At 40.1% G+C, this 70,773-nt stretch overlaps 4 protein-coding genes across 9 annotated transcripts; 2 read left to right on the forward strand and 2 right to left on the reverse strand.

The window, feature by feature from the left end:
- Positions 1–1,957: 1,957 nt before the first annotated feature.
- On the reverse strand, positions 1,958–5,372 carry LOC130904363 (protein SCO1 homolog, mitochondrial). Its single transcript, XM_057817084.1, has 7 exons — positions 5,121–5,372; positions 4,681–4,800; positions 4,405–4,495; positions 4,102–4,299; positions 3,923–4,015; positions 3,643–3,758; positions 1,958–2,188 (listed from the first exon to the last, which is right to left on the reverse strand). The coding sequence occupies exons 1-7, from the start codon at positions 5,259–5,261 to the stop codon at positions 2,027–2,029; spliced, it is 921 nt and encodes a 306-aa protein (XP_057673067.1). The 5' UTR covers positions 5,262–5,372; the 3' UTR covers positions 1,958–2,026.
- Positions 5,373–8,211: 2,839 nt separating this feature from the next.
- tmem220 (transmembrane protein 220) lies at positions 8,212–12,352 on the reverse strand. Of its 2 annotated transcripts, XM_057817220.1 has the most exons (6): positions 11,797–12,337; positions 11,693–11,722; positions 11,539–11,599; positions 8,884–9,007; positions 8,611–8,670; positions 8,212–8,533 (listed from the first exon to the last, which is right to left on the reverse strand). In XM_057817220.1, exons 1-6 carry the CDS (start codon positions 12,025–12,027, stop codon positions 8,401–8,403), a joined length of 639 nt encoding a protein of 212 aa, XP_057673203.1. In that variant the 5' UTR covers positions 12,028–12,337; the 3' UTR covers positions 8,212–8,400. The 2 variants fall into 2 exon arrangements, with proteins under 2 accessions (XP_057673203.1, XP_057673204.1); XM_057817221.1 differs by lacking the exon at positions 11,693–11,722 and having other exon boundaries at positions 11,797–12,352.
- Positions 12,353–12,622: 270 nt separating this feature from the next.
- Positions 12,623–23,257, forward strand: map2k4a (mitogen-activated protein kinase kinase 4a). 3 transcript variants are annotated; one of them, XM_057817731.1, is made up of 13 exons: positions 12,623–13,053; positions 14,017–14,052; positions 14,574–14,606; positions 18,119–18,218; positions 18,324–18,498; positions 18,570–18,689; positions 19,042–19,161; positions 19,232–19,283; positions 19,344–19,471; positions 22,036–22,113; positions 22,191–22,339; positions 22,622–22,667; positions 22,734–23,257. In XM_057817731.1, the coding sequence occupies exons 1-13, from the start codon at positions 12,909–12,911 to the stop codon at positions 22,845–22,847; spliced, it is 1,296 nt and encodes a 431-aa protein (XP_057673714.1). In that variant the 5' UTR covers positions 12,623–12,908; the 3' UTR covers positions 22,848–23,257. The 3 variants fall into 3 exon arrangements, with proteins under 3 accessions (XP_057673714.1, XP_057673716.1, XP_057673715.1); XM_057817733.1 differs by lacking the exon at positions 14,574–14,606 and having other exon boundaries at positions 18,131–18,218; XM_057817732.1 differs by lacking the exon at positions 14,574–14,606 and having other exon boundaries at positions 12,624–13,053.
- A 656-nt stretch (positions 23,258–23,913) lies between these two features.
- Positions 23,914–34,440, forward strand: elac2 (elaC ribonuclease Z 2). Of its 3 annotated transcripts, none has more exons than XM_057817810.1 (24): positions 23,914–24,016; positions 24,168–24,427; positions 24,494–24,544; positions 24,618–24,753; positions 24,814–24,871; positions 24,945–25,013; positions 25,087–25,191; positions 27,498–27,553; positions 27,631–27,689; positions 27,763–27,835; positions 27,932–28,044; positions 29,918–30,016; positions 30,107–30,245; positions 30,506–30,591; positions 30,730–30,851; positions 31,293–31,386; positions 31,549–31,687; positions 31,766–31,804; positions 31,925–32,034; positions 32,513–32,612; positions 32,763–32,883; positions 32,960–33,038; positions 33,394–33,538; positions 33,688–34,440. In XM_057817810.1, exons 2-24 carry the CDS (start codon positions 24,213–24,215, stop codon positions 33,904–33,906), a joined length of 2,427 nt encoding a protein of 808 aa, XP_057673793.1. In that variant the 5' UTR covers positions 23,914–24,016; positions 24,168–24,212; the 3' UTR covers positions 33,907–34,440. The 3 variants fall into 3 exon arrangements, with proteins under 3 accessions (XP_057673793.1, XP_057673792.1, XP_057673791.1); XM_057817809.1 differs by having other exon boundaries at positions 23,921–24,016; positions 24,109–24,427; XM_057817808.1 differs by having other exon boundaries at positions 23,927–24,427.
- Positions 34,441–70,773: the final 36,333 nt, after the last annotated feature.

The following is a 70,773-nucleotide window of genomic DNA, read 5'->3' on the forward strand; positions in this document are numbered from 1 at the left end:
TTGACAGGTATGTTAGCAGTTTTGGGCCATGGTTTTTCATTATCGGTTTTGGGCCAATATACATATGGCAGTCCGTCATGTCCACTAAGTGCCTGCATGTGCGTGCCTGTGTGTTTCTTGACCCCCCTTATGGCGCTTTGGTGTAATTTTGAAAATCCCAGCACTTTATGCTGACGTAATCATATGTCAATGCGAGCTCATTGCGAATAGAGATGAAATGAAAAATGAATAAGCTAACGTCTGCAGTCGGTGGACACGCTACGTTAGTAGGTTATATTCTTCCTTTGCTCTGTATTCATGAGCGTTTTGTAGTAGGTTGGATATGTGTATATTTTGTTTTGTTAGCATTTGTGGGAAAATGTGGTGACGTTATTCTATTGCTTGCAAGCTATACTACCAGTTGCTATTTGAATTGATACGTTGTGCATACTTTGCTTTATTTGTGACTTTATTTCATATTATTGACAAAATATTCTGTTGTTTTTCGTTTTACAAAAAATATCCATGCTTTTGTCAAGAGAAAGATGACCACAGTAAAGCCAATTAAACTTTTCTCCAGCGTCTGACTTGTCTTTAAAGCCTGGTTTGTTCACAATCTTTCCATTTCTGTACCCCCACACACACTGAAGACAGAATAAGTGCCTTATTAGCATTTTGCACTTGAACTTCTTCCAAAAACTGATGTTTGCACTATTTTCATTTCAACAATAAATGTAGTGGAGCAATATAGGCCCATAATTTCAGTTGCAGTTCTAATTTTTCACAGAATGTTTATTTGGAAAACCATGACGTTGTTACATTTAGCAGTATTAAAGCATCCAGTGGGGCACCACGATACTTAGCAATAATAAGTCCACGACCGAATATATCGGTATCATTTTGTATTGGTATAGGACTTATGGAGTTGGGCAATGTTGGGTTATTGGTTAAAAAGTCATTATCTGGCAACTCTACTTTAAACAGGTTTATTTCATGCCGAATTTGGATGTTTTATAGTAGTAGTGAATGGGGGAGTGCTTCATTTTGAAGCCATTCTTCATTGGCAATCTCTGGTAGCTACTGGGACATCAGTTTCCAAAAACGGGAGGTTGTCCATTGTGTACCACCAAATTCCAAGTCCTGTACACTCCCAATGTCTGGGGATCGGAGTGGGGATTTCGCCCTTGCATTGTTTTTGCTCATCTCTAGTCTCAGCCTGATCTTCAGATGAGGGGCCAGAACTGGCTCGTGCTTCTGCTCCTCCTGGTTCATGTTGACAACTAATATTAGATGGCCCATGATTGACAGGGAGTTCTCTCAGTTAAATGAATTGAACGTCCATCACTGTCAAATGTAGTGATTAAGTGACAGCAGTACCAGGTTTCAAGTGAGTGGCATGTGAACACAACGAGTGGTCCTCTCGAACCACGGGAGCGACTTAAACATGGAATGCCCGGCAGACAGCGAGAATGACTTTTTGAAATGCGGCGATTAGTTCAGAAGTCGAAGCGCGTCGTGTCGGGTCACGGCCCAAAAGGAGAATGTTTGCCTTACTAATCCACTTTCTAAAGGAGGAACGCAGCAGCTGCGTAGCCAGTCGGGTTATTTCAATACTTCAGCCGCTAATACGACTGGAAACTCTTTTTTTTGTTTATTTTTCATCGGAATTCCTGGCAGATGGTTTTTATAAACAATGACATCTCGTTCGCTATTTGCATTTCTAAAATGAGACCACCAATATGTTTCAAACACACACACACAAAAATATGTCGAGTTATTTTACCAAACTAACAATAGGAATAGTTTGTGAACTGTTATAAATATTGAAGGAATCCAAATTAAGGCAGTCTACAGTGGTGGAATCCAAATTAAGGCAGCCTCCTGTGGTAATATCCAGTAATGCAGTTTTTTTACAGCACTTCTCAGTCTCTAAACGTGATAAAAAAGACAAACTCCACAATATCAAGCGGTGAAAGACTTTTCATGGAAAGGAATAAATAAATTTTAATTTCCAAACCAACAACGAGCCAGTTTCGATTCAAGTTCATTAGGGTTTGTCCCGTTTAACATCCAGTGATTTCTCGCGCTTGTACTTCCTCATGTGAGCTGCAATGGTATTGGCGATTTCTATGTTTCTTTTGTTCTGACCAAAATATTCCAAAAATTGTCCGTCAGGTCCCACCAGGTACATGATGATTGTGTGGTCCACCTGGCAAACATAATAACAGTCAACGGAATCCTGGAAATCCCCCCCTTCCCACTACTAAAGAGTACAGGTAGTCCCCAGGTTACAACAGACCCCACTTACGCGATCTCGACTTTACGATGCCTGCGTCTCGTTGTTTTGTTTTTGGTTTTAATGTTGACTTTTGTCTTGTGATGCATGCTTTTTAATTGGCGCAGGAAGCGTAGAGCAGGTTGTACTTCTGCACGCGAGAGCATTTACAAACCCGCATACCTCACACACGGCAATGACGTCACGCGCACACGTGTAAGCAGCCGAGTCAAGAGGTGACAGCCTGCGTGCACATTTGTAACTTGTGAAGCATCCAGAGGCGACGGCTGTATATACCGTATTGGGCCGAATATAAGACGGCCCTGATTATAAGATGACCCCCTCTTTTTCAAGACTCAAGTTTGAAAAAAGACTTTTTGAACACCAAATTAATTTTTATACAGAAAATAATTACAGTACATCTGAAACAAATGATTATAACAATATATTTGACAGAAAAAGCATGTTATTTTGCCTCATTCAAATCTTAATGTCTGAACATTTAAATACGTAAACTAAAGTGCAATCACATTCGTAAATGAATGGCTTCTGGTTTTTGAAATGTGAATAAACCAATTTATTGTGAAAAAACAACAAAATTGCAATAACTGCATTAACCATCAAAGTGAAGTCTAACTATAACTGTAGTCTTGAAACAAATCTGAATAAGGAAAAACATTGCAATAAAATAATGCACACTGGTTAAACTTGAGAGTAGCTGAGATCTGTCATAACAGAAATTTGCTTTAATGATATCTGGCGCCATCTAGCGTCGTGAATGGGTATAATCTCTAGACTGCGAATATAAGACAACACCCACTTTTCCAGTCTTATTTCAATGCAAAAACACACCGTCTTGTATTCGGGCCAGTACGGTAACCCCTTTTGTACTGTTTAATGTGCGTTTTCAATTGTGGTCGGATACTTGGAGCGAGTTTATGTGATCGTTTTTGATGATGAGTGGACGCCAACTGGTACATGCTAATCATTTGTTATTGCTGTATCAGCAGCTACTTGTAAACACAAACTTAAATTGCGGTTATTGATGATGAGACTGGTTTAATTTAATTTTATTTTATTTCATTTTAATTCTGCAAGTGTTGATGTCATGAGCAGCTGAATAAAGACAGCAAACCACACAGACGTCCGACATCGTCATTTCGGAGCTCAGCTCACCGTCTAGCTAGGACTTAGCTCCAACGTCTTGGCGAGGACAGTACAATGACGTATAATGCATGTTTTTGGATATTTTTTTTTTTTAGAGGGTCTTTTGAGGTATTTAACTTCGACTTACGCGGAAATCCTGGTTACATCGCCAGCGCAGGAATGGAACTCGTTCATTAACCGGGGACTACCTGTACTTTGTCTAATCGTTTGAGCCAACTCACGATATAGTCGTTATCTTCGTCTTTGGGTCCTTGACTATAGTAAACTCTGTAAGCTCTCGAGACTTGCTCCACTTGAGCTGTGCTGCCCGTCAGACCAATCAGCTTTGGCGAAAACTCTAGAAAAACACAGGGAGGTAAAGGAATGAAAACGTGTCACAAAATGTTTCCTACCTAAACTCTAGGTTTTATTAAGTGAAATGTAAGACACTTTAAAACCACTTCATTCTTCAAGTCCATATGGATCAGACATCTATTGTCATCAATGGCACCAAACATGCACCTTTAACGTAGACTGCCATGGCTTCTGGCGTGTCCCTCTCAGGGTCGATGGTGATGAGAATTGGCGTCAACTTGGGAAGGGACTTGATTTTGTCTATAAACAACGGAAAAAAAAAAAAACACAACGAGATGGCGCAAAGCGATGGGTCAAAAAGGGCATGATTATATGTTGTTATTTACCAATTTCATCGACCACCTCGATCATCTTTTCCAGCTCATCGGGACAGATGTCGGGACAGTGCGTAAAACCAAAGTAGATAAGCACCCATTGGCCCAGGAAGTCGTCGCTAGTCACAGACTTCTTGTTGTGGTCCACCAGCGTAAACGGGCCTCCCAAATCCGGCCGCCCGATTGACTTGTTGCGCTCTTTCGCGATCACTGCAAGCCAGCTCATTGTTAAACATGTGAATGACCATCTTTGTTACAGAGATGCCTTGACTTAAGAGTTTCAGTAAGGTTACCGTTTCTAGCTTCATCACTTACTTAATTCTTTTTCACTCTTTAAGTATTTCATCCCGCCGAGCAGTGCTCCTCCAATGGCGAAGGTGACCGCTAAAGATTTCCATGTGACGGGCTTTAGAAAATACAAATGACACAATTGATGTCTTTTACAAATAAACAGAACCTTTGCAATATTGCAGTTTAACATTCGCCACTCCCGTCTGGCTGATTCATTGGCTGCCTGATATTAACCCTTTTCAAAATTCCCCCCCCCCAAAATCTGCAGGTTTTTGTAATGGTTTCATTTTATTAACTCACCCCAGACTTTTTGGATTTGTCCTTTGATGAAGGCGATGGAGGAAGGGTACAAAACTGCTTGGAGTTCTGCGGATATTGACACAGTTTTGCTCGGCAGGAGTGCCACTCCCTCAAATTCACCTGTCAATCAAATGATGGACGAGTGAGCAGGTCAGCCAGTCAATCGGATGATGCATTTGTGAATTAATAATGAAATCCTACAACTTCAGAACGTACTGGCGGTTTCCACACCAAGATAAAAATCCATTAAACAAGAACACTTCATGTGTTCAATAGATTAAATTTGTACTTTCTATATAAGAAACAGCCCTTAGCATATTGCCGTACAGTGTAAAAAGAATGTTAATACGTACCTACCTCTCTGGCTTTGTTAATTGCATTAAATGTATATGTTTAGCGTAAAATTGCGCTTTTCTAAGTGGACTTTGGTGCTGACCTACCAGGCAGCAGACATTTGTCGTTGACGGTGACAGCGTGCGCGTCGGTTCAATGTTTCTCCGTAAGAGGAGGTGGATAAGTCTGACGTTTTGTAAGAGCTTAAAATCACCACCAAGACGGTGAAACAAAACACCTACAGACATATTTCAGTGGCCTCCAAGATGACAAAATGTGATATAAGGAGATACCGGAACTCAACATTTATTAGCTGATCTCAGGTCAGCTCTATGAACGGGGATGGTTCGGAGCAGACGCTTTAGCTGCTCTCAGATCAGCGGGCTCTAACAGGCTGAAATAGTTATTTCTTCTTCTTATACGTTTTAGTACCTTTGCTGCCCTCTGAAGGATATAAAGAGTACTAAAATTTCTAGTCAATTGAACGTAAAAGCACAAAATCATACATTGAAACTAGGGTTGGGAATCTCTGGCACAGAGGTTGCGCTAGACTTTTTCGTTGTCTGTCATTTTGACTGACAGGGTCATAAAAATACGGTCATAATCTATTTTTACCCGTCACTTAAATTTTTAAAATGACTATCTTGATGCAGTCACTATATGTATATACACAATAATACAATAATACTTTATAATATAAAGTAACTAACATTAGTGCAGTCATGCATTACAGTAAGCAGGCCAGTGCTGTGTTTCCATATATATTTTTATTATATTATGTATATACAGGATATATATATATATATATATATATATATATATATATATATATATCCCCCCCCCCCATGTATTACATTTAATAATAAAATATTATATTAATCCAATTATATATATATATATATATATACATTTTTTTTTTTTTTTTTAATTTTAAAATTATTATTATTAAATAAAAATGCACGTTGATACGACGCACATAAAGGAAACTTCAATTTTTAAAAAAATCGTTAGAAAATTGTATGGACTTACAATCCGCTAGCTTGTTGTTTCCTGTTGTCTTCCGAAATACACCTGGATGACGGCGCGTCAAGTGTTCGTTCATAGCCGACGTGCTACCGTGGTATGCAAGCTCAGCTTAGCAAAAAGAGTACACACAGTGGTGGCACCCTCCATATTTTCCTTGAAATAATTTCAGGCTCTGGCTAGTCTGGTCCGCTTTTTTGGCTTTATGCCGCTTTCACCGTGTTACCAATACTGCCCTTCTTGGTAATTGGCAGTGTTTTCAACTGCTCGCCGCAGTGAGGAGTGAACCGGCGATTCACTTGATTCGTTGTCATCCTTCATCCTCCACTGCATCAGTCCCTCTTTTTTCACCTCTTTTATCAACACCATCGCCGTTTTGGGGCTTTTTCAAGAAACTTCGGACACTCAGTTGCCTTGACATTTCTCCGAGTAAGGCCAACGACGTCATGCATCAAGAGAGACAATAGCTAATTAATATGCTCACTCGCCACCCTGTGGTCTGGGGTGTGAATTGCATCCTGTCAAAATGACAGATGGACTTCAGTTTTTTCCGTCACCGTTTTAAAAAACCGGTCAATGACGGAAAATATTCAGTTAGCGCGACCCCTGCTCTGGCATGAAGCCGATTCGATATGTATCTAGATACACAGGTTACGATTCGATTCAAACACGATACATTTTTAAGGCCGACCGATTCGATACGATTCGATACAGTTTAAGAACGATACGGTTCGATACAGAGTGAAAACGATACGATAGTAAACATTTGTTGTTTGTGTTCGTACAGTATTTTAAACATATAAAAAAGACCACATTTCTAATAGGAAAATTAAACAACAAAATGTCATACCAATGTTGTGTTTTATTCTTTTATGGAAAAAAAATATATATGACCGTCATTTTGTTTTATGGGATTAATAATAAAATAAAACTCCAGTGACAGACAACAATGAAGTGCAGTAATTCAATTACTGTATTTCCTGGTGTTTCGAACACAAGCGGTAAGTAATTTAAGTGCAAACTTTCAACGTAAACATCTTACAAACAAAAAATATTAATTATATGCAGCAGCTCTAGAAAAAAAGAATGAAACCTGCAATATTATCATAAATAAATAATACATTATGCTTTACCACTAGTATAATTGGGGGAATAAAAACATGGCATTTTAGACAGACAGGTCAATAATCATTACTTTAACCTTATACACAGCAGAGTCTTTCACTTATGCCTGTGCTTCCACATTTTTTTATTCCTCATCACTGTCCATATCTTTTTTGAAGGGCAGATTTTTTCTTGAGGAAGATCAACTAATCCACATGTTAATGTTTAATTAGACTGCGTTTTGTGGAAAAAAATCTCCAGAGGGTCGTGCTGCCCTTTCCACCATTGTAGTAGGTTATTTTTCAGGGTTAGAAACTCACGATCTCTGTACCGTTCCACACTTCACACTAGCTCTGTCCCATGCGAACAGATCTGGCTGCCTTCCTCACATCAAAGTCCGACTTTTGCTTTTCCTGGGTGCGTTGAAAATCAATCGCTGCACGTCACTGGTGTCGATGCTCAAACTGTCCGTTGTTTTAGCATGTTGCTTCGTTGCCACTACTAGTTTCGTTTTCGTTTTGGGCTGTGAAGAAAACGCTACGCAGCGTGCGTTACAGTGGTTTTGTTAGCTCTTGCGTTGTTATGATACGCCCGTGACGATAGGGTAATGACGGCGACCAGTAGCGGTTCTGCCGAAATGCAGGGGAAGTTGTGCGTGCGGTCTCAATCTAATCGCACTGTGTGGTGAAAAACACAAGCGCAGCATGTGAAGTAAAAGCTAAATTATCATCCCATTAAGCAATGCATTGATCTAGGCATTAGAAGCCGATTCTTGTGCTCGTGATAGCCGAATTCTATCTCTACTATCGGTTCATTGAATATTTAATGGCTAATTACTGTCGAATGGTAACTTTACTATCGATACAGCTGTATCTCTCACCTGTAAAACCGGATATCCGGTCGTATCGGTTTATTGTTCTCAAGCTTAATTGAAACGTTAAATTCACGATTATGCGCTGTAATTTTGTAGAAGCACCAAAACTGTTAAAAAAAAAAAAAATGGTAAACAGTAGTACTGATTCAATCATTTTACTCAAGGAAAAAGTAAAAAAAGAAAAACGTACTCATTTTGATAGATGTATTTATTTTTATAGCACAATGTAAAAAACGTTGGGACAAGGTATATCATCTTATTTCACAAAAAATACTGCTAAATTTAATGAGACAATTATAGCTCAAAACAGCACATCTTGCTTCATCAAGCAGTTATTGGTCCATAATTTTCAGTCATACAGACAATGAAGTGTGGCTTTGTTGCTGTCAAAGTGCAGTCTTGCAGTGGGATGGCCAGTTAGCTCGCAGTTCCTCGTGAGCGTGGAAGTAAAACCAGCTTACAAACGGGAAAAGGGTGACGAGGATGGCTGCCGACACTCTCAGTTTACCCACCGCCGACCTACGGTTCGACAAAATGCGGAGCAAACTTTATTATATGCAAACAAAAACAACTTGATGTGTTGACGTCGACAGCACCTTCCGGAGTGACGACACAGCAGAAGCCACAACACTGTCAACACCACACCACCAAACTCTCTAAAAACAAACAAAAAGGAGTTTGTACATTAAAATATCAACATGATTTTTATTGTACAATTCAGCCAGAGTATGAGAAATTTCAAAATCTAATTTATATAAATAAAAAATAAAACAAGACTATCCCAGCCCATCAAAATAATCTAAACCTTGTAATATTTGTGTGTGTGGGGGGGGGGTTGCTCTGCACATTTAAAGGAGGTTTGAGTATACCTGGCCTCCTCTTCTTGGAAGACACCAGACATGTTCAGTCCATAAAGCTTCCATCCGATGATCAGAAGCATCCCAGTGCACAGCATGATGTGCAGGTCAGCTACACGTCTCCATGGCAACATTTCTGTAAAAATCGCAGACTGTAGTGTTGTTTCTGGCCGACAGATGTCGAGTCAGTTTTGAACTGGGAACCCTCCCAGTAAAAACGGATCAGACGTCTATTGCTGCCAGTGCCACAGAAACATGATAATTTACTGCCAGACCTCGGACTTCAAATGGATTGGACGTTTATTGCAGTCAATGGCACTGAACCAATTAAAAATATTTTAAGGTCTCTTCACCATCCAGTTCAGTCCATTTCCTTAAAGCGACGATCAGCAACCAGTGGCTCTAGAGCCACATGCAGCCCTTTAGCGCTGCTCTAGTGGCTCCCTAGAGCTTTTTCAAAAATGTTTAAAAATGGAAAAAGATGGGAGAGGAACATATATTATTTTGTTTTAATGTTTTTTGTAGGAGGACAAACATGGCACAAACATTCTTCTAATTCATTAATATTGTAATGATGTGGCGGCACGGTGGCTGAGTGGTTAGCACGTCCGCCTCACAGTTCTGAGATCAAGGGTTCGGGCTTCGGCCTGTCTGGAGTTTGCATGCGTGGGTTTCCTCCGGGAACTCCGGTTTCCTCCCACATTGATTGAACACTCTAAATTGTCCGTAGGTATGAGTGTGTGCGTGAATGGTTGTATGATGAGAGTGGCTGGAAACCAGTTCAGGGTGTCCCCTGCCTACTGCCCGTAGTTAGCTGGGATAGGCTCCAGCACCTCCGCGACCCTCGTGAGGAAAAGCGGCATGGAAAATGAATGAATGTAATGATGTGTCGTGAACCGGTGAGTCATGTACTGCAGGTCCAATATGGCTCAACATTTTGGATTGCCGACCCCTTATGGAGGAAGATTTGTGTCTTTATTATTCAGTCAAGAAGTTGCTTCAATCAAAATATATATTTTCAATAAAACAAAGTCACTTAAATTTAAAAAAAAAAAAAAAAAAAAAAAAAAGTGAATGCAAAAATAATTTTGAAACTTCTCAACTTTTTTGATTGTTTTTTTTGATTGAAGTTTTTTTTTTTTTTTTTTTGATTGAAAACCCCTTTTTGATTGAAGTAATGTTGTTTTGCATTTGGCCAGGGCATTTGTGTCTTTAATATTCAATCAAAAAATAAATTGCTTCAAACAAAAAAAATACTTTAAGAAAAATTTCGATCATAGAAAAAGAAGTTATTGAATGCGAAAAAATATTTGAGACTTAAAAATTTGCATTTGAACACTTATTTTTTCATTGAATAGGTTTTCTTTGATTGAAAATTTGAAGCAATCCTTTTTGTGTGTGGGCCATATTATGGGTAAGACATTTGTGTCTAAATCATTCAATCCCCAAAAAAGTTGCTTCAATACAAAAAAAAAAAAATATATATATATATATATATATATATATATATATATATATATACTTTTTTTTTAAATCAAAGAAAAAAATTAATTTGCAAAAAAATAGTGCCCTTTCCAAAGATAAATAAAAATAATATTTAACATATAACATATATATATATATTTTTTTAAGAAAATGTCACTTTTTTTTAAGTGCAAAACGTTTTATACCATCTTTTTTGATTGAAGAGGAAAGGGTTTTGAAGGCACTTTTTTTTTTTATATTGAATAATTTTGACACAAATGTTGCACTTCCCTATTGGTCAGACATATTTGAGTGACAAGTGGCTACGCCTATGGGGCAAGCCTTAAAAGCTTGATGACGCAAGAATCATGACCATCACTCCTTGGGCCGGTGTAGGTTCACTACCCTCTTCCCCTCACTATCCACTCGCTCTCGCTATATAAGCTACATAATTGGCCGAGGAAATGCTGTCCCGTGAAATGCCTGTTTAAAAATGTTCCCGTTGTTACTTTTTGCGTTCGCTTAAAAGTGCTCATTTAAAAAGGAAAATCGATGGATGATACTACACACAGAGCGTATTATTAACAGATGCTAAAGTTGTATATTCATATAGCGAGAATAAGGAACGTCACTGACAAGCGCAGGCCCCTGCGAGTGGATAGTGAGGGGACTAGGATAGTGCGCCTACACCGGCTTGAGCCGAAAATAGCGCGCTTCAGGCGGACAACGGGCTGCATGCCTTTCTATGATTGAAATGGTTTTTTTGTTTTTTGTTTTTTTTGATTGAAGTGATTTTTCTTTTAACAATATTTTTTTGCTTGATGAAACTATTTTTTTTATTTGATAATAAATACACAAATGCCATAGCCAAAATGTGGCACAAACGCAAAACAAAATTACTTCAATTAAAAAAAAAAAAAAAACTTGACTTGAATCAAAAAAAAAAGAGAAAGTTTTCAAATGCATTTTTTGAGTATCAAATGTTTGCATTCAAACACTTTTTTTTTTTTTTTATCAAAGTGACTTATTTTATTGAAAATATATATTTTAATTGAAGAAACTTTTTTTATTATTATTGAATAATAAAGAGACAAATCTACCTCCATAACCCCTGCCTTAAATGACTAGTGAGACCTGACACATTCAATATGGCAGTCACGTTGACGCAAGACCGCTCAACGAGGCGTATATTGGTTTGCGTACCTGTCACGTGGGGTTTGAGGCCAATGAGCGCACAGAGGAGGGCGGGGATGCCGTAACCGAACTGCAACACAAAAAGTGGCACAAAACACGTTTATTACTCTCTAAAATCTATTTAAAGGCCAATATATTTACGGCCTGTGTGTTTATGAATTACCATCCACAAGGCTGCGTCCGGGTCGTTGATCTGGCCGACACAGTACAAGGGTTCTGAGATAAACAACGTGAATAACTTTACGTTGAATGAGTTTAAACGCTCACCTGTACGTACGTAGCCAAGCCAAAGAATAAAGACATCATCCCATTGCAAGCACGCCAAACAACAAGCATCCAGGTGGTCGCAGTGTACGCGCTGACTTGAAGTCCCATTGCCTTCTCTGGCCGCCCGCACGGGACGTCAAGGCGCCCCTTTTCAAGCGTTCCCGTACAGTCCCCAGTTGGGATTCGACTGTAATTTCCCTTTTCTTTGAATTCCATTTTTGTTTGGTTCATATGTCGCGACTGTCCAGAAGGGACGCAATTTTACATTTTGATCTCAAACGCGATGGGGGAATTAGTACTCAAAATATGAGTGTTGAAGCAAACGTGAAAGTGATCTTTTTACGTCCAATGAACCAGAGCATGGCCTGGGTCTAAAGTGCAAAGTTTATGTTTTTTTTTTTTTTTCAACCTCACTTCCGGGTTTGTTTTGGCCAGCGAGTCTGTGTTGCGTCGATACCGCCCAAAATAAATAACACAATGTTAAATGAAAACGTTCAATTATTAAAACACTTGGATGTAAGTAAAATGAATAAAGTTTAACCGTACAAACAACATGTAATTTTAAAAATACGGCGTAACCGATTTTTAAATGTCAAATCAATTAAAATAATTTTTGGGGAAAAAAAGGTTGTTAAAAAAAATATATATATATATATATATATATTTTTTTTTTTTTTTAAACTAAACAAAATACATAATTCGTGACAGTTTCAATAGATAAATAAGCACTAAATAATACATTTCATCGAGGAAAAAAAAAAGACTAAAATAAAAATTAAAAAATAAAATTAAAAAAACGAGAGAGCGATGTCAGTGTCATTCGGTCAGCTGATTGCCACTGCCTGCCGCTAGCTTACTGGCTTAGCTTAGCTACGGCTAACCGATGTTGTCGTGAGCGCCACCTACACAGGTAGCCTTCCTCGCGAGCAGCTCCCGAAGCAAAACCTCGCCATTTTACCGGCCTACACTACCACCAACACCCTCCCGGGGTCTGCATGTTGCTGTGGAGCGGACACAATTGATCCTGGGCCAAGCAGGAGAAGCGTCGGAGCGCGTCGTAGGCAGCCCGCTCGACAGACAACCAGCCAGCCGCCGCCGGCCCGGCGCCGCTGATGGAATTTAAACACACAACAATGGCAAGTCCCGGTGTCAACAAGACATCCGCGGCCGGCAGCAACAACGGCGGCTCGGTCAACGCCTCCTCGGCTACCCACCACCAGCCTTTGCAGCACATTAGCAGCGTGACCAGCCTGCAGGGTGAGTGAACGGATGGAAGATTCCCAGCAAAGGTGAACGCTAGCTGGGGTGTTAGCCGCTGGGGGGCTGCGGCTACTCCCTGAAAGAAGACCCCGAGGGGCACGTATTTAGGAGCGGCCACCGGGTCAAAAAATCACCCCCTAATTTTTTTTTCGCGTTACCTGAAGATTCAAGAGTTGTTCGATTCTGTGGAACACAGTTGCAGCCAAATTCCATTGCTAAATTGCGCAATTTCAAAACAACACCTTTGCCAGTTTTGCTCTGAACATCTGTTTAAGCTCATGTTTACGTATTCGTTGCCTCAATGCGAAGGTACTTCATCGGCATTTAGTCACTGACGTTTCATTTGACATGTTTAGCCATTTTTGTGTTCGCGGCGTAATTGGTTTTGGATAATTTTATTCACCTTAGCATTGTCCACATATTGTTTCCTTGAGACTTCTCATGGGAGCTACCACCAGATCAAATATCAGAAACTAATCAATAGGCCTACTACATTATAATGTATTACCACAATAGATTTATGTAAGCTTATTTCAATTGTGACTCTTCTTTGTATACTCCTGGCCGGCACTAGCACTAGTATCATACCAGACTCCATTCCAAAATGCTTTTCAAAACAACTCCCTTACTACTGAATATTCTGTCAATATCTGTTTTTGTTTGTTTGGTTTGGGCTGTTTTTTTTTTTTTTTTTTTTTGGACGTGGGGGGGCTGGCATTGAGCCATTTTTGATTGAACCGTAACACCCTTGACATTTCCCACTCTGGTTGTGTCTATACTTGGCTTCATTCTTCAGGCATTCAATCACAATCAGTGACACTTGTAGACTTGACGTCGACATCGAGTCAACTTTTTACGCCTCCAATTTATCCAAAAGCTCTTATTTAAACTCAAAGAATATGACGTTTCGTGAAACGAGGTAAGAAATTAACACTAAATGTTCCGTCTTTTCCATTTCAGACTCCAATACCTGCTGGAGGTGTCAGAGTGAAACAGGTAAGACTTCCATTTAATTGACTTTTCACTTCACTAGTTTTGTCCTAATAAAAATTTAATTAATGACCAAATTTTATCTATCTTGTCTTGATTTTGCATTGTTAACACAATGGCTGGGTTCAACATGATAAGTCGCATGTGGATTTTTAAATCCAGAAACCAAGTGGAAAGGCTAACACTGCAAGTGATTTATTAATACTTTAACTCACTGGCTGTTATTGATGGCGATAAACATCCGATCCATTCGGATAATTAATGCAGAAGAATTGTTCTTGTGCGATGTGATAATTCCATGTTTTCTGCTGTCACTTTGCCCTTCTACTCTGCTAACTAATGCACGCTATCGTGGAACAACGGCGGTGAGACTACCGCTCTCATCAATTTTGATCGATTTTATTTGTTATTTTTCACTTGCATTCCCCCGCTTCATTCACACGCCTGTATGTCGTGTCGGCCATGTCGCATGTTGGTCCAAACAGGAAGTGTTGAACAGGAAGTAAACATTGTGCTCTCACCTCCAGGCTTTCAAATAAACCTGTCTGGAGCCCCCCCAAGTAAGACCAACTTCACTGTGTGTGTGCGGGTGTGCGCTCAGAATTTCTAATATTTGTGTGTGTGTGTATGGGTGTTCTGCTGCTAATCTGTGTCGACAGCGGGTCTCTGTCACTGCAGCCGACCACTATCACTACGTGGTGGGTTAAATCTTGAACTGCACACACAAATGACCCGTCACATGTTATAATTTTGAGGAAACATTTAAAATTCCCAATGTAACTAGACCATGTTTACATCTTTGGAAATTTTATGACACATTGGCAATAAGATGTCTTCACACAATGGCCTAATACTGCAATACAAAGGCATATTACTTCCTCACCAGAGCTAAATACAAAAATCAGTATTGCAAAATAACCTGATGAATTAAATGGAATAAGTAATAAATACTAAAGATGTCCCGATCGATTGGGATGCCGATCGATCGGGTCCAATCACGTCATTTTCAAAGTATCGGAATCAGCAAAAAAATATCGGCCATGCCTTTTTAAATTTTTTTTTTTTTTTTTTTTTGATTAAATCGTTTTCTAATTATATTTAACGTTACAGACATAATATGTTTCACTCTTCCAGAGTCTTTAGTTTAGGCTTAAGGTAGGGTTATCAAATTTATCCTAATAACGGCGGTAATTAATTTTTTAAAAAATGTATCACGTTAAAATATTTAACACAATTAATGCATGCGCTGCACTACCCACTCACGCATTGTCGCGCTCAATCTGTAATGGCGCTGTTTCACTTATACAGAGAGATAAAAGGCAGCGTAAAATGAGTAGAGTGAATTTTGGCAGCCTTTGGAGCCTTTTTTTAATTGGCTAAAACCTTACAATTACTCTCCCTTCGATTAGAAATATGGGAAGCAATGTGGGGAAGCAAGGTAGCAATTGATCTTTATCTGAACACCTTATGTTATTTGCCAACGCAGAGAAGATATATCAATTGGTAGCACTACGCACAGTCATGGTTCCACTTTCCATCATGCATTTGGGCATAACTACAGTATCATTTACTGAAAGCTCAACAAATACACTAGATGGCAATATTTAGTCACAATATACAAAGTCACAAGTCTTTCTATCTGTGGATCCCTCTCACAGAAAGAATGTTAATAATCTAAATGCCATCTTGAGGATTTATTGTCATAATAAACAAATACAGTACTTACAGTGCTGCTCGAAAGTATGTGAACCCCACAGCGATGGTCAGATTTTTTGTAAAAAACACTAAAATAACCTTATTAAATGTTAAGTTATACCCAAATCCACAATACTGACATTCCAAATAATGGACTGAAACAAAAGAAATAGTTATATTGTCATTCTTTATTTAACAAAAGTGGTTGATTTAAGAAAAACTCAGATATCATGTGTGCAAAAGTATGTGAACCCCTTCAGTTAATAGGATATTGCGCCTCCTTTTGCAGAGATTACCTCAACCAAACGGTTTCTGTAGTGACTAATCAGCCTCTCACATCTACTTTGGGGGATTTTTGCCCATTCTTCCTTGCAGAACGCAGTCAGTTGAGAGAGGTTTGATGGGCGTCTGGCATGAACTGCTCGCTTCAGGTCCCGCCACAGCATTTCAATGGGATTTAGGTCAGGACTTTGACTGGGCCAGTCCAGAACACGAATCTTCTTCTTTTTCAGCCATTCCTTGGTTGTATTGCTGGAATGCTTTGGATCATTATCATGTTGCATGATCCACCTTCTGCCAAGCTTTAACTTCAAAACAGATGGCGTCAGGTTATGTTCTAGGATTTGACAATATTCCTCAGAATTCATGATTCCCTGGACTATGTGGAGTTGTCCAGGTCCTGAGGATGAAAAGCAAGCCCAGATCTTGACATCCCCACCTCCATGCTTCACTGTTGGGAGAAGGTTCTTTTGGTGGTATGCAGTGTTGACTTTTCGCCAGACATGGCGGTTTTGGTTGTGACCAAACAGTTCAATTTTGCACCTACATCAGTTGATGAAAACTCTTTTTAATTTAGTCTCGACAACACAACTGTTAAAAAAACAAAAAAAAAAACTACTGAATTGATTGATTAGGAAATCAGGTTGAAATAATAGAAAATTCCAAAATGTTGAGGGGGTTCACAAACTTTTGAGCAGCACTGTATGTACTGTATGTTGAATGTATATATTCGTCCGAGTTTTATTCATTTTTTTCTTAATGCATTGCCAAAATGTATATGATCGGGAAAAATTATCGGGAATGATTGGAATTGAATCGGGAGCAAAAAAAAGCAATCGGATCGGGAAATATCGGGATCGGCAGATACTCAAACTAAAATGATCGGCTCGGGAGCAAAAAAACATGATTGGAACAACCCTAATAAATACATTTCACATTATTTTGCGATACATTTCCTGTTTTACTATGATAGATTTGACGTTTTAGCGCCGTAAGATTCACAAGCAAACACAAGAAACTCCCTTGAGCCTATATTGCTGCTGTTGATGGCGATAGACATCCGATTCATTTTGGGATAAATTTGAGCGGACAACTATTGCGTCAATGGTACTGAAACATGATTACTCTTGCAATATGTAGTTGTAATATTATTATTATGAAAAGGGGAAAATGTGACGTGTACTTGAAGTGCAGCTGTGGCGACAAAAATTAGCTGCATGACTTGTGTACAAATTGCTACCCTTAAAAGCTTTTCTGCTACGAATCTTAACAATTTTCTTTTTTTTTTTTCTTTCTATGCAAAATTGCCACTCTGATCGAACTCTTCAACTGGCTTAATATAATAACATAATAATAACAGAGATGGTAACTGCACTGCCTCTTTCCTTTGACTTTTTTTGAGCAGGGAAAGATTAACAAAATTTTCTTTTAAAAGGTAGACGTGAACTTTTTTTTTCTTAACAGGAAAAAGTTGACCTGTTTTTTTTTCAAGCAGACACAGATGGTGTTTTTTTTTTTTTTTTTTTTTTTTTTAAGCAAAGATTAACTTTTTTTTTTTCTTGGCAAAATTTTATGCACTTTCAACAAGCGACACACACACACAGTGAAACATTAGCATAGGATGAATGATGAACTCTTCTGCTGCCATTAACGGCAATAGACTTTAAAATGATTGGACGTCTACAGATATGAATGGCATTTGGTGACAGGGAGTCGTGGTTTTCAATCTATGGCTGAATTGTGGAATCAGCAGAATCATTTAATTTAAAGATGGCCTTAAAAAAAAAAATTCAATAACTAAAAATGTAATAAAACAATACCGGGTAAAGATTGATCCGCTGCTGAGATTCTGTGAGGTGTTTATCATCAATTAACTTGACTTGCTGTTTCCTTCCTCAAGATGGCGCTCATTTCCGCTTGCATGTTTCAACTCGGGCCGCAATGAAAATGCGACATTGTTGTGTCTGCGTCTGTGTGGCATTATAGGCATCTCCTCACCCATCTTTTTTGTTTGCTTTATTAGGGGTGTGTCGTGTTGCGTTCAAAGTCGTCGGTACCCACTATCGCTGACCTCATTTCTTGTTGATTTTGTTGTCAGGTAAACGAAAAGCCCTCAAGTTAAACTTTGCCAACCCATCAATCAAACCCACCAGATTCACACTGAACACGGGTGGGCAGCCCTTCCAGAACCCACACATGTGAGCCACTGCCGCCATTTTGTCTTTTTCACTTGTGTAGATTAGTAATTAGCTGAGGACCAGAAGTGCCCAAATGTTCTTTTTCTTTACTCGTCGCCGTCTCAGCGAGAGGCTGCGGACACACAGCATCGAGTCGTCCGGGAAGCTGAAGCTATCGCCCGAGCAGCTTTGGGACTTCACGGCCGAGGACCTGAAGGATTTGGGCGAGATCGGTCGCGGGGCTTACGGCTCCGTCAACAAGATGGTGCACAAGCCCAGCAACCAGATCATGGCAGTCAAGGTGAGCACAAAACTCCAGCGCAGGCAGTTTCATCGCACTTTCTTGTTTGTAACATTGGTCCCATTCCCCAGAGGATTCGCTCCACGGTCGACGAGAAGGAGCAGAAGCAGCTCCTAATGGACTTGGACGTTGTGATGCGGAGCAGCGACTGCCCCTACATCGTGCAGTTCTACGGAGCTCTTTTCAGAGAGGTGCGTATCCAAGTCGTTGGGGCAGTGGATTGTGTTTCACTGCCACTGACGGCGGCCAGTTAGCGCAACCAAATCCAAAGTCTCCTCCATATTGGATATGTCAATACTTCACTAAGGACTAGGCTTTCAGTCAGGAAAACGATAACCTTTTCTCAGGAATATAAACCTCTTGGGGCAAGACCCATCTCTTGAAATTAGAGGCTGTAAGTCATTTGACTTGGGCCAAGAATCTTCATGGAGGATTCTCTGTCAGGAATGGATTCCCTCTTGGCATTAGTACCTTATCCCAGGAATAGGACGTTCTCTCAGGAGTTGAAACTTCTGAAAAAACTCGTGCTTTTGTTTGTTGCAGGGCGACTGTTGGATCTGCATGGAACTCATGGCTACCTCCTTAGACAAGTTCTACAAGTTTGTGTATTGCTCATTAGATGACGTCATTCCTGAGGAAATCTTGGGGAAAATCACTTTAGCTGTAAGTTTGAACCTGGCCGCTACCGTCGCGACTAACTACTCCCACCTGACTGAATTCTTCCAAATTTCAGACTGTGAAAGCACTTAACCACCTAAAAGAAAACTTGAAAATAATCCACAGAGGTAAGAAACCATATTATTATGGTGATGTACATGTGAGTCATTTTTGACGTTGTTGTCTAGACATCAAGCCGTCAAACATTCTCCTGGACAGAAACGGAAATATCAAACTGTGCGACTTCGGGATCAGCGGGCAGTTGGTGGACTCCATCGCCAAAACACGTGACGCGGGCTGCCGTCCGTACATGGCCGTAAGTAGCGCGAGGTCCAGGAACTTCTGCAACAGATGCTTGAGTTTCATCTATGCTGATTTGCACAATATTTTGATAAAAATTTGAGTAAAAAAATGTACACTACACGTGTTCATCTGGAGTACATTCGGGAATATAAATATACCAACAAAAAAAAATAACTTCAATATTTCCTTTCCATTATTTCAATGCTAAGTTAAAACCCTTTTCAAAAAAATGTAGATATTACAATAACATAAACATACAAACATGAACCATAAAAACAATAATAATAGCAGAAAAGTATATTATGGTAACAATAATGGTAAACGAAATATAGAAATGAAAGGAGTGCGTAAAATAAATGTTATGCAATAATATAGGGTAATATAGCAATAATAAAACAATATAATACAGAAAAGACATTTTTAAATGTATTATACTGTATAAATACTACATAAAAGGTACACTTGTGAAAAGTATTAATAATATATAAATAAATACCGTATTTTCACGACCATAAAATTTTCTCCAAAATGGATGGTGGGTAAGTGAGAATGGCATGAGAACCTTAAAAGGAGAAGGTTGCGTGTGATAGAGGGTGTGCCCCCAGTAGCTATAAAGTTCCCAATTCTGCGTTAGGCTAAACAACAATGGAAAAGGTACCTGCCTGCCTAGCTGTTCAATTCGGATACAAAAGATGAGGACTTTGATGGATTTGTGGATTGATTAAGATTGATGTGAGTACTTTGTTAAATTCTTTAATAAAGTTCTATTGAAAGCACCCCCCACCGCCCTAAAAACAAAACAAAAAAATATCACCCGAAAATGAGCCCGCACTTTTTAATACGATGCGCCATATGGTCGCAAAAATACTCGCTCTACTTCAAATACTTCATTTTTCACGGTGCGTTAAAGACGCCACGTGATTGAACAGACCGGCATGATCATAAAACAGCAAGTTTGAGTCTGATTGGTATGATAGAGTCATGTGATTATTGTTGTGACGTCTCATTGGTGAAACTGGTAGAGTCACTGTTGGCGTCTCTGGCAAAAAAAAAAACAAAAAAAGAAAAACCATACAGTATAATCTAATATGTACAATAAAAAGGCAAAATGTAACGACTACTGTTGCCCAAAGTAGGGGAGTAAGAGTAAGGTTTCTTTTTCACAAATCTACTCAAGTAAAAGTAAAAAGTATGGCTGAGTAAAACTACTTTTAAAAGTACATTTTTCTCAAAAGTTTACTCAAGTAAATGTAAGAGTAAATGTAACGCGTTACTACCCTCCTCTGCTTAGGGCCATTGGGGTTAGGGTTAGGTAACGTTAGCCGTAAATTGACAGCTATAGTCGTCAATTCCAATGACAAATATATGCCTCGATGTCAATGTTAGGAATACCCTCCTATTCCAATGACGGGCATAACCATCATTGGCGTACCGCAAGTAACAAGTCACTTTTGCTCATTAATATTAATAACGTTAGCAATTATTGTTAGGCAGGTCAACCTCCCGTTTGTCCCTAATAGTAAATGCATGGAAATAGTGTACGAACGAGATGTTTACTGAGCTAAACCTACCAATTCTGTCCGAAAATGATGTCCTTGGTACCAGATTCACTTGTAAAGATGTGGAAGAACATACAAATGTTCAGTTAAAGAGATGGCTTGAGTGTCAAGGGCTGAAAAAGACGAGAAAAAGAGCCGACCTGATCCAGAAGTAGCTTTTTTTATTGACACTTTTTCTTGTGTGCATTGCCTTACGTCACTAACAATGACATTCTCCTGTTTCAACAATCTATGCTTTACCACCATATGCCCTGTCTTTCTTATATATTATATCCTCTGGTTCTCTTATGTCTCTGACCGTTCTTGGGGGTAATTTAAATTGCCATTTTTGTGTAGCGATCGCAAATGCTACTCAGTTACAGCCAACGAACACTTTTTAATTTTTTCATTATTAACAAATCTTAATTCTATAATTTACACGTCCCCCTTACTAAAGTTGTTTTCTTACAACAGAAAAGGAAACAAAAGTGGCAGTCAGATACCATTTTAATTTTTTTCAGGTCATTCATTGTCAGACAGAAGCAGCACGCAGAACGCAACGCTAAGAAATTAGTAAAAATATCATCATCGTCCTTTGTAGGACCATGGCCCCGAACAAAATGATTACTGCATATGAAATGTGAAGCATCTTGCTGGCGTTAAACTGGTCTATTGGACGTCCGTGCAAGTTGATCCATTCTTCACATTTTTTCCTCCGAGTTTTTTGGTTTCGGGAAACGTATGAAGAAAACATCCATATGTTGTAATGTCTTGAGTCGTTTGTACAAGTTCCATAGCAGCAGTGTTTACTCGGCATATTCTTTTTCAAGAGATTACCGGAGAAAACTAGCAGAAATAATATTGATTGTTTGCGAGTGCGTGTCTATGTTGACCCACTTCCGGGTTAGGATGGCACGCCATGGTCTAAAAATAGCATTCGTGCGGTATGCTATTGGAATTATTTTCTACTTTTGTGAATTTGTTTGATGACTTATCTCACTGGCAGTCCAGCATTGCAAACACAATGTTTGTTTTTCAGCCGGAGCGAATTGACCCATGCGCATCACGGCAAGGTTATGATGTGCGCTCCGATGTTTGGAGTTTGGGAATCACGTTGGTGAGTTTGGCTTGGTGAGTAGCGCGTTTCATACTTTATAATATCATGTCAACCTTGGGTGCGTCATTGCGTTTCAGTATGAACTGGCGACGGGGCGCTTCCCGTATCCCAAATGGAACAGCGTGTTTGACCAGCTGACTCAGGTGGTCCGGGGGGACCCCCCGCAGCTCAGCAACTCTGACGAGAGACGATTTTCGCCAAAGTTCATCACCTTCGTCAATGTGTGGTCAGTACACCCTATTTTTCGAGAATATTTTTCGACAGTCATGAATTTATTTTTAACAGCATATGACAATTTTCTTTAACATCTGTTTTATTAGAATTTTTTTAATTTTTAGTTTTTCTAATGTACAGACATTTTTATTTTTGAGACATCTTTGATTCATGAAAAAGGCTTGTTTGCATGAAAATTGAGAACAGTGTGCTCTCTAGTGGATAGGATGGTAAAATGTACCTCACAAAGATTCCGCTTTACACTTTTAAATAATAGTCATGTCCTCCTGTTTAGCCTTACCAAGGACGAGTCCAAAAGGCCAAAGTACAAAGAGCTGCTGGTGGGTTTACATATGTCATTAACTTGTTGACGCCATTTTGCTGAAGTCTCCATTATGTTATTCCAGAAAGATCCATTTATTCAGATGTATGAGGAGCGTCCGGTGGACGTGGCCGCTTACGTGTGCAGACTTCTGGATCAGATGCCGGCTTCCCCCAGTTCACCTTCTTACATGGACTGATCACGATTTGCAAATAAATCGAGCTGAAACAACGACAAAAAAACTGCAAAAAACACAAATTCCAAGCGAGAAAAAAAAAACCATGTTCACCCCCCCCCCCCCCCACACACACACACCCCCACACACACACACACACAACCATTGTCATGACAGTGTGTCTCAGCAAGCAATATCATGACTAAATCCAGATCAATGCTTATTATTATTATTATTTTTATGGAATAGGAAGTATTGCCTTCTGCTGGAAACATGCTGAATGTGTGTGTAGACGTGTAAATTGAGAGCATCACATTTTTGGTTTCCTCAAAGTGGCTGCAGTGAAATGCTCAAGTTGTCCATGATGTTAGCCAGGAAATGCTGATAAAATATTAATAAAGACCAGAGGAATATTCAATATTGTGTGTTTTTGTCTTGCTATGACTTGACTGGATTACATACTGTAATACAAATGGGTACAAAAAATTAAACACTCCACAAATGCTAAATATATGGAACCTCAACCATATCTGTATGACACTGAAAAATCATATTGTGGTGTCATGCTACATTAAAAAAAAAACCTTTTTTAATTGTCAGTTATAGTTTATGACTGAACCTGCATAAAATACCTTGACTCTTACTTTACAATACTGTATCTCATACAGAAATGAATGTCAGTGTCTGCCTTTTTTTTTAATTATTTTTTATTAACGACAACACAACAAAATAAACAACAATACAAACACAACAACACAGACAATACTAATACAAACCAAAAAACAATACAAACACAAATATGCCAGGGGGTATAAACATACCAAACATTGCATATCAGAGAGAAAAATAAATGAATAATACTATTATCAACTATTCACAAAAAAAGTCGTAGCTGTTCACAAATATCAATTATTTTTTCCGCTTTCCTATTTGACGTTTTCAACAGATAGTGTCTGCCTTTTTTATTTCATTTTGTGGAGCAACGTTGCGTCAAACCACAATTCATTACTGTTGATTGGTCCAGAGAGTTAGGTAAAAAAAAAAAAAAAAATCTCGTCAGCCATTGGCCGAAGGTAGGCTGCGTCATCAATAGATGCCGGAAGTTGCACCCACATGTGTATTTATGTCAACCTTACCTCCCAAACAGAGGTCTATTCGTCCCTACTTGTCAACCAATCGGCAGGTTTTATGAGGTAAAACTTCTCCAAATCTCGACTAAAAAATGTTTAGCCAAGAAAAATAGACGTTATGACGTTTGGTTAACGTTTCTTTAATATTATGAAAGTGCTGAGTGCCGTCACGTCGTGTGTTTTTGCTGCCGCTCGTCCGCTGCTTCTCGCCCAGCGTTGTCGTCCTCTCCTCCGGCCTGTTTGTCAGCCGCGTCGCACCATGGCCGACAACAACAACAACAAAAACAACAAAATGAATGACAAGATGAAGAAGTCCACCAAGCTGCAAGCAAAGCCGCTGCGGATGCTAAAGAGTAAAGAAAGTCGCAACAAACACGGGGAAGTACACAGCCCCGCCACCGTGTACGTGCAGGTGGTCGGTGCAGGAAGTCGGGACAATGCCGCTTCGCTTTACGTCTTCTCCGAATTCAACAGGTACGTGTGTATACGGGCAACACCGAACGTTGTGACACCATCGCTTATGTCGTGTTGCTTCTGCAGGTACTTGTTCAACTGCGGGGAAGGAACGCAGAGACTCATGCACGAACACAAGTAAGTAAATAAGCATATTTCCGTGTCATTACCAGCACAGTGTCTTTCCTCACAATTAGTTCCATATTTCCAGGCTGCGAGCGTCGCGACTCGACAATATCTTCTTGACCAGGATGAGCTGGGAAAATGTTGGCGGTCTTTCTGGAATGATCCTCACTTTGAAGGACACCGGAGTGCCCGAGTGCGTCCTCTCTGGGCCACCGCAGCTGGTAAGAAAGTGATGGATTACAAACAAGAAGAGAGGTAAATGTGTTACTTTGTGGTTGAAGGAGGGCTACGTGAAAGCCATCAAAACATTCTCCGGGCCACTGGACAGCATCCAACTTTGTACGTCTTTTTCGTGCTATCGCCACAACTCAGTTCCTGTTCCCGCTTTTAATTTGGTCATTTTCCCGCTCAGCCGTTCGTCCATACACGGATCCAACATACATGGACGACACCATGACCGTAGTGCAAGTTCCCATTGTTGGTCAGTATTCTAATTTAGTTTTTCATCGACATAGCCCACCTTACTTCAACTTCCTTGTCGTCTTTGTCCATAGCCGCACTAAGAAGTGGCCAACCCTCACCAGGGAGTAGCCGTTCCCCGAGTCCCGCCTCCCCAGGGAAAGACTGCGAGCACCCCGATGATGCCAGGAACCGACCAAGTGCCTTGCTACTCATACTTCCTCTTTGTGTGCCCTAAGGATACGATTATCAAATTACACTGGTCTACAAGCAAAATGCTTCCTGGATAAAAGTAGCGAGACTTTACCAAATTTGGACCACTTAAAAGACTACTGAGGTCAAAAGTGTCATTTGACATACCGTAGTTTTTGAGCTTTAGTGTCTATCCAAAATGTTAAAATCCAAGCAGTTTAGGCCAAAATAGGTATTAATTGAAATGGAAATGGTTATTTCTAAGGTTAAAAAGTGCCTAACATTTCAGAATATAATCGTGTTGGCAAGAGCTTTGACATAATGTGCATGTTTTCAATGTATTTCATAAATCCTGGTGTTTTGGACGTGGACGCAATGCATTATTATACATGCATCTCATAAGCGGTGGCACACACTGACATATGCATCTCGTGTTAATTGTAGCAACTTGTAAAACTGATATAGAATTACACCAAATTATCTCTCTTTAACCATAGACTTCATAAGGTATTCACGGGACGCAGGGCCGATGAATAGGGGGCTCGCATTGTTGGCGAGACCGTCAAAGCTGACCGAGTGGAATCACTGAAAAAGAGCTTTTTTCGTTGAAAATTCTTGTGAATAAATGCTTAAATCCCTGAATTCGTCATAGATATGGATGTAAAACAGTCTCGATTTTTGGTTGAAAGCAAAGAAAAAAGTGCAGTTAGCATTTATTTTACGTAAATACCGTATTGGCCCGAATATAAGACGGTGTTTTTTTGCATTGAAATAAAACTGAAAAAGTGGGGGTCATCATATATTTGTGGTCTAGACGTTACACCCATTCACGACGCTAGATGGCGCCAGATATCATTGAAGCGATGTTCTGTCATGATAGATCTCAGCTACTCTCAAGTTCAACCAGTTTGCATTATTTTATTGCAATGTTTTTCCTTATTCCGATTTATTTCAAGACTACATTTCAAAAACCAGAAGCCATTCATTTTTTTAATGTGATTACAATTTAGTTTACATATTTAAATGTTCAGTTATTAAGATTTGAGTGAGGAAAAATAACATCCTTTTTCTCTCAAATTTATTGTTATAATCATTTGTTTCAGATGTAATTATTATTCTGTATAAAAATTAATTTGGTGTTCAAAAAGTCTTTTTTCAAACTTGAGTCTTGAAAAAGAGGGGGTCGTCTTATTATCAAGGCTGTCTTATATTAGGGCCTATACAGTATGCCCAAGTACAATGCTAATCTGTTCGTGAATGTAGCTAGCGGCCACCTTATTTAAACAGAGCTTTTCTGGTGAAAATTCTTGTGAATAAATGCTTAAATCCCCAAATTCTTCCTAGATATGGACGTAAAACAGTCTCGATTCTTGGTTAAAAGCAAAAAAACATGCATTTAAATTTATTTTACATAAATATTTCGAAGTACAATGCTAGTCTGTTACTGAATGTAGCTAGCGGCCGCCTTATGTAAACAGAGCTTTTCTGGTGAAAATTCTTGTGAATAAATGTTTAAATCCCCAAATTCTTTATAGATATCTTTATTGGTATGGTGGTAAAACAGTCTCGATTCTTGGTTAAAAGCAAAAAAAAAATTGTGAAATGAGCATTTATTTTACGTAAATATCGCCAACAACGATGCCAATGCAGTAGCGGCTCATTTCTCCCATTGATTTTTTTCACGTTTCAAAATGCATGCATGGTACGAAAAATATAATAATTACCTTGAATCCTCGAACAAATCACTCCTAAGACAATCCTTCCTGTTTTGTATTCGGAACAGCTTTCGTACTTTTTAAAAGATCTTCGGCGTTAGATCGCTGCATGTGTGTGTTTGTGAATAGCGCCTCTTGATGTAGGCAGCCTCCTACTTGAATGTGAGGCTCAATGCATGACTGATCTGACCCGTCAATACCATTATGAAGTCTATGCTTTAACATGAAATATTTTAGGCAACCAGCTCTAAAATCTTTTATTTTCCAATGAAAGTCACCATAGCAAGTACGATTTACCTGTTTTGATCTCTGACGCAGATATTTTCCAAAATTGTGTAGACCAGTGTTATTGGACAACTATTTTGATGGCTGATTAATCATTTAGAGATATTGTTTACCAAAAAAATGCCCAAATCATATTTTTTAAAATAAATGTTAAGCTGTTAAACTATAACAATTTATGAGCGAAAAAGTCGACCCATCTAAAAGATCATCGTGATTAGTCGACGATCAATACAATTGTTTTTGGCAGCCCTTGTGTGCACATTTGACATGAATTTTTTGGGGGGGAAAAAATCCTGAATGATGCTTTCTTGTAGGAGAAAAAAGGAAAGTAACAAGAGATGCGTCACTCGTGGTTGCATTCATATGCAAAGTAAGAGAATCGTCTGTCAAGTTTGCTTGAGTAACCTTATGTTGTCAAGTGACATGTTGTCTTTCCCTGTTTATCAGCTTCATCCCAAGAAAGGAAACTTCTTGGTGGTCGAGGCCAAGGAACTTGGACTTCCTGTGTAAGTAATTTTATGACCTCCACCAAGGAAGTTAGTCACGCTCATGTAAACAAACATTTATTTTTTCACCTAGGGGTACTGCTGCCATCGGTCCGCTCATCGCCGCTCTGAAGGCCGGGAAAAGCGTCACGTACAACGGCAAAGAGGTAGATGACAAAACTTGATTCCTCCTCATCTACAATCTCGGCATATTGAATCATTAAATGTTTATTTAAGCAGATTTTGGACTGTCTCTCCTTCAGATCAGACCGGAGCAAGTGTGCACGCCCACCGATCCTGGACAGGCCTTTATCATCGTGGAGTGTCCTTCCGAGGAGTTTGTTGCACCGCTATGCGAAAGCCACCACATCTCAAGGTCACTCACGCACAGAATTAGGCCTGAATCAACCACATATTTTAACATGAGATATTTACATAAAATGATTTCATCTAAAATCGGTGACGGGGAAGTATGGTGCTGGCTTGCTCGTAAAAATATTTGAATTACTGCATGGTCCAAAAAGTAACCGCTTATAGTCTGTAAAATTCAGTATGTGCAGTCGTATCTTGATTTAAGAGCTACACAGAATAATTCAACTTGTTCCAGGACATAGTTTGCAAGTCGAAATAGTCGGATGTCGAGGGGAATTTTCCCATTAGAATACATAATAATTCGATGACTTCGTTCCACAGCCCAAAAACTTACGCTAAATCCTCATTAAATACTGCAGGTACAATTTAAAAATTCCAATTACACATAGAAAACAAATGAATTATAAATACAAAATGGAATAATCATAATAACTATGTAACAAATTGGGTTAACTACAAAATGGAATAATCATAATAACTATGTAATAAATCGGGTTCAAATGTGGCGGTTGTGTTTTGCATGCTGTTTCTGAACGCACCGTGTGACTGACTAGAGAGTGAGAGGTGCGGAAGAGTTTTTACTTTCTCTTTTCATGTTCTGTTGTTTTTGGCGTGGGCTATGGCGGACATGAGCTGTGTTGTGTTGCACAAGTTCTGAAATAAATGATTAAAAACCTGACAAAGCTGGCGACTTTCTTGCCGATGTTACGATAATAATAATCGGAGGAGACGTCAAGTTGAGGAGGAGGAGGACCATCAAGAGCGTAGCCATATTCCGGCTGAATTGTCAATCCAGTTTACTGACGTGCACACCAAGCTCATAGTTTTCTATCATCTCCATTGTCATTTCAATAGTAAGCGTCACCTTTTTCCTTTTTTCACCACCTGCACTAACCTTCTAGGGACCCATGTTGGTTTCTCTCGCAAGAAAATCAGCCGTGCTGCCATTTTACAGAAAAACAATGATATTGCAACGCTGTTGCATAGACTTCATAATGTATTGACGGGACTCGTAGCACGGGGCTGATAAATAGGGGCCTGCATTGTTGGCAAGGCCTTCAAAACTGATCGAGTGGACTCACCGATAGAGCTTTTTTTGTTGAAAATTCTTGTGAATAAATGCTTAAATCCCTGAATTCTTTATAGATATGGATGTAAAACAGTCTCGATTCTTGGTTAAAAGCAAATTTAAAAAACGTGCAGCTAGCATTTATTTCACGTAAATATGTCAAAGTAAAATGCTAATCTGTTAGTAAATGTAGCTTGCAGCCTTCTTATGTAAACGAAGCTTTTCCGGTGAAAATTCTTGTGAATAAATGCTTAAATCCCTAAATTCTTTATAGATATGGACGTAAAACAGTCTCAATTCTTGGTCAAAAGTAGGAAAAACGTGCAGTTAGCATTTATTTTACATAAATATTGCCAACTATGATGCCAATGCAGTAGCGGCTAATTTCTCCCATTGATTTTTTTTTTTAACATTTCAAAATGACTGCATTGGAACGAAAAATATAACTACCTTGAGTCCTTGAACAAATCACTCCTGAAACAATCATTCCTGTTTGTACGTGGTACAGCTTTCGTACTTTTTCAACAGAACTCCGGCATTAGATCTCTGTGTGCGTGTTTGTGAATAGCTCCTCTTAATGTGGGCGTTCCCCTACTTGAATGCAAGGCGCAGTGCATGACCGATCTGACCCGTCAATACTATTATAAAGTCTATGGCTGTTGTAAATCGTCATAGTTCGACCATGTAGAGACGAATGTCGGGACAAATGACAAGTTAAATTTTACTTCGGTTGTCGAAAGGATCGAATGTCGATGCGTTCGTTTGTCAAGGTATAACTGTATATGAAAGGTTTGTGGATATCCTGCAGCTTTCACAGTGGGGGGACAGAGGACGCCCCCGCCCTGATTGTGCATATAACTCCCGAGGCAGTGCTGAAAAGCCCACAGTACCGAGACTGGATGAAAAGGTTCTGAAATCCTTCTTAAGTCATTGCAGAGCGAGTCAGCCATTTTGTGTGACTTTTTTGGGATGAGCTAATGAACTGCGTGGATCCCAGGTTCCCAGCAAGCACCGAACACCTGATCCTCAATGAGCACGCCAGGTCTGCACACAATGTCCGCAGCCACAAGATCCAAGCGCAGCTCAATATGATCCACTCCGACGTCTTTCCTCACCTCAAGACCTACACGCCCAAGGTAACACATTACTATTTTAATAATCGCATAACTTTTGATTCTGTCACTGGTTCGATTTATAACATGTTATAAAAGTTCGAGGGGTAAAAATGATTTGAAAAAAAAAAAAATGAATGTATATTTAATAATCATCTCAGGAAGCAAAAAACATTTAAGAATCCCCAAAATATATTTCTGTAATAAAAATACAAACAGAACAAAGAACATAACACTGACAAGGTGAACATGTATTAAGGATAATTTTATTTTTTATTATTCAGGATTGTCAAGCATCTCTGGACGTCTCGGCGGTGCGAGGCGAATGCCTACTCAAGTTCCAGCTGCGACCAGTCATTGAGTGGCAAAGGTCAGTCAGCGCTTCCTTTGCCTTAACTAATCAGCTGTCACTGCTGTCACTGATGGCGCTGGACATCTAGAACCGTCAATGGCAATTGATGTTTACCAGCCGATTGCTTTTTGGGGCTCTTGTGTGTGGTCCTTTTAGAGATGCCATCCCCCCCTGTAGCTATGAGGATTTTGTCAAAGAGGCTTATGATGTCCCCAACTTCTTGCAAGAAGTGGACAAATGTCAACAATTACGGTCTGGCGGCTCTCCAGGTCCCCTTGGTAAGTTAAAATCAAACGTTGTCAAGGTCATGGTAAATTTTTGCTTTGAAGCTATTTGTTTTGTTTAGTGTGTTTTTGTTTTGTAAGTTACAATGTTAAGTTTTGAGTGTCGTACTATATTACTATATTAAGGCATTACTGAGCCCATTGGAAATATTGTGATATTGATGCTAATTTACAATTGTCAATGATGTCTTCCATCACATGTTAGCGTTAGGCCGGTGTTGTTGTTCAAATATCAAATAGCTTTTATGTTTTTCAGTAATCTTTAAATGATCATTTTTTGTTTATTTTTTATTAATTCAACCAAGGAATACCTTAAAGGTGTATTTAAAGAAGTTTTAATGTCTTAGGTTTAAAACTTTAAAATGTTTCCTTATATCGTTGATGATAAATTCGAGTACATTGTATTCTAGTAATATTTTTGTGTTTGCTGCTCAGGACAAGCAGAGTATCCCGAATTTGTTTTCTTGGGAACCGGATCAGCTCTGCCCATGAAAATCCGAAATGTCAGCAGCACTTTAGTCAACATCAGGTTGGTTGCAACATGCCGTGACAACAAACTTGACTAAAATCAATCAATCTGTGAATATGGGAGGTGTTCACTTTACATTTGAATTAATGAATTCAAACCTAATTGTGAGATTTTTAATCACAAGGAGTAGTTATGATATTGAGCAACTTTCTTTGCGATTAGCACTGGACAATCACTGCTGCTGGACTGCGGCGAAGGGACCTTCGGCCAGCTGTGCCGGCACTACGGCGATGACGTAGACCAGGTTCTGTCCGACATCTCGGCCGTGTTTGTTTCGCACATGCACGCCGATCATCACACTGTAAGTGGTGATAGAAAGGAAAGAAAAGAAAAAAAAAAAACTATGTGAGGACTACTTTTTTTTCCCCCCTCCTCACAGGGTCTCATCAAGCTGCTGTACCAAAGACAACGTGCCCTGGTATGTACAAGTTATACATTTCTTCACTGATGTTGACTGCGATGGATCTCTTATCTGTCGCCATCAATGGCTGCTACCAAGTAAAAAAACTAATCTTGCATCGGCTGCGCCCTCCGTCAGGTGACTTTAGGAAAGGCCTGGAGTCCCCTCCTGCTCATGGCCCCCCGGGGCATGATGAGCTGGCTGTGGCAGTATCACCACAGCTGTGAGAAGGTCCTCCATCATGTCAAGTACGGCCCAATTTTCACAATAACGTCACAACTGCTCTCACTTGACAATAATTGATCTGAGGCGGAGTGGAATTGTGATTTTACATAAAGCAAACTGGTCAAAAATCGATTTGGTGGAAATACGTTCAAAAATTATAAAATATTTTTAAGACTGAAATAAAAGAAAAGCATTAGACATTCATGCAAAAAATTCTGCACATTGGAAATACTTGATTTGAATACAATTTAGGCTTGTTTTAATGACATTTCTGGGACCCACACACATTTGAAGTTCATAACTGATTAAATATTTATTTTTCAATTAAAATACGGTACTTTTCTGATGTTTTCCATTTTGGGGAAATAACTGGCGAGAATGGTGCTTATTGAAAATAGGGGTTTGCGATCTTTTATTGGGCTTTGAAAGAAAAAGTTTTTATTTATTCATTTTGCTCACCTTTGTTGATATTTATTTAATATTCTGTACTACTATTTGCAGCTTCATCCCCAATGACGTCCTGCGCCACAAAGCCGAAGCGCCCGACCCCAAAACGCAGGCCTTTATCACAGAGCTTCTGAACAACACCACCTTGGAAAAGGTTGGCACACATGGCTGGCTGTTTTGATCCGTTATTCAATTCTATAGATGTCCAATACATTTGGACTGGGAGGGAGGTTCATGAAATTAGGACAGATTACTCTTGTTCAGTGAATTTACCAAAGACAATTGGCAACATTCTTGCTCTTAGTTCCAGACATGCTGGGTGCGTCACTGCAAGAATGCCTTTGCCTGCAGCCTTACTCACAAGTCAGGTTGGAAGATTGCCTTCTCTGGAGACACCATGCCCTGTGATGCCCTTGTGCATATGGGTGCGTCAGCGAATTATGTACTGACCCATTGATGGGTATTACTGCGTGTCATTCTCGCCACTATTTTCTTCCCTAGGCAAGAATGCAACCTTGCTGATCCACGAAGCCACATTGGAGGATGGCATGGAGGAGGAAGCTGTAGAGAAACGGCACAGGTTGGGACAAACCAGGCAACCTATGTCAAGCTGTGATATAGGGCTCCCACGAAGCATTTTTTGAGTCTTAATGGTAGATTTTAGCAGCAAATGTGCATTCGAAGCAAAAACAATAAGCAGCGAGAAGTTGTTTGCAAATACAGTATGTCATCTTGATCATTACAGAGATAAACTTTAATTGAGGACTACAGAAAAAAATACGATAAAGAGGTTCAGAAAGAAAGTTTTACGTAAACAATGTCTCTCTACAATTGCCTGTCAAAATAGTTGTCGACTCTATTAATCGATAAGTTGCCGAATCATTGAGGCAGCCCTACTTAGATGTCACAGCGTCCCGTGGCGCTCTGCTTTCCAGCACGACATCACAGGCGATCGACACAGGCATGCGGATGAATGCTGACTTCATCATGCTTAATCACTTCAGCCAGCGTTACGCCAAGATCCCGCTCTTCAGCAACGACTTCACCGAGCGGGTCGGCATCTCCTTCGACCACATGCGGGTGAGGACCACCGGATTGACATTGTTCACGTCTACCACATTTGGACTGGGAGGGGCTCGAACGCTGACAGCCCCTCCCAGTCCAAATCGATTGGACGTCTGTTTCCATCAATGGCAGTGAATTAGTTATCATTTAGCACTGTCCGTCAGGTGCGTCTGGGAGACCTGAAGGTCCTCCCGGGTCTGACCCCGGCGCTGAAGACCCTCTTTGCCGTGGAGCTTGAGGAGATGGAAGAGAGAAGAGAGCGACGGGAGCAGAGGCAGCAGTTCTGGGCCATCAGCGCCGAACCGGCAGACATCGACCGTGGTGCCAAGCGGGAACAGGAGGATGACGATTGCGCCCAAACTAAGAGACAAAAGAGCAGCTGACAACATCAGATAGGACCCAAGCCCCACTTATTTGTTCCGAGACACTAAAACGGTGTCAAAGTCGACTTTTATTTCTTTGTCCTGAGCACAGAAATGATTTATGTGCAAGTATCTAAACTGGATTTTTTTTTTTTAAATGCAGTGTGAATGTCTGTTAGTCTTCGCTATCATGAACACATTGATGCTATTGTACATTTGTGTTCTTTCAGTTAAGTTTGAAATGAGCAATTTCAACGGATGAAATGATTAGTTTTTTCTTTTCATAAGTTTGTTCGTTGACTACCTCAATAGGCCTAAATATCTCTCTCGTGTTAGACTGCTTCAACAGCCTGGGTCTAGACTCTAACTGACCCAAAACAACTATTTTGCCTACAATGAAATATATTAAGTTAATTTACAGTTTTTAAGGATGATGTGAGGTTGATGTCTGTTTTTGTTTTAGCATAGTACATAGTCATATTTGTTTTCCATGAATGAGGAACAAAGTTGCACTGAAAGCTTACAAGTCATCATTTCAAAACAATAAAAATGAAATTATTTAAACACTAGCACTTATTCTTGTCTTTTTTTGTATTACTTAAAATAGCATTGTAAGAATGTCTGACCAGAATCAACCAAAACAATAATATGATACCCTACAAATACTGTATTACCAATACAGCCAAGGTGGTACATTAAAATATTTGACGTATATTCAATTAATGTTTTTCTTGCTAAATTTATTGATATTCATAACGTGTGCTCTTTCTGTGAAAACGAAATGGAAACTTTTACGCATTTTTTGATTGTGTAAAAACAATTTGGGTCTGCTCTTGAAGCCTATTTTTCAGAGTTCTAATGGCTTCTATAGCTTGAATTTAAAAGACATTATTTTGTTATTATACTAACTAGCGATGATAATTTTTTAATTTTACAATTCTTTAAAAGAAGTTTTTGTCAAACTGTTCTCCAACACACCTCCAATTTTTGCATTTAGTAAATCCTAATTGGAGTATACAGAGATCAATAAAGTTAATTAGCATTATTTCAATTTTAAAAAGGCAACAAACTCATGAGAATTTTTCCCCCTGAAGCCTCTGGTTAAAAAGAAAAAAAACATTGACATGTTAATGTGTTGATTTTTATTTAGTTTTTTGTCTATTGATGCTATTGTTTTGTATTGCATACATCTGTATGTGTCTGTCAAATTGTTATTTATGTTTATGAAGCAAATGTTTGAAATCGTGTTTTTTGAATTAATTTAGGGGGAAAAAAAATAGTTTATCTGTTATTTATTTATTATTATTTATTTAATGTATAATTTTAGTCAGGCCTGCGCAGGGCATCTCTACAGAGCTCCAAGCATTAAACTTGTGATTGGCTAACCACGCTAACATCCATGTGCTTTAGGTGTATTTAGGTAAGCGAAATATTACTTATTTGTGTGTTTTTAGTCGAGCGAAATATAACTAAAAGTACTTACAGGAAGTTTGCCGAGAAATAATGAGGTCTTAAATCGTAAAATGCTAGGTACTATATGTTTTGAAACCCACCTTTAGTGCGTTACGAGGCTTTAAACACCTCCCCATTCATTCAAATTTAATCAACAATGGATTAAAGGGTGCAAGGTTTCTTTTAATCTTGTAATAAAAAAATAAATAAAATAAAAATTAAAAAAAACACCATTTACCATTTAAATTTTATTACTTCCTCCGCCAAGCTTCTGGTACGCTTTGTTTGCTATTCATCCACATGAGGGCGTCCAAGCACCATTGAAGTTGAAATGAGAAGCTGGAACATCCTCCTCATGAATGAGAAAGTAAATGGTCTTTATATAACAGCAATTAGATAGTTCTTTCTATTGTTAAAATTCAGAGCCAAATGGTTGTCGTTAAAAATAGCCTTGTGATAAGTTCATGTAATTCATACATTTCATATTAATTGTATTAATAATAAAAAAAAGTTAATAAAATGATAATTAATAATAATTTTAAATTCATATAATTTACAAAATCAGAAGTTAAGACATTGATATAAACTAATACATTTTAAACTTTGATTTTTTTTTTTTTTTTTTAACCCTGCCTCTTAAAGACCAAATGTGAAGTAATTTCATAAAATGCCAAATAGTCTCACAATTAATGTAATTAAACATTGTCCAACAAATAAAGCATGAAAATTTTTTTTTTACATGTTGTATATTTGAAAAAATAATCGCGTTTCCGAAGTTCGAGCGTGAAAGGGGACGAACCCGGAAGTGATAAGTCACACCGAGAACAGCGATGGCAGCGCTCCATACGGCCGCCATACAAAGCCCTTCCAACAATAATTCAAACAGCGATATAAGCGATAGATTGAGCGCAAGTGAGGAGATCCAAGTTTTTGAAGAGTTGGATGAAGAGGAGGAGGTTGGAATTTTATGTTGGACCGTACATGTATTAGCCAGACGCTAAACAGGATGCAAACAATGTGCCCAGACTACCTGACAGGGAATGGAGACAAGACCCATCGAGATTACAAGATTGGTAAGCTATAGGCTGTTATTATTTTTATGATTTGAAGCATGTCAGCTAAATAAACCACTTACTATTGCCTGGGATAAAAGAAAAGTTTTGACAAATCCCCGATCATGTTGTGGAATGAACAGTAGAAGCTAGCGACGTTAGCTTTTATTTACCTGACATGTTTCGGCGAACACCTCCACCTTTGGACCCTCTGACGAAGGCGTAAGTGTTCGCTGAACATGTCAGGTAAATAAATCACCTACTATTGCCTGGGATAAAAGAAAAGTTTTGACGAATCCCCGATCATGTTGTGGAATGAACAGTAGAAGCTAGTGACGTTAGCTTTTATTTACTTGACATGTTTCGGCGAACACTTCCGCCTTCGTCAGAGTCTGAAGGCGGAAGTGTTCGCCGAAACATGTCAGGTAAATAAACCACCTACTATTGCCTGGGATAAAAGAAAAGTTTTGACTAATTTATAAGTGTAGGCAAATTGAACTCAATACAATTATGATCAGGGATTGCCACGAGTTAGCTTTCGGCTAACATCGCTAGCTTCTGCTGTTCATTCAACAACACGATCAGGGTTTAGCCTCGAGTTACCTTTCGGCTAACTTCGCTACCTTCTACTGTTCATTCCACAACAGCTGGCTGCTCTGCTTTGACAAAGTCATCAGTCATCTATCCAAAAATCACACTTTTTTGCAAATCCTTGATCATAAGCAGACCGGTTGAGGAAGCAGGCATCTTCGAAGTGTTTGTAGCAGAGAACACTACTCGATGATGGCGTGAAATTCATTCGCTTCGTGCGAATGAAAGATGTCCATTTACGTGCCCTGCTATCCTTTGGCCACTCATACAAGTTTTCTTTAGACTGAGAACAATACATCGCCACACACCCCCGTGGCATCTTACCGAGAAGCACTGCAACAATACTGTTCTATGGCGGACTTCCCTCGTTCTTCTCTGTGTGACGTAATTTTCGAAGATTGTCGAAGAAAAGCATTTTCGTTGTCAAGGGCGTTGCTACGGGTTAAACAAAGGATCTGGAAGGGTTGCGTTAAAAAAAAAAAAAATGCTTATAATTGTTCAGCCATTGATATTATTCAAAAACATGGTTGGCCAACCTTACTTCACATTTGGTCTTTAAAAGAATCTGAATCGAGAATCGTTCAGAACCGGAAGTGAAACATTTGCATTCATATGATTCCATTTCCATTCGAACAATGTCGCAATTCCGCGTGAAAACGATGTATTCATGCCAGGCCCTCGGGGGCAGTGCAGATTTACAAGGCAACAGCCAATGATGCACTTTGGCCCCAACAACCTCCTCAGTCAGGAAGACAACATACCCGCTCACTCCAAGCAGTGGCATTTTGCTTTTGTTCCAAAAGGCACAAAAATTGAAACATTCATTATATTTAAATTAAAAATATTATAAAAACAGTAAATTAAAGCCGGTGTTCCGCCATATTTGCTGTTTTTATTGTATAGTAGCACTGCTGCACAGCCCCAATGTGACGTGTACGAGTGCTGATGTTATCGGCGCGGAAGCTTTCCATTGGTATGCATGCCGAGCAAGCCCCCTCAAGCCCCCACAATCGAATCCTTCCACTTTGGAGGCAGGATTCAAAGGTTTTCGTCTTCTCCGACACCATAGGAAGGCGAGACCATTCCGCAACACAGTCATTGCGTCTTCGTGTCGCAGACTCGCCATGTAAACTGCCCCTAAATCTGGAACTAACTTCTCGCTCGGCACCCCTTTAAACTATCACATTAATCTTCATTTTCGGCCTTGAATTTTACAAAATTTTGTTGTTTTTGTAAAGAAAAAATCGCTAAGTCGTTTTTGCGCCATGCTAACGCCTTCTCTGTAAGCAGTTAACTTTTCCATTCAAATAGCGCCTTACCAATTGTGACCTGGTAGCAAGCAAGGTGTCGTGTGATAACCATATTATTAACAACAAAAAATTTAACAACAAAAAAACGTTTTCAACTAAAGATGTCCCAATCGATCGGCATCGATCACGTCAGTTTCAAAGTATCGGAATCGGCAAAAAAAAAATCGGACATGCCTTTTTTTAATATACAGTGATACCTCAGCTCACGAACGCTTAAGCTCACGAACTTTTCGCCTCAAGAACATTAAATTCGCGAGCATATAGTCTCTGCTGACGAACTAGTTTTCGGCGGACGAACCAATTCACGCGGTCGAAAAGCGTCACAAGAAGCTGACGCACGCTCACGGCGACCCAGTTCATCCCCTCACTTTCATTGAGTGCGGATGTGGTTTGTGTTTGATAGACATTTTGGACCATATTGAGTGTACTTTTGCTATTATGGGACCGAAAAAGAGTTACCTACAGTCCTTATGGAAGGTGACTCGTGTTACCAATTCGCCCTCGACTGGTAATTGGCGGTGCTTTCAGCTTCCCACCGTAGTGAGAAGTGGACCGGCGAGTCACGTTGGCTCGTTGTCGTCGGTTGTCTTCGGTTTGCCCGATTTCCTCTCCAGAAAGGTGGCGGCGTGCATACAAACACCCAGAGGCGTCAGATGGCTTTTTGTGGGCACTTTTATTAACAACCAAAAGCATGTGGGGGGCACAGCAGTGGAGTCTACGCTAACTGCGCACTTTGCCGGTAACACTCTCCTTCCAAACAGTAACTCCCTCCCTCCCTCCTCCTCCCACTCCATTCCATCAAGCCATCAATTACCATCACAAAGGTAAATAAAACGACTTTATTATACAGTACAGTTTATTTCTTTAATTATAATTAAGGCTGGGACTTTAACGCATTAATTTCGATTAATTAATTATAAAGCTTTTAACGCGTTAAAAATTTTAACGCAATTAATTGTTTCAGTTCCATTTGTCCGCATGCGGAACCTTCCTACTTATGTGTTTCTGGTACGCCGGTAAATCTGACGCACACAAACAAACGCTAACAGCAGCAGTGATGGGAGGCGACATTTTATTTGGACAGTTAGGGGCTAGTTTTCCCCTATAAAACGCATCCTGATGGGACAATGGACAAGAGCATTGTTTTGTGCAAGCTGCCGACGCGGCCGCGCGCCTTCCTCGTCCCCCTCTTCCCGCCCGCCCTTTAACCAGGGCGCGGCGGCGGCGAGGGTCCCAGCGCGGTCGGCTTGGCGGTCACGGTTGCACCCGGCGGGCTGCCTCGGCCGGCGCTTGTGCAAGCTGCTATTCGATGACGAAAAGCAGACCAAAGAAGACCGATTGAAGTCTGTCGAGTATGTTGGTTTGACACGGGACCACTGGACTTTCTTGAGCAATTCTAACTATCTCGGAGTGACCGCACATACAATACAAGTCGTCAACAATGAATGGCATTTGGCGTCTTTCGTCCTGACTGTGCAAAAAGCCAACGACAGACGCTAAACAGTAAACTGTGCAGACCAGTTTTTTTTCGGTAGCTGAGTCCTGGGAGATTGAACGAAAAGTCACAACAATTGGTACGGATTGTTGAATAACTTAATGTTGAAGTGTTGCACTTTGTTATTTTCTTGCAGTTTAATTATCAGTGTTTACATTTCACTATTTGAAAGAAAATATTTGGCAATATTTTATGCCTCATAGTTTTATCTTGTAACTACTGAAAAGTAGTTATGTATACAGTTAAAAAACAGTAACTATCTAAAGAAAAATGTTTTCAAAGAACATAAATAATCCGGGTGCCTGAAACACTTTAAACCTGAATAGCTGTATGAGCACTTTGACCAATTGTATGCTGATGACATTACATATTAACAGTAATAAATTTGTTGTTAAGCTCAAAAAGGCTTTTTTATTGAGAACACGATTTGTTTTGTCAATATATGGTTTTCAATTAGAATGCGATTAATTTCGATTAATTAATTACAGACCCTGTAATTAACTCGATTAAAAATTTTAATCGAGTCCCACCACTAATTATAATACAATAGCACATTTATTATACATAAAATAAGGTATATTTTTGTGTAGTTTTAAGGCTTATTTAGTAGAAAATTATGTTTTATGGGGACCTGGGAACTGATTATTCTCATTTTAATGGTTTCTTATGGGAAATAAATGTTCGGAAGACGAACTTTTCGCCTTACACACACTTTCTGGGAACCAATTATGTTCGTGAGCTGAGGTATCACTGTATATATATTTTTTTCAATTAAATTGTTTTCTAATTTTATTTAACGTTACAGACAAAATGTCTTACACTCATCCAGGGTCTTTAGTTTTGGCTTAAAGAAGGGCTACCAAATTTATCGCGTTAACGGAGGTAATTAATTTTTTTAAAATTAATCACGTTGAAATATTTAACGCAATTAACGCTTGCGCTGCACGACCTACTCATGCATTGTCGCGTTCAATCTATAATGGCGCCGTTTTACCTATATATAGAGCTAAAAGGCAGCGTAAAATGAGTAGAGTGAATTTTGGCAGTCTTTGACGCCTTTTCTTAATTGGCTAAAGCTTTACAATCCCTCTCTCAACAATTAGAAATATCGTGGGAAGCATTGTGGGGAAGCAAGGTAGTAGTTGATCTTTTTCTTCACACTCTGTTATTTCCCAACGGAGAGAAGATATATCAATTGGTGCCACTACGCACAGTTGTGGTTGCACTTCCCATCATGCATTTGGGCAGAGCAGTTAAATGGCTACAGTATCATTTACTGAAAGCTCAACAAATACACTAGATGGTAGAGGTGTGCAAAATTTCCGATTCTTAGATTATTCGCGATTCGGCCGTGGAAGATTCGAGAACGATTCACAAACATCCAAATTCCGATTATTGAAATATGCCAAGTAAAGCGGAAGTACAACACACTCAGCGCGCCGCGCGGTCAATGAGCAACAGAGCGAGAGTAGCTAAACATCATGCTTCTCATTACCCGGCCCCTCGGGTAATGCCAATGCTCAACTCACGGCTCTAGCTCAACTCATGCCACGAGATAAAAAAACACAACAACATACCTGAAGCTGCTACAAAAGTACGTCATCCACATAATGTTACGGTAGATATCATTTATATAAGACTAGATGCACTACGGTAGCGGTAGCGTTTGCAGCACATCTACAAAAAGCTAGATGCAGACGTAGTAAACGGCCGCCATCTTGTGGCAGTACACTTCTCTGCAAGGCTGTTGTAGCGAACCTTCCAAGCAAACCTAATTAACTTTTTATCTAAAATACTCCTAAATCGGTAAAATATTGACTTGAATCTATCTTTAAAATAGTTTTAAAACTTTCACATGTCGAAAGTTGACAAAAGGGAAATTATGGATTAACGGGAGCAATTTTAACAACTTTAACGGTTGATTCACAACATTAAATTAATTGAATGTAGTTTAAAGCTGCTGATACAGAATGGGGACTGGAGTTTTTTATTTATTGTTATTTTTGTATATTTGTTTACTGCTATATGTTAACTTGATACTGAAATAGTAGTTTGGTTTAGCCTGAGAGTATTTTTGAACAATTTTGGAACTAATGTACAAAATATTAAAAAAAAAAAAAAAAAAAAAAAAAAAGGGGGGGGTGCATCAATAATCGTTTTAGAATCGAATCGGACCATCTGAATCGTAATCGTAATCGAATCGTTAGGTGCCCAAAGATTCCCAGCTCTACTAGATGGCAATATTAAGTCACAATATACAAAGTCACATTTATCCTTTAAGAATTACAAGTCTTTCTATTCGTGGATCCCTCTCACAGAAAGAATGTTAATAATGTAAATGCCATCTTGAGGATTTATTGTCATAATAAACAAATACAGTACTTATGTACTGTATGTTGAATGTATATGTTCGTCCGAGTTTTATTCATTTTTTTCTTAATGCATTGCCAAAACGTATGTATATGATCGGGAAAAATTATCGGGAATGATTGGAATTGAATCGGGAGCAAAAAAAAAAAAACAATCGGATCGGGAAATATCGGGATCGGCAGATACTCAAACTAAAACGATCGGGATCGGATCGGGAGCAGAAAAACATGATCGGAACAACCCTAACATATATTTTTAATGCGCAAAGTTAAAATTCGCTTTAGTTTAATGTTTTATTTATCTATTTATTTTTAACAAACAAACAAAAAAGATTCTACCAAAACGTTTTTCTCTCCCCACCATCTGCAGCACCATCAGCACCCCACTTCCCGCTCCACTGGTGAATATCAAGTGTTTATACTGCACTCGTAAACTACAGCAAAAGTTCATTAAAATAATTGGCCAAAATTGAAGGCCCTGAAATGTTTCACTGTGCAGCTAATGGAAGGATTCTAAATAGATTCTAAACTGTCTTGATTTCAGTTATGAGCATGTTTTTCTTTCTGTTTGTTCCTTTGTCACGTCCTATTCATTTTTTGGGAGGCGTCACGCTCAGCCGCTCCTCAAGATGTAAATGCGGCTCTCGCGAGCCGGGTTGCTTTCCGAGGCGTGACGCCGTCACACGCTTGTGCCGCCGGAGCGCTCTCCAAAGGTCGCCTGAATGATAATAAGCGGCTTTTCTGTCGGCCGCTAGGCTAAGCTATGCCGCGCACGCACTCCCGTTCTAGTGTATGTTTATCGGAGAAGCAGACGTGACTTCGCTGCTCAATGCTAAACCTGATGGATGTGTTACGACACTCGAGTTGTTTGTCAACGTCGTGAGTGAGCTTGTTCATCCTATTGATGGGTTTTGTGTAAGAACTTATTACGTAATTAGAAATTGAGGATTGAGGCTAAACTTTTCGTCTTTCTAATTGGAGTTGGAAATTTTTGTGAGTGTCACTAACTCAAAAATCTTTCATTGTGACCAGGTCAAAAATTATTCTGAGTGTCACAGAGTCCAAACCTTTTCTAAGGGTCACCTAGTCAAAATTTTCTGTGTTACCGAGTTGGACATTTTTCTAAGTGTCACCGAGTCAAAAAGCTTTCATTGTCACCTGGTCAAAAAATATTCTACGTGTCTAAGTGTTCGAAAAGTTTTTGACTTGGTAACATTTAGTATATTTTCTGCCCTGATTACACTTAAGGGCATTCGAATGCGTAAAAAGACATTTAAAACTGACGTTCGGATGTGGGTTTAAAAAAAAAAAAAAGGCAGGGTTTTTAGTTCGTATTTATTTTTGTCTTTCAGAATTAACTCATTGCCTGCCATTCACAATGATAGACGTCCAATCCAGTTTGACTGGGAGGGCTGACAGCGATTGTTCAAGTCAAATTTATTTGAACGTATATTGTCGTCAATGCCAGTGAATGGCCACAAGCTACAAGCCACAAGCAACAAAATGGCCCAGAGGTATAAGGATATAGGTTAAAAAAAAAATATATATATATATATACAGTGTCATCCATAATTATTGGCACCCCTGAAAAATATGTGTTTTTTAGCTTCTAATATATTTTTTAATTCAAATAATATGGGACCGTAATGGAAAAAAGAGAAAAATCCAACCTTCAATACAAGTGCATTCATTCAGTGGGGAAAAAATCACACATAAAGAAAAAAATATATAACATCAAAAAATATGTGTGACACACTTATTAGCACCCCTGGCGTTAATACTTTGTACAACCCCCTTTTGCCAACAAAACAAGGTCTGGGGACTGAGATGGCCATGGGAGGAGCTTGATTTTGTGTCTGGTGAACCATTTCTGTGTAGATTGGCCATATGTTTAGGGTCATTGTCTTGCTGAAAGACCCAGTGACGACCAATCTTCAGCTTTCGGGCAGAGGGCAACAGATTTTTATTTAAAATGTCTTGGTATTTCAAAGCATTCATGACGCCATGCACCCTAACAAGGTTCCCAGGGACTTTGGAAGCGAAACAGCCCCACAGCATCACTGACCCTCTCCCACACTTCACAGTGGGTATGAAGTGCTTTTCAGCATGCGCATCTTTCGTGGCACGCCAGACCCACTTAGAGTGTTTGTTGCCAAAAAGCTCAATCTTGGTCTCATCTGACCAAAGCATACGGTCCCAGTTGATGCCTGGGACCGTGTGTATTTTTGTGTGAGATATGGACGTAAAACAGTCTCCATTCTTGGTTATAAGCAAAAAAAAACGTGCAGTTAGCATTTATTTTACGTAAATATTGCGAACTATGATGCCAATGCAGTATAAGCTAATTTCTCCCATTGATTTTTTTTAACATTTCAAAATGACTGCATGGTACGAAAATATAATAATTACTTTGAATCCTTGAACAAATCACTCCTGAGACAATCCTTCCTGTTTGTATGCGGTACAACTTTCGTACTTTTTCAACAGAAATCCGGCGTTAGATCGCTGCGTGTGTTTGTGAATAGCTCCTCTTGATGTGGGCGGTCCCCTACTTGAATGCGAGGCGCAGTGCATGACCAATCTGACCGTAAATACCATTATGAAGTCTATGCTTAATCTATCACATTGGATGACCAACTTTATTTTGTATTTGTTTTATCATGAAAAAGCATTTAAATGTACTGTAATTTGTTTGCAACCTTACTGTATTTTGTGCTGCCCTGCCCAGCTGATTTGCCGGAGAAAAAAAAAAGTGATCTCTACTCATAACCCTTTCATATGGTTACAAATTTGGGATAATTTTGCCAAAATTGGGGAGAGAATTCATTTGGATGTGTTTTTTTACTCCTCAGTTCATTCCCCGAGGTATCGGGACTCTGTATCGGCAGATCCTCCAATTCATGTGACTCAGACTCACGCTAAAATACTAGTATGTGATCAGAACATCCCCATTCAAAACTCATTAAAATAAACTTAACTCATTGGCTGCCATTTACGGAGATAGACAAAAATGGTTAATAAAGATTGCTTCTATACCTTTCTCCATCGGCCAATCATCAGCGAACATTTGATGACGACATCAAGGATGAGAAAAGCGGCACGTTGTCACGGTTTATTTGGCGTGGAATGAAAGCAGACGCTCGTGAAGCAAGCGGACGCTGCCGATTGGACATGCCCGTCCCTCGCCTTCGCCACCTGAATCCAAAGTCAATTATGCGGCGCCCTCACCTCACAGTGCGTTCCGCACCTCCGCGTTGAAAGCAGGAGCTAATCTGAGCCGACTGGAGGTCACGGTCGCATGGAGAGCTGGGTAATTGTGAACGGTCCAATCCCGCGAGGGCCCGTGAGTTCACTGTCAGTCAGCTGTCGGCTCGCGTCTTCATCCTCGCTTGCGTCGCTCCGCTTGCAGACCACCTTCGACCCAATGCGTTCCGTCTCCAATACGGATCACAAATACCAAGCGCAGCAAAACATCGTATTTACCTTCAATAACCAAAAGGCATTCTGGTATCGTGGCAGTTTTAATTGCCACGATTAATTGAGTAATCATAAACTAATGGATGATCAAATCAAATCATAACTATTTGATACTGTAGCTGATGAACAATTTAGAGACGTTGTTGACCTCAAAATTGGCATAATTCTCTTTTTGTCACTTGTAATGGTGGTAATAATGATTCTTCATTAAAAAAACAAACTTTATGTACTTTTAATTTATTTTTTAAAGAAATATTTAAATAAATAAATAAAAACTAAATATTCTTTTTTTCAGATTTTGTATTCCTGGTATTTTTTTTTTTTTTTAATAGGGGAAAAAGACTATTTTAATTCAATTTACTATAAAATTTTGCGCCTCAACTGTAGTACCACATAGTGCCGCAACATGCCTGGCAGCACTGAGCTCTGCTCAAAGAAATGCGGTGCATGCTAAACCTTTTTCCGTTTTTTCAAAGTCAGGAGATTCTTAAGGACCTTGATAAGTGACGACCAGAAAGAATCCGTCCCAAAAAACAGGAAGTTGACACGCTGGTGAAACATGTTTGCTTTAAGGCCACCAAATGACCGTTGAAGTTTTTTCCCCTGCCCTTAGCGCTGCACAATTTGCTCTCATTGCGCGTTATTAGTTTGATAAATGCACCGCTGCAGTGTTGTTTGCTCAGCCACAAATAAGCCACGCGGGAGACGGACTGCAGTTCTTCTTCCTGTTCACATTTCATAAACGCCACAGAGAATTGCGGGTGTGTGTGTGTGCACGATGCTCACAAGTCAAACTGCTCAATGGGGAGACTTCCGAGAGATGTACATTTTTTTTTTCAGTTAAAAAAGGTCCAGGGTGTCTTTAATCATTAGTTAGTGGTATTTTTTGTGAAAATATCCAAAGGTCAGCATATTTAGAAGCATTTTTTTTGCTATGTTGAGTAATAAAATAATATAGTGGTTTTTTTTTTCAATTATTCAATTACTATGATAGACGTCCAACAATGTGCACACCACTTCAGTCCCCTGACATGCATTCGGCAAAGCTGATTGGAACTGTTAAAAACTTCTGTCCTTTCAATGAGCCATTCAATCTACTCAATCAAGCAAGATTTTTCTACCTTGAAAATCTATAGAAAAGTCCATCTTTCTTAAAACAGTCAAAAATAATTTCCAACCATGAACTCGGTGTCCCACAATACACTGGGTGGTGAAAATAGACAAATTGGTGTACATTGGTACCTCGTCATACAATCGCTTCGACACACGATCTTTTCGACATCCGACGTAAAAGCTGACTCGCCATTTGTTTCTACAGTTGGTCTATCTTGGTGACAATAATTATTGAGGTAACATCGCCAAAGAAATTGTCAGCTTCATCAGGTTTTTGATCATTTATTTCAGAACTTGTACAACACACCACGCCTACTCTCTGCCGCAGTTGATGCCAACAACAACAGAACATTAAAAGAGAAAGTAAAATCTCTACTGCACCTATCTCACTGTCACGGTACGTTCAGGTAAAGCCCGCAAAACATCCGCCACAGAACCTGATTCGTGACATTATTACAGGAATTATTACAGTGATACCTCGATATACGATCGCTTCGACACACGATCTTTTCAACATCTGACGTAAAACGTGACTCACCATTTGTTTCGGCATCCGACGACATGCTGACGATTTATGACAGGGCCGCAGCTTCTTTGGCTAGGTTCATACTGCAGGTCTTAATGCACGAATCCGATTTTTTCATGTTTTTCAGACTCGAATGAGGCATTAACTTGACTGTCTGAACGGGACAAGTCGCATAGAAGTGGACCATTTCAAATCCGATCTGGATCACTTTCGTATGTGATTTAAATCCGATCTGGGCCACCATTTTCCAGAACGTCGTGGCGGTCTAAACTTCCAAGTCTCCCAAATCGGAATTCATTCAGCAATTACGTCATCAAAGAGCGAGAGAGACGGCGCGCTACAGTAGCGGTGCAGCTGTAAGTTAGCGCCACGCTTGCCTTGAAAAGGGCTTTTGGGGAAGGGTCGGGCTTGGCAACAGTCATAAAAAAAATAAAAATGGGTTGAGGATAAGCCCGAGAATGATCGGTTTTCTCTCTGCTCTATATGAGCAATATTTCAAGATTGCTTATACGGCCGAGAGTCGGGGAAAATTGCCCGTATGTGTGTGTGACATGAACGGACAGTGCGTACATGCTCTCGATCCACAGAAACTTTTAATATAAGCCTAAACGGGGATTATTTATGTCTGTTATTTGTGTCCTCTTTTTGGAAATGTAAAATTTGATCGCCCTGGAATGACTGATGACAGCCAGCATGTGTAGTCATTTGTTTTGATGCTTCTGCGTGCGGGTCTTCTTGCTCAGCGCGTGTCGGTCTGCGAATTAGTGCGCATGTGTAATACTTGAACGGTCTCAAAGGACAAAGGCTGTCTGAACGGGCACGCCCAAAAAACGGATATGACAAAAAAATCGATTTGTGCATTAACCTGCAGTATGAACGTAGCCTTTGTTTTGCCTCAAGACGGACGCACGGCGGATTTTCTTGTGACAGAAATTAGCACGGGTGGTGAAAAAAGGAAAAAGGTGATGCTTAACTTTTAAATGAAGATGGAAATGCTAGAAAAATATGAGCGTGGTGTGTACTGGCTTGACAATACGGCCGTAGAATGTCTTCAATCTTGACGGTCCTCCTTCGGCCTCCATTCGCCAGACTTGATGACAATTATTATAGAGGTATCATCGCCAAAGAAATTGCCAGCTTTGTCAGGTTTTTAATAATTTATTTCAGAACTTGTGCAACACACCACGCCTACTGTCTGCCGCAGTTGATGCCAATAACAACAGGACATTAAAAGAGAACATCTCTACCGCACCTATCGCTCTATCACGTCAGCCACGCGGTGTGTTCAGGTACGGCACGCAAATCACATCCGCCACATTAGAACCCGATTCGTTATATTATTACAGGAATTATTTTTTACATTATTATTCAGATTTGTATTTATAATTTGTTTGTTTTGCTATGTGTAATTGCCATTTGTAATACTACAAGCAGTATTTGATAAGGATTTAGTGTCGGTTTTCGGGCTGTGGAATGAATTAATGGAATTATAATGTATTCTTATGGGAAACTCCTGCTCGAAATACGACGATTTCGACTTAGAAACAAGGTCCTGGAACGAATTAACTCCGTATGTAGAGGTACAACTGTATTTGGAAGTAGAAGAAATAGACCAAATAGAGGCTGGTATTTTCAGTTAGCAACTCGCTAATGCTTTTCATGATTGGAAAATCTTGACATTTTCTGCCCAGTTTTAGATATTAACGATGTCAAATTATTAAAATGATACCAGTAAGTTGGGTGTTCGCCATGTGGATATTTACAAAAATGAGTGATTGTTTTTGAGAGAATTTTTGACGTCTTTGGATACCTTTTACAAAACCCACATTCTATGAACAGTTGCCCATGTTTTTGTCGTGAAAATGGAACTATGAACTGATAAAATAGGTGTTTATGCAACGTTCTGTGAGGAAAATGTCAAAGATGAAAATTTTGACTTTTTGAATTTTGTGATGCAAGATCACAAATAGTCATTTAGAACCTTTTGAGAGCTAAGATTCCACCAGGAGCATCTTTCTCTTCAGGCTTGTCACTAAATCAGGGCAAGCAGCCATATTATACCCATTTACCACTAGGAGTTGCTATAGGTCCACTTAAGTCAATATGATTTTGAAACATTATTTCATTACTGATCATTCACTGCTGACCCAACCAGTTAAAACAAAATGGCCGTCTATTGCTGTCGAGGGCTCCTAGTGCTCCTTTCACTAATTGGTTACCACTGGCTGCCATGGATGTCCAAAGATTTTGGAATGGGAGGGCTGACATTGATTAGTGAAACAGAATGAGTCAATATGTGAGAGTGTTTGGCGGCATTACTTGACGTGAAGTGAATGAAGAGCAGATGTTCTCATGGCTACGTTTCGCCGATCGCTGGTGCGAGACCTTGGCTCGCTGACTTTGATCAAGGTTGTGGCGCTAATCGTCAAGCTCGTTAGAAAAATTTCTAACTCCCACCTGCTCTGCCCACACCTTCATTTACCTTCAGGTCGAGCGCTTTCCACTTCCTATGTAACCTCGCTTGTCCAGCTTGACTGAGGAAAAGGGGGGGGGGGGGGGGGGCACTTTAAGAAAAATCAAGGAATGCAAGGGTCAACTTGAAATCCTTCCACTTTCCTTTGTTAAACAGAGGATCAGAATCAGGTTAAAATTTGTTTTTTAAATGTTTTGCAATCAAACAATCGTTGTCAGCCCTCCCAGTCAAAATGGAATGCACGTCTATTGCCATCAATGACGGTGAAATATGATCACTCAATACCAACCTTCCCTTTCAATGGCAGTGAATGGGTTAAGGGCTATAAGCAACAAAATAATCTTTAAACTATGAAGATTTTTTTTTTTTTTATCACACTGGATTATTTTTTTAATACATGTTTATTTATGTTCTACAAAATGCGGTTATTCTACACAGTGTCCTACATTGATTCCAACAAGTTGTCAGGTTTGGACCCTTGAGCTAATCGAGGGGCTCTTTAAGTGATTACCCCTATCTGGTGTTGAAGCCGAGAAATGCAACAGATTGTAGGCTTCATCTGCGGATTCAATGATATTTTCATCATTTGGTGCGAGTCAATAAATACTGGGCAGCGGGCCACAGTTGGCCTACGGGCCCTAGTTTGGACAACTTTGTTCTACAATAATCCACATCAGACAACTTTTTTCCAACTTAATTTCCCCAGAAGTTAAATCTTCGAGTTACTGTATATTATCCTTTAGAGTGAAAATGGACCATATTTTCAACATGCGTGCATAAGTAAAAAATTAAGGTATTTGGCTAGCAATACACAGAATTATACAGTAAATTTTACCGTAAAAACAGAAACACAAAATGTATTTCTATATACAGTGAAGAGAATTAGTATTTGAACAACCTGCTATTTTGCTAGTTCTCCCACTTAGAAATCACGCAGGAGTCTGAAATTTTCATCGTAGGTGCATGTCCACTGTGAGAGAGATAATCTAAAAAGAAAAATCCAGAAATCACAATGCATGATTTTTTAAACAATTTATTTGTGTGATACACCTGGAACTAAGTATTTGAACACCTGTCTAGCAGCTAGAATTTGTATGAAAAATTCTCATAAGTACAAATCTGCATAACATTGTGTCTTTTTAATATTAAAGAAAAAACTAGATCAATTTACAATAAAATGTAAAAGAAAAATAAAAGCAAAACACATTCATTCTGTAAAAATATACTCAAGATACATTTTTTGACCGTTTGATACTGAAAAATAAAATTTTGTAAAATTAGTCTATAATGAATTCAAATTGATTAGCAACATTAACTCATGAGGACAATATGTGAAACAATTAGACCGAAAAAACAAAAATTAATAGAACAAAAATGACGTGGCATTGGACAGAGGGACAGTTTTTATTTTTGCTGCTGGCAGTATCAGCTCCTTTGCTATGGAGTGGGGTTATTTTGCGCTGAGCAACTTCTTAACTTCTTAGCTTTTCATATTTTGAGTGCTCTTTGCCGTGTGCTCTTGTTTGATTCAAAAATACAGTGCACACGCTGAAAATGAGAGTGGCACTGCCACCCACTAAGTATATGTGCAATTACACTTTATTCTTGTACGACAAAAAAGTATGTTCCCCAAGGTCACATGCGCCACCCCCAGCATCGCTCTGCCCCCCCCTCCCCAGGGGGGGCCCGCCCCACTATTTGAGAAGTACTGAGGTAAAGAGATGGCTTGAGTGTTGAGGGCTGAAAAAGATGGGGAAAAGAGCCAACCTGATCCAAAGTTAGCTTTTGTATCAACACCTTTTTCTTGTGTGCATTACCTTACGCCACTGACAATGACATTCTCCTGTTTCAACAATCTATCCTTTACCACCATATGCCCGGTCTTGCTTACATATTATATCCCCTGGTTGTTTTACGTCTCTGACCGTTCTTGGGGGTAATTTATATTACTGTTTTTGTGTAGCGATTGTAAATGCTTCTCGGTGACAGCCAACGAACCCTTTTAATTTTTTCATTTATAACAAATATTAATTTTTTTACACTTCCCCCTTACTAAAGTTGTTTCTTTACAACAGAAAAGGTAACAACATAGGCAGTCAGATACCATTTTAATTTTTTTCAGGTCATTCATTGTCAGACAGAGGCAGCACGGCAAAACATCACGCTTAAAAAATTAATAAAAATATCCAAACGGCTTACCTCGTCGTCCTATGTAGGACCATGGCCCCAACAAATTGTTTACTGCATATGAAATGTGAATGGTTTCACCTTGCTGGCGTTAAACTGGTCTTTTGGACATCCGCGCAAGTTGATCCATTCTTCACATTTTTTCCTCCGAGTTTTTGGTTTCGGGAAACGTATGACGAAAACATCCTTCATATGTCGTAATGTCTAGAGTTGTATCTACAAGTTCCATAGCAGCAGTATTTGATCGGCATGTTCTTTTTAGAAAGATTACCGGAGAAAATTAAATGTTTAAATGCTTAAATGTTTGAACCTGAGGCGTCAGATGATGACGATTTACATGGCACAGCAGAACAGAGGTGATGACGCCGATTGACGAAAGGAAGATTGGTGAGGCTATGTCTAGCATCGTGATTTCTCTCTTAACCTTTTCTCCCACAGTCATTCTGTGATCTAATTATCAGTAATTGCCAAAACAGACGAGTAGTTAGATCTAGTAAAAAAAAAAAAAGTAACAAATTCACATGAATAGACAACCAGCCATCTGTCCTATTTACTTATGACAGGCCAGCAACAACAACAACAAAACAGGTTGCACTTCATGAACAGGCAGTAGAATTTGCCATCCTATATCAACAGAATTGCATCAAATTTTAGAATTAGAATTAGAAAAACCACTAAGGGTCTTCTTATATCTTTGAAAAACCAAGGTTGTATTCAACGAGGCTTGCTGAAAGGTTGGGGGATAAAAAAGCGATCGAGAAGCTAGGAGAAGTTCTTCCATTTGATTCTCACATAAGATGTCCAAATGCCTGCAGAAGGTTTTTTGGGCCACTGATAGAGTCTTGAGCCTTCGTGTGAGCAATTCATCGCTACACATCAAGATGGCAGGATGAATCTGGCGAGTTAAATCCAGAAAATCTTTGCAATATACGGCGAGGATAGCGTAGTGTTATACGTCCGTATTGGAGTGCTGGCGAGGTCTTTTCTAAATTACGGAGGCACGTCTCTCGTTGCTAAGGTTTTGCTTTGACAGTAACTCAAAAACTATGCGTTCAATTGAAATAATTAAAAAAAATTGTTTTGACACCAGGAATGATGCATTCAATACAAGTTAACCGAGTGAAACGCTCAAGAATTGAACTCTTCATCTGCCTTTTAAGGTTGTGTTTCAATTGACTTAAAACATTTTTTTTAACTATGTTTGTTTCAAAACTTTCCAAACAACACCAATTTTCACAGCACGTGTATCACTTGGATTTAGAGTCGAGTTTGAACACCCGCCACTGGTCGGTCTTGTGGTTTAAGCGCACATACGTGAGAACTTTAGCGATGTGGCCCAAAGCTGAACATTTGTGCTTGAGAAAAGGAAAAAGAGTAATCGGCGTGCGGGCAGATAAACATCACGCCGTACCCAAGGGAAGCCGGCAGACAAAGACGGATGGGCCTTATCGTCCTAAACGGCCGACGCGCGTGACAGCTTGATTTAAGAAGTCCCGAGATAATTAACACCTCGGCCGCTGCGGTGGGCCGACAGTAAAGGACGACCCCCCCTGCAAACAGTGACAATTGGCAGAGTGACGCTGGCAACAAAAGCTCCTTGTTTAAGCGCACTGTTTTCATTTCAAGGCTGCGTTTTTCCATTGTTCTGTCGCTCGTATTTGCGCTCTCTTGTACAAATTGTCTATGTCTAATTAGGATGTGTGCCAACCGCTCTTTGTTGCAGCTGCAATTGTTTTTTTAGCATTGCCTACTATTTACAGCGACAGATGTCCAATCCATTTTGACTGGGAGTGTTGGCAGCATTGAACATCAAAGCTCTGCATCACTAAATGTTGACTCACGATTAATTGCACATTTTGTATCGCTTCTGAATGTACAAGGAAAGTATATCAATTGAGTTTTTAATCCTTTTACTGACATGCGTGGACAACTACTGTATATTTGTATTTTTGTACTTGTATAAGGTACGTTCACCCTTTTTTTTGTTGACAAGCCCTCTTAGTGACTTTCGGAACATAACGGTTCCAAGACCAGTCTGAGGTGTTTAAAGCTAAACTGCAGTAAAATATTTCAAACTTTCCAGTTTTTGAAAGTTTTTGATGCAAAAAAAAAAAAGCATACTGTATGTACATGAGAAATGATGGTCCGAATTAAAGAATAAATCAAAAGAAATGAAGACCATTTCGCACATCACATGAATGAATCTTTCTCTTCTGTTTCCATTGAAAAGTTCCTTCATCAAGGCCGATGAGCCCAGAAGATAACTCGGAGGAGAAAGAAAAGAGGAACGGAGCAGACTTTAGCTGAGCTCAGGCTTCTGGTCGTGGTGATGAATTGGCGGCGACTTATTACGTTGCGGCGATATAATCTGGGTCCCCCCTTCCATAAATCGTCGTCCGTGTCCTTGTTTTGAATTTATCACATGCTACAAAAACTTTTGGCGCTGGCTCGGACACGCGGTGTTTATCTGTGGGCAGGCCTTCATTTATGAGTTTGCACGTTATTTGCTTGATGCGCTGCTAATTGGATTGCGGCGGCGCTTACCTGGACCTCCAACGGATGGCTTATTACGTTTGTGGATTCTATACACTGACCCTCTAGCAGAAACATGACTTGTTGTGTGATTACGCTTCTCCTCGCAATAACGTCTCGCTGTTGCTGGGCTGCCTTAATAACGGGCTCTTGGGTGAACTTTGACTCCTGAGGAAACTGCAGATCATCTTCAAACGGCAAAGGAAACAAATGGAAAAGGAGATTTTCAGCTTGGAAAAACTTTAGGCTTGGGAATGAATGATCATGTTTTAATGTTTGACAACGGTGGGTGTCTATACCCCCCCCCCCCCCCCGCCTCCCGTAATGTTTATAATTAATTATTTTGCACAATACTGCAAATCAAAAAGTGGCGATGTTGATCGTTTGATTGGATCAGCAGGCTGCTTCTATCGCCTACCCTGAGCTGTTTTGCGTCAGAACACCGAGAAAAAGCAGGCATGATTTTTCACCTCTTCTTAAATCGGACAGCTTTTATTAGCTAGGCCCAATGCAAAAGCCGACAAAGAATGGCTTTAGAGAAAAAGTCCATTACTGACTCTGCGTATCATTTCCCATCTCCAATAACGGCCTCTTTCTCCCGTGTCCTAATTTGCCGTGTTAGGGGGATTGCTTGTTTTCTTGGTGTAATAGGCCACGCGAACGAGTAATGGCCGCATTGCTGCGTAGTTGCATTCCTTCTCATCTCATTATTCTCGGATGCAGCGTGCCAGGCCACGTCCGCGCTTCACGCTGGTCAAATGGCTGCCGCCGCCGTTTCCTCCTGGCGGGAGTCAGGGATGAATGCTTCATCTCCGGGGAGACGGAATCTAGACCAAAGCCCTCTTCTGTGCCGACCTCCTCATTAAATTGGCACATTAAATCTCTCATTTGTGCTGCCTTTCATGAATATTCATCTCGTTTGCTGTAGTTTGACCTCTTCAAACCTCTCGCGGGCCCCGTGTGACAGTACACCTCACTTTTTGACTCGCAGAGCAACACTGGAGTGACCGACGGGGGCTGCTCTCCAGTTCATTTCATCTTATCTAATGTCGTCCAAGTGATGCCCACTGGCAGTGAAGTTTGTAGATATACCAGAGTGCAGAAAACTCATCTATCACTACTATGCACAGAAAACCTTCTTCTCCTTCTGCTTGTATGTGAACCCTTTTACAGTTTGATTTTCTTGAAGTCGGAACGCTAAAAAAACCAAAGACTAAGTCTAACGACTCGGACCAGAATTGGGCCAAAGACGTGAATACATTTTTTAAAGATAAAAACACTAGCCGATAGGGATGCAGCAATACAGTTAAGTCACGGTTCGATATGATTTTCGATACGAGAGACACGATTTTCGATTCGATTCAATACATTTAATTTACAGTTTTTTTTTTTTTTTTTTTTTTTTTTTTTTTTAAATTTTGCTAAGAAGAAAAAATAACAATGCCATCATGTAAACATGCATTATAGTGCATAATATTTATGTGCTTACTTCCTAATGATCTGACGAAATTTTGTATAAAAGTGCTTAGAACAATCTTTACTGTTTGTAAAGTGAGGCGGGGCACACTGTTGATTGCTATTACTCTCTTAGCAGGTATGTTTACCACATGAGAAAAACGTCCTAATTATGGTCCGAGTCGATCTGTGTTATGTACTGAATTAACAATATTTGCAGCATTATCTGTAGTCACTGGTATGGATTGATTTGGCCTGCTTACCTTCCATTCAGTCATGGCAGTTTTTAATTTGTCGATGTAGTATATGGACTGCGCGTCCCATGATCACCCATGGCTTACGCAGCCAATGGCATGGGACTTGGGGGATCTAACGTAGCACATCTAGGTTGCTATTTGATGATATCTTTTGTGTGCGCGCGAGTGTTGTCGGGCATTACAAAAGTTAACAAACGCCATAGAAGTCACGTCTGCTCATTACTGCACCACACCAGCATTTGACAATCGACTTTCATAAACAGGACGAGTGTGAAGTACAGCGCTCTTAATTTGCCACTCATTGTTCATCATGTAACTGTGAGTTAGCTCTCTGTGAGCTAACCTGTCTGTTGTCAAAGAGAGGTTATTCGTAGCAGCTAAGTCGGTAACAATATATTTGCGGACTATGTTGTACGTATCTGGAAAGATATTTATTGTAACATGTACGAGTGGGGAAAGCATATCAGCTCACCCAAAATGCTGCCAAGCAACGGATCTGTACGTTATTGAAGCCGACAAGCCGCCTCCTTAAGATTCCGTCTTTCCTTACGAGCAATGATCCCCGTGCGCCACAGCTCCTACCTTTCATGCAGTTTGGGGGAGGAGTGGAAGAGGGGGGCTGCTAGCAGCAGAGTTTGTTTATTCAAGGCAAAGCTGAGCCGGACATTTTAGCAAGAGAGACGACAAAAATAAATTCGGAAAATACATTTTAAGAGCTTTAATTTGGATCGAATGTTTTTGTGTATTGAATCGAAGAAGGCGAATCAAACGGTTCAATATAAAACTGAGTATTGTTGCATCCTTACTAGCCGAAGACATATAAGAGTAGATAGAACACGACAACATACACAAAAGACCTGAACCAGAATCAGAGAAGGAAACATATTTTTGAGAGAAACCTTGAAAGAACCACAAAGACACAGAACGAGAAAATCTGAGAACCGAAGCGAAGAAATCTAGTGCGGACACGTAACCACCTCCAAGCACCAAAGACCTAAATCTTGGTCATGAACCAGAGATCCATGAATTTTTTTCAATCCATCAAGACCATATTTTACACCGTAACCTGTAAGTTGGCTCTTGACATCACTGAGTTTCCATGGTGACGATGCTGAAAAGCACACTTGGAATGCTCATCCCAGTCCGGGAAGCACGTAAACTGAGTCGGCGTGACCTCACCGCGCCGTCCAAATGATGCCAATTGGCCTGATGGGAGATTTACCAGGATCATTTTCGGCCAAATGATGCGGCTCTCCATTCCGTGTGCACGTTAATTGATGCGGCATGTTCCCGTATTTGCCGACCCCAAAGGAAGCGCCTTATTCACGGGAACAACACGTTCGCCGCTACCTTGCACTCTGACTTCTGCATAATAGATCATCCTCTCGCTCGCCAACCGAGGAAGAAGCGCAGGAATCCCACGTTCCCACATAAATCACCACACACAAACTCTGTTCAATTCGCGGCTAAATGAATCGTTTATCAGCTCTGCAGCACGCGGCGCTCTGTGTCTTTTAAATTAGGGTTTTGAATCCAAAATAGTGTCTTGAGGAAGGTTTGAGTTTTCCAGTTGGGAATAGAAAACCAGATTTAGGGTCTCAACATAGCATTTTCCAAGTGAGGTTCATGCTTTCAGAGTATATTTTAGATAAAAGTTAAAGGATTAGTGTTTAAAAGTATTGTTTCAAATGTGGTCGGGTTTGAAAAAATGAGAATTTTCAGAAAGGCAATGGCCGTTTCCCTTTGTATAGTCACATTGGCGCTTTGAAGGACGTCTCAAGGTACCCCGTGAGCTCTCACTGGCCAAAAACACCTCCGCCTCTGGATTGGCTGCGTCCGGCAGCCTAGGTCGCTAGGCAGCCGGCAGACTGTTAAAGAGGTGATACTCATACTGGTGACAAGTGGGGAGCTTAAATTAGAGGCCATGAAAGTTTAATAATCTCGGCGAGCGGAACTGGGTCGTCACTTTGGCACCAAACTGCGGTGAAGCAAAAACGTTGCCGATGCCTTCTGAATCTCATCAAAACACCAACTAACGCTTGCGTCTTCTTCATCCCGTCACTGTAATGTTCCCGCCACTCATTACCGCCAGCTGCAGGGAGGGAAAAAAAACGTCGGGACATATGCAGGCATCCTCGTGGCATCTTTAACCCCCGACTGGAACCTCCCCGGCGGCCGACACATCTGCTGAGCCTCTTTCACAAGGTCGCACCTTCGCACCACTACAAACATTTCACACAGCATTCAAACCGTTTGAAAAAGGATTTACGGCCTCGTGTTGAAACAGACTTGATTCAGTCATTGTCAATCTTAAATTCAAAAAGTCTCAAATATTCAAAATGTGAGCAACAGGTGAGATGAACCACGCTGTGCTCATGGAGAAAATGAGGTGAAGGACAAACTGTAGAGAGATTCACTCTTGCAAGCCTGCTGGCCTACTTTGAACGTGTCATCGGGACACACACACGCACACACACGCCAGTTGATTCAATTGCACTGGCAGAGTTAAGGCGTTTGCTTCCCCGACAAAAAGATCAGCACTTGTACTTGACAACAAGTGTGTCTGTGTGTTTGTCCTGATTAAACTGCAACAGTGATGATGTCAGTGATGTGACCTATTAGGATGACAATGTGAGTGACAAAAGATGGGGGTGGGGGTGGGGGTGGGGGGTTCTATTCAAAAGTTATCATTAGCTTAGCTCACGCTACGTCTACACGAGGGCGGATAATGGCCTTAAACGTGTAATTTTAGACTATACAGCATGTTGGCTACACTAATATGCCTCTTATCCGTGCAAGAACTTACACAGATAAGTTAGCCGGCTAATAGTACCCCCACCCGCTTTAATATAGAAGAGTGTCTCCGTAAAACAATCGCAGCTCCTGTCAGAGTATATCACTGGCGTCGTTAGGCCTGTTTTAGGGGGGCTTCAGCCCCCTCTAAAATAATCTCAAGCCCCCCGAAAAATATTGGTGTTTTTTTTTTTATTAAAAGCTGCCATATTCACTATGAAGTTGCCAGCATATTAGTTTAAATGAATAATCATGTAACTTGGCATTATTATTTAAATATGATCATAAATCTGTCAGTTTCCCCTCACTGGTAGAGAACCCCATCAGTGCGTACTTATCCAATCCATTCCACTTGTTCATATCGAGAACGCCCACGTCACAAAAAAATCCAGTCCGCGTTTTCCCTGTGACTTGCTCGTATCAGCGCTGTGTGCTTGTGTACATCTGATGCCCACAGTAGAGCGTGAACGTAAATTGATGGATGAAGGATGGACATAAGACGGATTTCAAGAAAGTGAGTATTAATCACTGCTGGGAATAACAGTTAGTTCCAACACCAAGCTAAGAGCAGAAAGTCCCATGTAGTTAATAAACCAAATGTTCCGTGTTTGACAAATCAAAACCTGGCTTCCACACTTCAGATAATCTCTGCGCACGTCTTATCTTTTTTTGTTTTGCGGTCAAAAGTTATATCCTAGCGCTAAAATTATGCTGCTACTTAGCTACTGCTAGCTAGTTAGTCTAAAATGCAATGTGAAGGTCCAGGTTGTTTAGAGAGTTGTCTTTTTTTACAACTATCTTTGGGGTGACTTCCTTCGAATCTGGAGCATCAGTTGTGTTTTGTCACTTTACGTATTGATGAGTACAGGAGCTGAGCTCATTCACGTACAGTACAGGCCAAAGGTTTGGACACGCCTCATTCAATGCAACACAAATGAAGGTCCCAACCCCAAATGGCGAGAGTGTGCAAAAAAAGTAATCAAAGCAGAGGGTGGCTACTCTGAAGATACTAGAAATTGTTTTTAGTTATTTCCTCTTTTTTTGCTAAGTACATAATTCCACACATGTTCATTCATAGTTTTATTACCTTCAGTGAGAATTCACAATACAGTATAGTCATGGAAATAAAGAAAACGCATAAATAAGAATGTCTCTCCAAAACTTTGGCCTGGACTGTATGATTGTACTGAATGATTATCATCAGTGGATGGCCGTAATACTGTAATCACTCCACCACCTTTATTGACCTGTAGAGCGGATAGAATTCTATTGTAAAGGTGAGTAGGAGAGTAATAATTGGAAAGTGGAGAAAGCCAAGAAGATGTTCATATATAGCATACACACACACCTACACACACACACACACACACCCCTACACTATATACAGTGGGGCAAATAAGTATTTTGTCAACCACCAATTGTGCAAGTTCTCCTACTTGAAAAGGTTAGAGAGGCCTGTAATTGTCAACATGGGTAAACCTCAACCACGAGAGATGGAATGTGGGAAAAAAAAGAAAATCACATTGTTTGATTTTTAAAGAATTTATTTCCAAATTAGAGTGGAAAATAAGTATTTGGTCATCTACAAACAAGATTTATGGCTGTCAAAGAGGTCTGACGAGGCTCCACTTGTTACCTGTAATGGCACCTGTTTTAACTCGGTATCGGTATAAAGGGCACCTGTCCACAATCTCAGTCAGTCACACTCCAAACTCCACTATGGCCAAGACCAAAGAGCTGTCAAAGGACACCAGAGACAAAATTGTAGACCTGCACCAGGCTGGGAAAACTGAATCTACAATAGGTAAAATGCTTGGTGTAAAGAAATCAACTGTGGGAGCAATTATTAGAAAATGGAAGACATACTAGACCACTGATAATCTTCCTCGATCTGGGGCTCCATGCAAGATCTCACGCCGTGGCGTCAAAATGATAAAAACGGTGAGCAAAAATCCCAGAACCACACGGGGGGACCTAGTGAATGACCTACAGAGAGCTGGGACCACAGTAACAAAGGCTACTATCAGTAACACAATGCGCCGCCAGGGACTGAAATCCTTCACTGCCAGACGTCTCCCCCCGCTGAAGAAAGTACACGTCCAGGCCCGTCTGCAGTTCGCTAGAGAGCATTTGGATGATCTAGATGAGGACTGGGAGAATGTGTTGTGGTCAGATGAAACCAAAATAGAACTTTTTGGTAGAAACACAGGTTCTCGTGTTTGGAGGAGAAAGAAGACTGGATTGCATCCGAAGAACACCATACCCACTGTGAAGCATGGGGATGGAAACATCATGCTTTGGGGCTGTTTTTATGCCAAGGGACCAGGACGACTGATCTGTGTAAAGGAAAGAATGAATGGGGCCATGTATCGAGAAATTTTGAGTGAAAATCTCCTTCCATCAGCAAGGGCATTGAAGATGAGACGTGGCTGGGTCTTTCAGTATGACAATGATCCCAAACACACAGCCAGGGCAACAAAGGAGTGGCTTCGTAAGAAGCATTTCAAGGTCCTGGAGTGGCCCAGCCAGTCTCCAGATCTCAACCCCATAGAAAATCTGTGGAGGGTGTTGAAAGTCCGTGTTGCCCAATGACAGCCCCAAAATGTCACTGCTCTAGAGGAGATCTGCATGGAGGTATGGGCCAAAATACAAGCAACAGTGTGTGAACAGCTTGTGAAGAGTTACAGAAAACGTTTGGCCTCCGATATTCCCAACAAAGGGTACATAACAAAGTATTGAGATTAACTTTTGGTATTGACCAAATACTTATATTCCATCATGATTTGCAAATAAATTCTTTAAAAATCAAACAATGTGATTTTCTGTTTTTTTTCCCACATTCTGTCTCTCATGGTTGAGGTTTACCCATCTTGACAATTACAGGCCTCTCTAATATTTTCAAGTGGGAGAACTTGCACAATTAGTGGTTGACTAAATACTTATTTGCCCCACTGTATACAGTGTGTATGTAAAATATCCGGATATATATTTGTGTGTGTGTTTGTGCGTGTCTAAGGCAAAATAGCCTGACCCAGATATTACTTCAAGAAATTAGAAATCGAGAAATTAGTCGTATTTTTCAGGGTTTGAAATTACATTTTTGTCGCATATATGCCCTCCGTTCACTTATTAGTACATCCTGGTCATCTTCTGGGGGCTAAGCCCCCCTAATTCTTAAAAGCTAGTGAAGCCCCTTGAGCATATGTTATGGTAGTTAGTAAGAGAGGGAAATTGATATTGAAAACGCCTATTGATGGCTCCCACCACCTCCCAGTTAAAATGGATTGGACGTCTATTGCCATCAGTGGCAGCTGAAGAGTTAAGCTATGTGAGCACACAAAACAAAATAATGAATGCAATTCCCGGAGCAAAATACACACTGGCCACATTTATTTAGATTTATTTGTATTCTTTAATTCAATGTATTATTTTTTGTTTTTTGGGGGGGAGAGGGGGGTTTGTTTTGTTTTTATTATTCTTTGTTTATTTATATTTTAAAAACTAGGGGCTTCGTTGCGTTCTTTTTTTTTTTTTCTTATTATTACTATATTCTAATTATTGATATATTTCCAAAATGGATCTTTCAACTCATTAATTCTCTTTAATTGAATGTATTATCACAAAACACTAATTCTACAGTTGCATGTAAAATGGGCACAACAAAATATTGTCCCATTGGCAGCAACTGGCTTCCGGGCTGCATGTTTGAGATCGCTGCCCTATATGAATGTAATAAAATAATGAGGAAAAAATATCATAATTTGTGCATGAAAGAGTAAGAGATCCAACGACTCTGACCAACAACCCGAACCAAAGATTGGGATTAAAGTATGTATTTAAGAGAGCGAATGACTGAAGTTGTGTGAGTGAGCATTTGACCGAGTGTTTGACAGATTGTGAGTGAATGTACATAAGAGAGCGAGTGAATATATAGGAGCGGGAGTGTGTGTCAGAGTGACTGGGAAAAGTGTCCGTCGGCGGCAGAAGCCGAGCAACTTGCTGATCAGACGAGGAACGTCTTGAGCCAATCACCCTGGGGGAGGCCTTTCCTGTCTCCACAAGAAATAGCGCCTTTAATTAAGTTCACACGTCTTGCTCATAAACTCAGACAGCAAAATAAAAGCTTCTGCTGGGGTGGCACTTTGCTTTTAATGCCACGTCGCAATGTGGGACACTTGTCAAGCGGAGTACTCCAGTACTTGTACTCTAAAGCTAAAATCCCCTGCTACGACCCTTCAAATAAAGTACTTGAAAGAATCCATTTAGGTACAGTAACAGAATATTTGTACTATACAGTACTTCCAAGCATCAGCGTAGTTGAAGATGCCGGGGAGTGGGGGGTGATTTGGGCGGGTCGCCTGCAACTGATTAACTACCAAATGAAGTCTCATTAAGGTTCCCTTCAGATCGCCGCAGCAGTGCTTGTTGATGAAAATCCAAAGCGACACGTCGGTAATTGCGGGACACTTCTCAATTGGCGTGATGATCGCTCGCCAAAACCTGCGTCGCAACGCAGCGCAGCTGACATTAGCCCCTTTCACACGGCTGTTAAAAGCCAACTTCATGTAATGAGGGCACCCCCATCTTACTGGTTTTGAGTTGCGAGCCCTAATTTGCCCAATTCATTCCGGGGGTTGACTGTAAATGCCAGCTCTACGGTTACACCAGCTTTGTGTGATAGAGGCTGTTGTCTGTGTGTGACGAAGCGTGGAAGGTCATCCGTGCCGCGTTGACAAGTGACTTGGACAGTAGGAAACCTCTCTGAGTCTCTTCGTCAACACACAGTCCCGCTCGGCGCCCCCGTGACCTTGTCACAAGCCGGCGTCCCTCGGCGCGCCGCCATGTCCCACTTTTACGCCACGCGTCATTTAACACTTTGCCGCCGTCCAGGCTATTTATTTCCACACTCGGACGCCTGGCAGATTGAGAGCCGAATGCACGGATCTAGGTTCCCTCCACCGAGGATCGCGTCCTCTACGGCCAAATGTGTGTGTGTTTGATCAGTGGAGTGCAAACACAAGTTGAGAATGAAAAAGCAGCACAGCGAGGGGATCCAAATGTCATCTTCCTTTTTCAACATCTTTGACCTCCTGTTGTCACTTGATTTGTGGTGGTGTTTCCCAGCTACAATCTGCTTCCGCCTTCTCCCAGGAGTCTCCTGATACCTCTTGGTGTCTCCTGATGATGCCTCATGAAGGCTTCCAGTGTCTCCCAAGACCTCTCTCTTACTTGCAAATAAAAACACAAAAGAGAATTAAACATTTTTTAAAATCATTTTCATTTTACACAAAACTCCAAAAATGGGCCGGACAAAAGTATTGGCACCCTTTGAAAAGTCATGTGATGCTTCTCTAATTTGTGTAATTAACAGCACCTGTTACTTTTCTGTGGCACATAAATGATGGTGGCAATAACTAAATCGCGCTTGCACCCAGTTAAAATGGATTAAAGTGGACTCAACCCCTGTCCTGTGTCCTTGTGTGTACCACATTGAGCATGGAGAAAAGAAAGAAGACCAAAGAACTGTTTGAGAACTTGAGAAGCAAAATTGTGAGGAAGCATGGGCAATCTCAAGGCTACAAGTCCATCTCCAAAGACCTGAATGTTCCTGTGTCTACCGTGCGCAGTGTCATCACTAAGTATAAAGCCCATGGCACTGTGGCTAACCTCCCTAGATGTGGGCGGAAAAGAAAAATTGATGAGAGATTTCGACAAAAAATTGTGCGGGTGGTGGATAAAGAACCTCAATTAACATCCAAACAAGTTCAAGCTGTCCTGCAATCCGAGGGTACAACAATGTCAACCCGTACTATCCGTCGGCATCTGAATGAAAAGGGACTCTATGGTAGGACACCCAGGAAGACCCCACTTCTGACCCACAGACATAAAAAAGCCAGGCTGGAGTTTGCCAAAACTTACCTGAGAAAGCCAAAAACGTTTTGGAAGAATGTTCTCTGGTCAGATGAGACAAAAGTAGAGCTTTTGGGGAAAAGGCATCAACATAAAGTTTACAGGAAAAAAATGAGACCTTCAAAGTAAAGAACACGGTCCCCACAGTCAAACATGGCGGAGGCTCCCTGATGTTTTGGGGTTGCTTTGCTGCCTCTGGCACTGGACTGCTTGACCGTGTGCAAGGCATTATGAAGTCTGAAGACTACTCACAAATTTTGCAGCATAATCTAGGGCCCAGTGTGAGAAAGCTGGGTCTCCCTCAGAGGTCATGGGTCTTCCAGCAGGACAATGACCCAAAACACACTCCAAAAAGCACTAGAAAATGGTTTGAGAGAAAGCACTGGAGACTTCTGAAGTGACCAGCAATGAGTAGAGACCTGAATCCCATAGAACACCTGTGGAGAGACCTGAAAATGGCAGTTTGGAAGGCACCCTTCAAATCTCAGAGACCTGGAGCAGTTGGCCAAAGAAGAGTGGTCTAAAATTCCAGCAGAGCATTGTTAGAATCTCATTGATGGATACCGGAAGCGGTTGTTGCAGTTATTTTGTCTCAAGGTTGTACTACCAAGTATTAGGCTGTATCTGGCCAATTTTTGAGTTTTGTGTAAAATGATTATGATTTAATTTTTTTCATTCTCTTTTGTGTTTTTTTCATTGCAAGCAAAATAAAAGAAGCTATTACTACCAAAGCAATTGCAATAATTTTCTGGGAGAAATTGAGCATTATCTAACAGAATTGCAGGGGTGACAATACTTTTGGCTAGCACTGTATGTACAGTCATAGGTTCACTCTAAAGTTGTATCCAAAAGTCTTTACGCTATTCACAATCATGGCATCAAAAAGCAGGCTGGGAGATGGGCAGTGCCTCTAGCGACGCTACAAAGCCTCCACCTAGCAATAGTTCCGAGTGAAACCGTCACAGTACATAGTTGATAAATTAAAGACGTGCGTCAGTTTTCTGTCAATAAAAGCCACCCTGACTTTTTCTATTTACTAAAGGGAAGCTGTATTCCTTTAATAAATCAGGTAAGCGCCATAATGTACATATATATTTGCCCATGGAATCACATTTTTTGGCTGACTCAGTTAAAAAGATTCTCGATCCTGGTATAGGCGCTAACATTTTCATTTCAGGTGTGAGAAAGTGTGTGTGGCTCTCAGTGTTGAAATGGCTGTTTGAATGCTCATTTAAATTCAAGGGCAGAAGGATTAAAAAGGCACATGATTGGATGTTTATCATCAAGAAATTAATTTGTAAAAGTAAGTTGTATCATGGCTTTTGCTTTTGAACTATTTAGGATTGATACATTTATTGGCAGAGGAAGTATGTTGCACCCAAAAGCCATTTCGGATCTGTGCCGCCAAGTGGAACGTTCTTGAAATTTGAGCACCTTGTCATGAACGTGAATCGGGACGTGGAGGATGGGAACTGATTGGATCGAAGAGATGCAGAGAAGGAGATGCGTGACATCATCATCGATCATCCTCGCTTGTTGATTGCCGATAACTTTTCCAGCGAGTCCATCAAAGCCAATGGGAAAGTTGAATGGCGACCACGATGATGACATCAGTATGATGAAGTGCTTTGTTTCTACTGAGAGACATTTTCCGTTCGCTTTCCATCTGACGCTTTGAGCGTGCCGCATCTCACGTCCGCTTTAAACTGCATTTGATCGATTTCAACTGTCTGATGTGGACTTTGGGGATGGTGAAATCATTTCTTTGGCTCTGTGACTGTCTTTTGCTGTCTTTTTTTCAAGAGCAAAGTGCTGCAATGTTCCACTTCTAAAGTGACTCTTGTGTGGTTATCCCGTTACAACAGGTAGTGGGATGCAGAATTTCTAGAAAGAAAAATTACCTGACCTCCTGACAAAAAAAAGTCTTTTTGTTTGGGGTTGTGTGTCCAATCCAATTTTCTTTATATCTTTCCAAATATGTAACCTTGTATTTTGCCAGATTGATTGTTTCGTATATTACCTACTAGGGATGTCCCGATCCAGGTTTTTGCACTTCCGATCCGATACCGATATTGTTTTGCACTACCGATCCGATACCAATACTGGCCGATACTGATACCGACCTATCTGAGAATGTGTTAAAGTTTAAAGTTATTTAGCCTCCTTACTTAGTTGTCAGACTCATGTTGAAAAAGGTTTTAGTACCCTTGATAACAACTAGCCAGCTTAATTAGGTGAGTTTGAATAACACACAACGGTTGGTAACAAGAAACTGACCTGTTCATTTAGTGACAAACACAAAACATTATAAATAACAAACAGAAATGGCATAGTCAGTCAGTAAAACGTGCAAATAATATTGTAAACTGTCTTAAAAAAGCAAAACACACCAACACCCTCAGTGGAAAATCCCCCAAATCCCCCAAGCTATTAGATGCTTTTAATGTTTCGTGCATTAGTTACAAAAATTGTATAAAAAGCCCTTTTAGGTTTAAATAAACGACTTTTTCAGTATCAAGTTAACATTTTAAAACAGTAAATAAAATACTCAAGTCCCCATTCTGTATCAGCAGATTTAAGCTACATTCAATTCATTTAATTTTGCGAATCAACTGTTAAAAATGTTAAAATTGCTCCCGTTATTCCATAATTTCCCTTCTGTCTACTTTCGACATGTGAAAGTTTTAAGACTGTTTTGAAGATAGATTCAAGTCAAGATTTTGCCGATTTAGGAGTATTTTAGATAAAAAGTTAATTAGGTTCGCTTGGAAGGTTCACAACAGCCTACTAGGGAAGTCTTCTGCTTTAAGATGGCGGCTGTTTACTAACGCATCTGGTTTTCAATACTTCAGTGTTGCTAACGCAGTCGAGTCTGTCGTGTAGCATCTGGTTCTATATACATATGATATCTATTATCTCCAGTAAAACGACGTTGACGTAGTTTGTTGTGGCTGTCAGCATAAGTCAGGTATTCTTGTGTTTTTTATTCAGCGGCATGAGTTGAGCTAAAGCCGTGAGTTGAGCATTGGCTTTATAAGGGTCTAAGACATGTTTACTTTCGGGACACAATGCGAACAGTTTCTCATTGCGTCCCGAAGACCGCGCTGTGTATTAGTTCCGCTTTACTTGACATATTTCAATAATAGGAATTTGGATGTTTGTGAATCGTTCTCGAATCTTCCACGGCCGAATCGCGTGTTGGATGGTGCGTCTTTACTCACATGAGATAATGGCTCGTCATCCAGAATGAATTCTTTGGCAATGACTCTTTGTTATTCCCTGGGCTTTGGGACCCTCTAGTGGCAGTTTGTCACGCATAGCAAAAGTTTCTGCCAGTGTTAGTTGCGTAGGACCTTTCTTTTTGTCTTCGGTTTTCTTAACATACTCCTCATATTGTTTGTGGTGGTATTTCGCTAAATGCTTGATTAGGTTGGTTGTATTAAAACTTCTTACAGCTTTACCACTACGCTTGACTATATTGTGGCATATGTTGCTCTCTGCATCTTCGTCTTTGTCGTCCTTTAAGATGAAATGATCCCACACAGCTGACATTTTTACCGATAAAGTCTCTCGGTAAATTGGGAGACGGTAATGCTAATGTATTGTGTTGAAGGTGTGCCGTAAAATGCGGACCGGATTTTAGGGAAACCTAAGCAAAAACTGGAATTGATTATGTAAATCGGTGCGCTGGAAAACCCGGACCGGACTTTTTTTAAAAAACTGGATCGGAATTTTTCCCGGGTTCTGATCCGATACCGATGCACATTTTTTTGCCCATATCGGCGTCCGATCCAATCCAAATATCGGATTGGGACATCTCTACTACCTACAGATATATTACACATATTACTCTAGGAAAAATTCAATTGACACCTTTTTCATGGGAGGAACCTTAAAAATAAATATAAATCACACTCATCACAGAACAATCCACATTAAGCCGCAGTTTGACATATTGGTCAAGGGGATGCACTAAATATCATTTCCCATCAAAAAAAGTTTTGCGACATTCTTTGCTCTTTTAATGAGGAAATTGTTGGGGTACGCAAATGCGGAAACAAGGTTGGACCTCGAAGCAGACAACAAGCGAGGGATGCATACAAGAGTTTAATAAATACAAACAAAAACCAATACGCGATCGCAGAAAAGTGGAAACAACAAAAGCAGTCTGTGACTGCAGGTCGACGGGGCTCAATAATACTGACATTAGGGTAAACTAAGACGATAGGCAGAAAGCCAAAAAGGTCAAATAAAACAACTGCGTAAGGTAGAGGTTTACAAATGAGGGGCGAAACGGGTAAATGTAACAAGACTATAGTACGATCATGAGAATCAGAAAGACATTTCGTCACCCTTCTCTTGGATCACCCGTGTTTAAATGCCGTGTTGATGAGCCGGCATTGGATGCAAGCGCGACGTCTTGACGCCCCCACAACAAGCTCTGCAACGAAACACAATCCAACCAGCAGCAGAATGTGACAGAAATAAAGTATATTTCCGTCATAACTTTGAAAAATTGACCTATGTACAAGAACAGCTTTGCACTCAGCCATTGTATTCAACCAGATATTCACTTCCTGGTCATGTCTGCAGCTCCCGCCTCCTTCCCCTGATTGGCTCGGTCATCAGATAGCCGCGAAATTGTTAGACATTTGTTGTTGTCAAGACGGTAATATTAAATCAGGAAGGACCGTCTTGCTTGTAATGCTACCAAATAAGGGTCGGTTCCCCTAAAAATGATAAAATGCAGTATAGTGGTAACACGAGATTAAATCTTCTGGCATGACAATCTACGATGAATCTCAATGCCCAGAAAATCGGGTAGTCTGAGGCCACCCATAATCTCAGTGATTTGTGATTTACGGCAAGTCCTGATCAGGTTTCAGTCTTTGTCTTGATCGTGGTATTAACTCTCAAAAGTCTTGATCTTCAGATCCAGATTTCCTTTTATTGCCTTTATTATCTTGACATATTCTCAGTGATTTCTGATTTTGGTCAATTCTTGTTCAGGTCGTGGTCTTGAGCACAACACATAGCGCATAGCGTAGTCTTATTGTAGCGTTAGCATTTAGCAAGCATTACAATTTATATAATCCTTCCTTTTTTTTTTTTTTTTTTTTTTTTTTTCGCAGCGACACCAGCATTTTATTTCTGAGTATATGCACGCCCCCTGTTCTCCTGGACAGTCCCTGATTGGTCCCCGTTGTTATCCATTCTCCAAATTTGCGAATCTGGCTCATGTTTTATCATTGCTTGTTTTGTCTCTGCATCCTTCAGTCGAAACTTTGATTGCGCTTGCGGCGAGTCTCAGGTCACTTGGCGCAGCACCTTTATCTTTTATTCATTAATCTATTCAGCTTGATCTATTCTTCAATGCACTTAGACAAAGAACAATAGCGGTGTGATTACAAAGACAGTAAAAATTCATCACGATGGATATTATTAATAGAACACTGCGCATTCTTTTCCAAATGAAAAAATCATAGACAATAAAGTCTTAAAGTTGAGAAAAAGGCGAATCAAAATATCTTTTTATAATCAGTTAATCTTGTAAAGACAAAACTATGTTGCTAAATAGTTTGGCAGAGTTGAGTGTCAAGTCATTTTCGATGTTCACATTACGGAGACTCAAAAGACTTCCGCTGTTTAGTCTTATAAGCATCCATCATTATAGACCGCTATTCTATTCCAGTCCTCTACATTTGGACTACATTCACCAATTCCTCTTGTGTTTCTTTTGTGTGTGTGTATGCGCTCGTGTGCGCCTTCCAAGTCCACAAAGCAAACGCGTTATTAGAGCTCATCCAATGTGAGCCGGCCTGTGTAATGAAAGCATGAAACCTCTTTTTCTGCCATTTTCTCTCCCGGGATGGAGCGGCGGTCCACATCATCACTG

Source organism: Corythoichthys intestinalis, chromosome 16 (assembly GCF_030265065.1).
Source record: "Corythoichthys intestinalis isolate RoL2023-P3 chromosome 16, ASM3026506v1, whole genome shotgun sequence".
NCBI classification, from domain to species: domain Eukaryota; kingdom Metazoa; phylum Chordata; class Actinopteri; order Syngnathiformes; family Syngnathidae; genus Corythoichthys; species Corythoichthys intestinalis.

What these genes read in the sequence shown, in the direction of transcription:
- LOC130904363 (XM_057817084.1), bottom strand. Translation starts at nt 5,261, where the DNA reads ATGTCTGTAGGTGTTTTGTTTCACCGTCTTGGTGGTGATTTTAAGCTC. An exon ending in ACAAATCCAAAAAGTCTGGG is followed by an intron (nt 4,496 to 4,680) that starts GTGAGTTAATAA and finishes TATTTTCTAAAG; the next exon opens with CCCGTCACATGGAAATCTTT. An exon ending in AAAGAGTGAAAAAGAATTAA is followed by an intron (nt 4,300 to 4,404) that starts GTAAGTGATGAA and finishes GCTGGCTTGCAG; the next exon opens with TGATCGCGAAAGAGCGCAAC.
- elac2 (XM_057817808.1), top strand. Translation starts at nt 24,102, where the DNA reads ATGAAAGTGCTGAGTGCCGTCACGTCGTGTGTTTTTGCTGCCGCTCGT. An exon ending in GTCTTCTCCGAATTCAACAG is followed by an intron (nt 24,428 to 24,493) that starts GTACGTGTGTAT and finishes TTGCTTCTGCAG; the next exon opens with GTACTTGTTCAACTGCGGGG. An exon ending in ACCAAAGACAACGTGCCCTG is followed by an intron (nt 31,805 to 31,924) that starts GTATGTACAAGT and finishes GCCCTCCGTCAG; the next exon opens with GTGACTTTAGGAAAGGCCTG.
- map2k4a (XM_057817731.1), top strand. Translation starts at nt 12,909, where the DNA reads ATGGAATTTAAACACACAACAATGGCAAGTCCCGGTGTCAACAAGACA. An exon ending in CCCTTCCAGAACCCACACAT is followed by an intron (nt 18,219 to 18,323) that starts GTGAGCCACTGC and finishes TCGCCGTCTCAG; the next exon opens with CGAGAGGCTGCGGACACACA. An exon ending in GGAGTTTGGGAATCACGTTG is followed by an intron (nt 22,114 to 22,190) that starts GTGAGTTTGGCT and finishes ATTGCGTTTCAG; the next exon opens with TATGAACTGGCGACGGGGCG.
- tmem220 (XM_057817220.1), bottom strand. Translation starts at nt 12,027, where the DNA reads ATGAACCAAACAAAAATGGAATTCAAAGAAAAGGGAAATTACAGTCGA. An exon ending in CGGACGCAGCCTTGTGGATG is followed by an intron (nt 11,600 to 11,692) that starts GTAATTCATAAA and finishes TTTGTGTTGCAG; the next exon opens with TTCGGTTACGGCATCCCCGC. An exon ending in TTCCAAGAAGAGGAGGCCAG is followed by an intron (nt 8,671 to 8,883) that starts GTATACTCAAAC and finishes GTTTGTTTTTAG; the next exon opens with AGAGTTTGGTGGTGTGGTGT.